The sequence below is a fragment of the Ziziphus jujuba genome, chromosome 1, assembly GCF_031755915.1.
Source record: "Ziziphus jujuba cultivar Dongzao chromosome 1, ASM3175591v1".
Lineage (NCBI taxonomy): Eukaryota > Viridiplantae > Streptophyta > Magnoliopsida > Rosales > Rhamnaceae > Ziziphus > Ziziphus jujuba.
Genome location: NC_083379.1, coordinates 12,786,090 through 12,839,527, shown reverse-complemented (window position 1 = coordinate 12,839,527; position 53,438 = coordinate 12,786,090). Strand labels below are relative to the sequence as shown.

Sequence of the window (53,438 nt, the reverse complement as noted above, 5' to 3'; positions counted from 1 at the left end):
ACAATAACAAAAAAATAAAAAAAGAAATAGACAAAGAGAAAGATGTGTAACAGCTGTGAACTTTCTATAATTATAATCCAGTTTAAATATCCTTTCATGCGGGCTTAGATTATGCACTTTCCTCACAAACTGATGTAATGAATTTTTTTGCGGCTTTTGTTTGATAGAATGTTTGAGTTTTTACCTCCCTTCCTCAATAAATATATATATATATATCTATATATATATATATATACATATCAAAATATCATAATTTTTATATGGAAAATTTATCAGTATACAAAAATGCGCCCAATTTATAATGGATTCAACTTTTGCAGAGAATTGATATATATAATTGTTTTATCAATAATTCTAGAGTCGATTACCAATTAAAAAAAAAAAAAGAAAAAGAATTAGAGTCACCAAATTTTAGATACTGAATAGTGTATTATTATCTTATTAAGTTCAATATGATAATAAGTTTTTTTTTTTTATTATCAAGATCGTTGATTTAATTAAATAAAAAAAATTTATGTGGCTTGTGTTTAGCAGTTGTATGCATTAATAGTTGATATTTGAATTTAAATATAAAAATCTAGAGATTTAGTATTCAATATTATATAGACTTTTAGTGAACATTAAGGTTATGTGATATCCAGTATTAAGAAATGTCCCCTTATTATTATAAAGTTAAAAGGGATCGTTTAGGTGCAGCAATATTGTTTTCAAATATTCAGAAAATATAAATATAAATATAAGATATTGTTCAGGCAACTTTTTCCGCATATACCATTATTTTATTCCTCAATTCCTACTGGTTACAACTATAATAATCTTTTTTTTTTTTTTTTCCTTCTAAGTATTAAAAAAATTCAAACATCGTTATTTTATCTTCATTCCTTGAATTGATAGAAGCAATTCAAAATTCTGTTCATTAAACCAAACACCCTTGAAGGCCTAAATTAGTGGTATTCGACCAACTTACCCCTGTGTGAAACCTAAAAGAGAGACCAAGAGCCCAAGGCTTATTTTCAAAACCATTGGGCCCCCCCTCTATGCACAAGCGTGTTTTATTATATTTGCAATACTTTCAAATTATCATTATTTGGCAATTTCGGGGAACATAAAATTAAAGAAATTAGTACCATATTAATATTATAAGAATATTTTCAATTAAAAAATATGATTTGACACAATTTTAATATTGAATCCATTATCTTTACTTGATATAATTTGATGAAGGGATACTCCATAGTACATTACCAATGGTAATCGTCAGGATGAGATGGATATGATAAATGCTAATTTTTAGTATTTAATTGTATATTAAATTTTTATTTTAAAATTCAAATTTATAAAAAAATAAAATTTTTTAAATAGCTATTTAAATTATCAAATAACATAATATTTTGGTAACGATGATGACAATTTTTTTTAATAAAAATGAAAAGGAACCACATCATTTTTCTGAAAAGAACCAAAAAAAAAAAAAAAAAAAGAAAAGAAAAGAAAAGAAAACCATCTTTGAATCATGGAGTTAAAAATACAAGTTAAACAGTACCTTTTTTGGGGTTTATTCCACAGTTAAATAGTACTTTATCTATTATTTTACTTTATCTTTATCATCAATTCCAAATAAATTTAATTATGTATAAAAAAATTCCAAATAATTGGTTTTACCGAAAAAAAAATTCGAATAATTTTTTTTTAATTAACTTGGTGCTATTTTGTTCAACGTTAACTTGGCGCTTTGCCTGGAGCCTTATTGTTTGATGCACCATCATCCCACAAACGCCTCCCAAAAAGAAAAACAATTTTTATTTGCAATGTTAATAATATTATTACAAAATCAGTTCTCCCGCGTGTGTATGTATGGTGTATAACCACCCTTTTTTTTTTCTTTTTTCTTTTTTTTTTTTGGCAATAATACATAACCACTTCAATTTGTTTTTTCAGTTTATTGTAAACTATGTATAGCACACTAATTAATTACACATTCAATGTTCCTTCACTAGCCGCTTTCATATTTTCCCAATTGATGTTCTTCTTTTGTTTTAATTTCACGTTTATTTTCTTTCGATTTATATTTTTAATCAACCCATTTAATGACAAAATAAATTAAATCATTTATACAATGAATCTATATCAGAATGATGAGAAAAAATTAATACTAGCTAGCTAGTAAGCCAAAATAATATATATCTATATATATATATATATATATATATATATATATCTATATATATTTTTTTTATATATATCAAATAATCAAATAGTTATTGGAAATTAATCATTTCAACTTCTGTACATATTGGAAAAAAAATTAATCAATATGGTAGCTAGTGCCAGTGCAAGTCGTCGTCCAGGACTTAATGCTCGGAATCCACAATAAACTTCATGATTATAAGTCGAGAATTTTGAATTGTTCTTTAACAGTCTTCTTCGCTTACGTCTTGCTTAAGTAAACATGGTCCATATATAATATATATACAAACTACTTCCATGAACACAAACAAGGAAACCGAAAAAACAGAAAGAAAGAAACGTTATAACCATGATGCTTCAAAAATCATATTTTCTATTACTAATTCTGATGCTTGTACAATCAGCTTCATGTACGGCCTCAGTTTCAATCCTCAACAAATTTATCCGATGTGTCACACTTCATTCCGATCGTTCAATTCAAATTTCTTCAGCAATTTTCACTCCAAACAATTCTTCTTCATTCACTACTGTTTTGCAATCTTCAGCACAGAACCTCAGGTACTTGGTTCCTTCGGTGCCTAAGCCAGAGTTTATATTCCAACCCCTTCGTGATTCCCATGTCCAAGCTTCTGTCATTTGTTCAAAACAGCTTGGATTACATCTTAGAGTCCGAAGTGGAGGCCATGACTATGAGGGCCTCTCTTATGTATCCGAAATCGAAACGCCTTTCATCGTCGTCGACCTCGCCAAACTCCGGTCCATCAAGGTCGACATAGATGATAACAGTGCATGGGTACAAGCCGGCGCCACCGTCGGCGAGGTTTACTATAGAATTTCTGAGAAAAGCGAAATCCATGGCTTCCCTGCTGGACTTTGCTCCAGTTTAGGCATTGGTGGGCATATAACTGGAGGTGCTTATGGATCGATGATGAGAAAATATGGCCTCGGTGCTGATAACGTCGTTGACGCTCGAATCGTCGATGCCACTGGGAGAATTCTCGACCGAAAAGCCATGGGAGAAGATCTTTTCTGGGCAATCAGAGGAGGTGGAGGAGCAAGCTTTGGGATAATCCTATGGTGGAAGATAAATCTTGTACCCGTTCCGGAAACTGTTACGGTTTTTACTGTTACAAAGACATTGGAACAAGGAGCTACAAAGCTCCTCCATAGATGGCAACAGGTTGTAGATAAGCTTGATGAAGACCTATTCATCAGGGTCATCATTCAACCAACCAGTATTGCAAATTCCACCAAGAGAAGTGTAGCAACCTCTTACAATGCCCTCTTTCTTGGAGATGCAGATGACCTGCTAGATGTTATGCAGCAGAGCTTTCCCGAATTGGGTTTGACGAGAAACGATTGCATCGAAACGAGCTGGATTGGTTCTGTGCTTTACATAGCAGGCTACCCAAATGGGACTAAGCCAGAAGTTCTTCTCCAGGGAAAATCCACATTCAAGAGCTATTTCAAAGCCAAATCGGATTTTGTTAAAGTACCTATACCCGAAAAAGCTCTTAATGGGCTGTGGAATTGGCTAGTAGCCGAAGATAGTCCGCTGAGTATTTGGACACCATATGGAGGTATGATGAGCAAGATTTCAGAGACAGAAATTCCATTTCCTCATAGAAAGGGAACGATCTTCATGATCCAGTACTTGTCTACATGGGGTAGTGATGGAGTAAAAAATACGGCAAAGCATATAGACTGGATCAGGAATCTTTACAACTACATGACTCCGTATGTGTCAAAGTTCCCAAGAGAAACGTACGTGAACTATAGAGATCTTGATCTGGGAATTAACAAGATGAGCGACAAAGACTTTTTAACGGCAAGAGTTTGGGGTTATAAGTATTTCAAGTGGAATTTCTACAGATTGCAATTGGTGAAGACCAAAGTTGATCCTGATAATTTCTTCAGGCATGAACAAAGCATCCCACCTCTTCCAATCAAATTTAGAGCGATCAAAGGCTAGGGGGCCACAGCAACAGGTCATGTTTTTTTGTGAATTATTTTGTTTTTGTTTTTTATTTTCGTTTTTTGTTTTTTGTTTTTAAAATTTTTTTATATACCGTCTCATAAAAATAAAATTGTATTTGTGGGCGGGTTACAAACATGAAAGGTTGTGAATGATGATATTGAGCACGTCGTTTGTTTTCTTCCATTTGGCCTGTTTGACAAGCACATGTACCAGATAATATTTCAGTGGAATGGCCCAAAGAGGAAGATAAGATACTACTACTTATCTATTTATTATGCTTTATATTGAAGATGGGGGTTCCAACTTCGGACTTTTACCAAAGAAATTTGTTTCTTTGCCACTAGGCTGTCTTCATAATGAAGCAAGATCCTACTTGGGCCAGAGAAAATAAAATATTTAATATGTAATTGTTACAATATGCTTTTTGCATCTGTATCTCTTTTCCTACACATACGTTATCTGAAAAAGTCAGATTATCCTCCACCATGGACATGCGTCACTGTAAAGACCAGAAGTGACATATTGGTCATTTAGCAATAATTGGTGGCTAAGGCTATGTTCTCTTTCCTTTGACATGGGGGTCAATAATAAGAAACAATGGCTTAGACGTTTGAAAAAAAAGAAAAAAGAAAAAAGAAAAAAAAAAGCCCAATGATGTAAATTTGATTGAGAATCCGGCCTGAAGCTGCCTGATGCTAGAAAGCCCAAGAATAAATCACTACCAGAAATTTTTGGACTAAGCTTGAGCTTTGAGTTTTCCTTTATGGGCTAGCTCAGCAAATTCGTTTTATGTTATCCTTTTATCTTCTGAGACTACCAAATTAACTACATACACTCTCCTCCTCTGTGACATGGTGTCACTTGGGCCTCTCCAAAATTTAGGATCTTGTTTTGGCACAGAAGCTTTTTGCTTCTTTTTCTGCTTCTCTTGCTTTTAGAGAGGACCACTCTTCATTAATTTTAGTTAAAAATGCTAATAAAGGTCTATAGTATTTAAAAGGCCCGTACTACTTAAAAGTTATTCAAATATTTTCAAAGACTATGTCAAATACGTCCTAAGATTGGAGGATGTACGAAGCTTGGATCAAATTGTAAATAGAATTGATCAGGCTTCACACAATATCATAACAAAAGTAGCATTATTTTAGTTATTTCCAAAGTTTCAAAGTTTTGAAAGAACTTTTATTAATTTTTGGAGATTGCTTCTATTTTAGAAAATTGTTTTCCTTCTGTACAGTTTTTTTTTTCTTTTAATAATAGAACTTTTAGAATTTAAAATTAATTAAATCAAATTTTGTGTTAGAAAATTAAAATTAAAAATTTATTTTTAGAAAATCCACATAACTAATTTCATAGGAAATCTCAAAATCTTTATGGATGGAACAACTTTTCCATTTACATAAAAAAAAAAAATTGAAAAATTGTCAGTGGGTCCATTATTTTCCATCTCTTAATAACTATTCAAACACGGTAAGATTCTCATTAAAAAAAAAAAAGTTTATATTTCCACTAATTTCATCAATTATTAAATGGGGTTTTATATCCTTTTTTTAAGAAAAAAATGTTTTTTTTCACAATTCTAAAAGAATTCTATTCAGTATCATTCTTTACATACTACCATTAAATATATAAAAAATATAAAATAACTTTATATAATATTTCTAATACTTAAAATACTCATAATTCATAAATCTTAGTTAAGCCAATATATATATATATATATATATATATATATATATATATATATATATATATATATATATTATATGTTTTCGCAAATAGCTCATAAATCAAACGCAATTCTACAAAAACCTTTTCGCAACATTTTTGGATGAGATTGGTAGTCATAGAAATTCCATAAAATTGTTTTTTTGGTTAGAACATTTTTGGATAATGAAAAGATGTATTCATTGAAATGTTCAGTATTAAACTTACGAGCATTTTTAAAAATGTTCAATTGCATACTTTTAAATGCATTTAAAATGTTTAGTTATATACTTATAAATCTTGAGATATTCATATTTAAAAATGTTAAATAGCATACTTCTAAATAAATTTAAGATATTCAATTTTGAACACACTTAAAATGATTAATTTTATACTTCTGAACATAAATTGTTTAATTAGTAAATATCTTTAATGATAATTTTAAATAAGGATAAAAATATAAATTTTCAATGAAAGTATACAGAGTTCGTTTGGTAGTGATATTAGAACTTCTCTTTCTAGAATTTATCTTTTTTTTTTTTTTGAAATTTTCATAATTTACTCATCCACATTATATTAAATTAATCTGTCAACTATTCACATATTTTAGTTTTTACCACTTACCTAACGTGTTGGTATGATCCAGGAAAAAAAAAAAAAAAGGAAAAAAAAAAAAAACATGTTGGTAAAAGATTTGATACGTACCCATACACAATAGCCTCTGTGAATTTTTTTGCGAAGTAAGAAGAGATAAAAACTCTATATTAGTTTATTTGAGTTTGATTTTATGTAATAAATTTTAATTCTTTTTCATAATGTTCTATAACTAATAGGGTGGTCCAAAATTTAGTCCGAATATATATATATATATATATATATATTTATAAGAATCTCTCAATCTGAAATTTCAACTTGAAACTAAAACATGCTACTGATAGCAGGAAACGGATTGCCTGCCTACTACAGTGCATTCATTTACTTGAGAAAAACTTATATGTATACTATCATACCATGTTACATCAATAATCACTTGGAACATAAATTTGATGATCTATATAAAGTATGTATAATTTTCCAAAATATTTATTATTTAATTATGGGTGATTCATTGTACCATTTCACATATCACTGATACAGCAATATAATTGTGTATAATTTTTTTTCAATGTTAAAGGTAGAAAGAAAAATTCTTTGACCATGTAAGGTCTCTTGCACAAAAATCATGTCAGTGAAAATTCAACTCAAAACCAAAGAAGGGAGACCCCAACATAAAATTGAAAGATAGCAAAAGAGCATTTAAACCTTCAATATTATATTGAATTCACTAATTTAGCTATTCAAGAGCTTGCTAAATTAAACTTACCAAACTCCATGAGATACAGATTTCAATTTTCCATTTCTTCTGAACAACCATATCCGTTTGCGCTTTTCATATAGTACTGAACTTTAAGTCTTTAAGTCAAGATTTTACAGATAATTTGAAAACTACAGTGTCAAAGCGTGCGTATTTGGGAAAATAAATAGTCGTTTTTAGGTTAGTAAAATATCCATACAAATGCTATAATTATAAATTATAATTTGATGGACATCCAAACCTTGAACCACAAAGAATATTTTTTCAACCACAATTGACTTTTGATACTAAAATTATATTTCTTTGTCACCAATGAATTAGTTCATTTATTATTATTATTTTTGCTTTGAGAAAATGTCCAAATTTGCTTGTGACTAGAAGGTGCTTAGAGCCCAATCACATAATAGGGTTTTGGCTAAACACCATTTAGTGACAAATATTTTTTCTCAGCTAGAAACAGTAATGATTAATATTTAATAGGCAAAATATTATCAAAATAAAACAAGAAGGACATTAATTGTAGTATCTATATATTATATGAAAAATATTGGGTGATTATAATATATTTTTTGACTTTACCGTCTGTGCATCAATCTATATATCTTTCTAAACAATTAATTCTAATACAATTTGTTTCAATTAATTCTAATACAATTTGTTTCATTTTAATATATAATTCAGTATTTTTGTATGTTAGCAAAAACAAGAAAAAAAAAATCAATATTTTTGTGTATACCAGATGTGGAGAAACAATATATTGTTTCCTGAAGCTAGCCTACAGAACGGTTTCACGACACATATATTTTATTGTACACTTATTCTATATATTGCTTTGCTAAAATTATTCTAATTGCTTTGCTTTAAATGCAAGTCTTGGTGGCTCAATGAACAATTCTTCATGGTATTCTTTAGTGTACCTTACAAGTTCAACGTTTCCTTAACTAGTTTATATAGCGTTGTCTTCAATTTTACCTAATGGAAATTTTCTTGTCTTTCACATTTATTTTATCTTTTTTCACTTACGGAAAAAGAATGAATGACATAGACAAATAAAAATATTCCTCAAATTTTCCAAAAGCTACAATAATAAATTGACATAAACTAGCTTAATGATTGCACATTGGAAAAAAAAAATATTTTGTCCAAAATTTATGTTGGAATAAATCAATTTTATACTTGTACGCATTAATTTGAATAAGAATTGGGAGAACAATTTCTTCATCGATAAAAAAACATAAAATTAAGATAGAGTACTAAAGTGGTCATCCTAGTGTCCCCGCCATATATATATATACATATAGTGGCCACCAAAGAGATTACTTAGACAAAAACAACAAAGTATAGTAAGCTGAAGAAAATTGAGCATGGTGCTTCCAAAATCTAACCTTCTCTTACTATTTTTTGCCCTTCTGCAATCAGCTTCATGTATTGTTTCAACAGCTGCAATTCTTGACGATTTCATAAAATGTGTCTCAGTTTATTCAAACCTTTCAATTCCGATCTCCAAAGCATTTTTCACCCCAAGCAATTCTTCATTCACCTCCGTCCTACAATCTTCTGCACAAAACCTTAGGTATTTGATGCCTTCAGTTCCAAAGCCTGATTTCATATTCACACCATTCGACGATTCCCATGTCCAAGCTGCTGTCATTTGCTCGAAACAGCTCGATATCCACCTTCGAGTCCGAAGTGGAGGCCATGACTATGAGGGCCTCTCTTACGTCTCTGCAATGGAGAAGCCTTTCGTCATTGTAGACCTCAAAAAACTTCGATCGATCCACGTCGATATCAATGATAACAGCGCTTGGGCTCAAGCCGGAGCCACTGTCGGTGAAGTTTACTACAGAATTGCTCAGAAAAGCAGAGTCCATGGCTTCCCCGCTGGACTCTGCAACAGCTTAGGCATTGGTGGGCATATAACCGGTGGAGCATACGGCTCAATGATGAGAAAATATGGGCTTGGTGCTGATAATGTGGTGGATGCTCGTATCGTAGATGTTACTGGGAGAATTCTTGATCGAGCAGCCATGGGAGAAGATCTCTTTTGGGCAATCAGAGGTGGAGGAGGAGCGAGTTTCGGAATCATTCTCTGGTGGAAGATTAGACTGGTACCTGTTCCAGCTACTGTAACTGTTTTCACAGTGACTAAGACGTTGGAGCAAGGTGCGACAAAGATACTGCATAGATGGCAAGAAATTGTTGATAAGCTTGATGAAGATCTGTTTATTAGAGTCATCATACAGCAAGCCAGTGGTGATGGTGGGAAGAAAACAATCTCAACGGCTTACAATTCTCTGTTTCTTGGAGACACTGATAGACTGCTTAAAATTATGGAACAGAGCTTCCCTGAATTGGGTTTGAAAAGAAAAGATTGTACTGAAACAAGCTGGATTGAATCTGTTCTTTACATTGCTGGATACCCAAGTGGAACTGCTCCTGAAGTTCTTCTCCAGGGGAAATCTACATTCAAGAACTACTTCAAAGCCAAATCGGATTTCGTCAAAGATCCTATACCCGAAACCGCTCTTGAAGGTCTATGGAAAAGATTGTTGGAAGAAGATAATCCATTGACTATTTGGACTCCATACGGAGGGATGATGAGCAAGATTTCGGAGAATGAAATCCCTTTCCCTCACAGAAATGGAACCATTTTCATGATCCAGTACCTGAGTTTGTGGTCAGACGAAAATGAAGACGCGGAGAAGCACATAGATTGGATTAGGAAGCTATATAACTACATGGGTCCTTACGTTTCAATGTTTCCAAGAGAAGCTTATGTGAACTACAGAGATCTTGATCTTGGGATGAACAAGAAGAGCAGCACAAGCTTCATATTGGCAAGTGTTTGGGGAAACAAGTATTTTAAGGACAACTTCAACAAATTGGTAAAGATAAAGACCAAAGTTGATCCTGATAACTTCTTCAGGCATGAGCAGAGCATACCACCCCTTTCACCTAACAATCACTGCATGGATGAGCTAGAAAAAGATATATGGTGAAGAGCAATATATTGAGATACATAGTTGTTTCTCGTTTTATTCTTTTAACAATAATGGCTTATATAATTTTTATTGTGGCCAAAATTAAAATTAACAAAGAAGGCCCTGTAATTATATATTTTGGTTTGCAGTTGTTGCAGTAGATAAGTGATGCAATTGGTTTGTATTTTTCCTTCTTTCTTTGAATATATAATGCTTTACATTGTAGATTTTTGCTACGGTGGAGTTTTACTTGGGTGACTTTTGAGATAAGGACTAACCAATCAAATGTCGAAGTTAATTTCCTAAGAAAACAACACTAAAGATAACTAACTAGTTAGGGAAGAATATTTTAACACTCCCTACCTATAAGTACTCACTACTCCTGCAAACAGTTGTGAACCATGTATAGTAACATTTACATTTACAGTTGTGAACCAAAAGCTGATGTGACAATTTAATTCACAAAATGTTACAATATTTTTCATTTAACTTACAATTTTACGCCCTGAATCCAAAAGTTCACCCAAGCTTCTTAAGGTATGTCTGGAAGTTGGATTTTTCAGGGAAATGTAGATAGAAGAAAGGATTAAAAAAAAAAAAAATGTTAAGGAACTTTAATTTTGCTGTTCCAAAAAGAAAAGAAAAAGAAAAAAGAAAAAAGAAAAAAAGGAACTAGGGGGAAAAGTAATATAGTATTAACCATTTTTTTTCCCCTCAAATTAGGAAAGGAAAAACGAGATCTCAATTTGTTTAGACCTGCGACTAAAAATCTTACATCCCCTAATTTGACGAATGTCAATTTATTAATTTTTTTTTTCTTTTGTTTTTTTTTTGGGTCTGGTGAGCTGTAGCCTGTATCTAACTAAATGCTAAGAATGAGAGGATGATTGTTTATTAATTTTTAGGAGATGGAGACTTATGCCAACAGAGAAGGAAATGGAAGTTGTTTCCTTTAACAAGATGGTCCACTATTTGTGAGGGATTTTGCACAGTTTTTTTAGGGGAGGAAGATTTTATGTATACCTTAAAGAGACTTATGTGAAAACTTAGATGTAATGAAAACTATACATGTTCATATAAGCACTTTGTGAGGGGAGTCGAATAAAGAATATTTGGACAATACATGACCAAGGTAAATGTTGTGCAACATCCAAGTGAAAATAATATATTAAGCGCTTGGCCTTGTGCGCCATTTCCCAAGGATCCAACTAAAAACACAAAATAATTTTAATCATACAAAGTTAAAATGGAGAGCACAAAAAATAACCAGCAGCAAAATAACACCAAATAACCCTATATCTATGGATTGTGATTGGATTCTACTATTGAATATCTTAAAAACATAATATAAATTTAATGATCATTCACTTTTTAATAATTTAAATTTAAAAAAAAAATGATAACGGAATCTAAATAGATATATTTACCTTGAACCCTGACAGCTATAAGCAACAAATCCAAAGATTACAAATAAAAATACAAGAAAAAAAATTACCATAATAGTGCTATTTCCTTTTTGTTATGCTCATAGAAAAGAAACCCTTATTTTCTTTTCAAATCTTCCTCGTTAGCCTTTATTTGAGATACCAAAGAGTTCTCTTTTCTCCTCTACTGTTCTTCCTCCTTTTCACACTCAAAATCCTCCCAAACTTATATACGCTAAGCCACCTACAAGTGAAAGGACCGAGCTACCCTCCATTAATAGAACCACACGTCACAGTAGATGCACTAAAGCACATATGTGAAATATGTGGATTTTTTTTTTTCTTGGTGCAATATGTGATTTGCTTACATGAATTGGATGACGATCTGGTGAAGATATTTAATTGAGTACAATTGGGTGCTACATGTCCATATTAGTCTACATGATTAAAAACCTTGTACACAACTCAATGTTGTTTATCCAATTCTCTTGCTTCAATTGCTATATTATGGGCATTCTCATTGGGCAAGTACTTGTATATTCTTTCACAGATAGTGTAGCTATAGACTACAATCTCCAACCAAAAGCATTTAATTTGAGGTAAAGAAATGATGAAGTACAGGGATTATCTTGCCAGAAAAATGTTGACATAAAGTGCCAAAAAAACTACTCTCTTTATAATTTGCTTATACCTACCTACCTTCTAATAGTGCTTCCCTTTCAGAGACTTTATTCTTGGTTGGTCACTAATTTAATTTATTTAGTTACATATGGTTGCTTGGGGAAAAATTATATCGACAATTATTATAAAGATGACGTGCAACAATTATCCACAATAATAATCTTACTGAAAATTATATATATTATAACCTCCTTTTTCTAATCTAAAATAATCTTCAAGTGGACAATAGTTGGTGGCTTAGTTAAATTCTATATGCATCTAAGCATGCAATGGAGGTTTAAGAGATAAATTAAATATCAAATCCTGCATGCCAAAGAACACGCATATCCATTAGAAGGGGACAGATTTTTTTAGATAATTAAATTTAAGACGCATGGATAATCATATATATATATATATATAAAGGGAAAGAAAGTTTAGACTGAAATAAAATTTTTATCAATGTATATATATCTATATATATTTTCTCTCTTTAAATGGTAATTATAAGATGAAGATAATGAAAACGCTTCAATACTAGAGTAAGCATATATGTTACTATTACGTAAGGTTGACATAATATCCATGATCTCTTGGTACATGCACTACGAAATGCATTATGTATACTCTGCCTTTTGGTGTGTGCCAACTTTGAAAAAATGTATAGATGCAATATCTTTTCTAGACTCATCTTTTATTCCTTCAAAGAGAGAGCCTTTGTTTTTCAGTGTGAATCAAGGAAAAACTAATAGCCAACCTTATTAAAGGAACAATTTATGGGCACTCAAAGTGTCCAATTTGACATTGCCACTGCTTTCCTATACGGGCATGTGCTATAGCTAGTGCTACAAAAGTTAGTGTCTGTACTGCAAAACAGGAATACCATATTATTATGTATTATTTACAACACATATGCATGTATATATTTATATGTATAATATAGCACCATTTTTTTTTTCTTGTTTTCTTATTTTTTCTTCTTATTCTTCTTTTGTCTTACAGATACCTTGACATCTTTTTAATTTAGTTAGCTTGCTTTTCCTGGTTGGGTAGATAGTCATGAAGATTTTTTTTTTTTTTTTTTTTTTTGGGTAAATGGTAGATGATCATGAAGTTATTTCACCTACCTAGAATCATATGGTTACTAGCTAATTAAGTAACAGAGAGTGAAGCCTACAAAATTCCTAGTTTCTATATGCTTATGGGATTTTATTTACTATATATACATGCATATATATAGCAGGTTTGGTATGGTGTATATTTTTCTAAATTAATGTGACATTTTCATCAAGCTTTTTGTCATTTCTTCTATTGTTGAGTGCCTTAGCTAGTAATTATTTTCCACAATCTGATAATTAAAAGTTTCCTAACTTTAGTAACTCAACACACACCGGGTAGTAACTCAACACAACAGAAAGCTCTAATCTAAGTATTTATTATTATTATTATTGTATTTGTTTTTACCAATAGGGGCTTATTGTAGAATTTCTTATATTTCTCATCATCTATATTATCGTTAACAAAGTATAAATTTGCAATATTAAATCGTGTCTGCATATTATAACCTTATTTTGGCTTAATGAACACTATAAAGTAAACAGAGAAATTAGTAATATATATATATATATATATATATGCATGCGCTTACAATATTGTATCAATCTTTAAGTCTCCTATGAGTCACTTAAATTCTAAACCCATTATACCCTCATACAAACTCCAAAAATTAATCATGTTCAAATAAACAAATAAATAAATAAAAAGGAATTTTTCCTCTAGAATTAATAATTCACAATTTGTTATTCTTTTTCAAAACAACAAAAACAAAAAAACAAAATGGGAAATGGTTTTTTAAGCATTTGATTCTCACAACTACTGACGGAGCATAGTCAACTTTCTACACGTAGAATAATTGTTTAGGTAGGTACATGGAATATAAACATCTTGCATTGACATAGAGTACAATTAATTAGAATGATCGTCCTAGGAGCCATGGTAGACACAAAAATGGTTCCCATAAGTCCTTTCACAAATGACGTTTGCATTACATCAAACGTAGGCTACTCTTATCAATAGATCATTAACCATTGCTTTTTTTTTTTTTTTATTATTTTTTTATTTTTTTTCCCTGTGAAATCATTAACTACTGCTTATATAAACAAATTTTATGCATATAAAGGATGCAGGGTTTTACTTGTTGGATTCAAATTAACACAATGAAACAAGCTACCAAAATGCTTTCAAAATCTTCCACATTGCTTTTATTCCTAATCCTTCTCCAATCTGCTTCATGGTCAGCTTCATCTCAAATCCTGGCCAAGTTTTTCCAGTGTGTCTCAGTTCATTCTCTTCATTCCAATCCTCCACCTTCCTCAGCCATTTTCACACCAAACACTTCTCAATTCACATCTGTCCTAAGATCTACAGCACAAAACCTCAGGTACTTGGTGCCTTCAGTGCCAAAGCCAGAGTTCATATTCACACCCCTTCAAGATTCCCATGTCCAAGCTGCCGTCATTTGTTCAAAACAGCTTGGTTTACATCTCAGAGTCCGAAGTGGAGGACATGATTATGAGGGACTCTCTTATGTTTCTGAAATCGAAACGCCTTTCATCGTTGTAGACCTTGCCAAACTTCGATCAATCAATGTTGATATCCAATCCAATAGCGCATGGATTCAAGCCGGCGCTACCAATGGTGAAGTTTACTACAGAATTGCAGAGAAGAGTAAAATTCATGGATACCCTGCTGGACTCTGCACCAGTTTGGGCATTGGTGGGCATATAACCGGAGGAGCATACGGCTCAATGATGAGAAAATACGGCCTGGCTGCCGATAACGTCTTGGATACTCGAATTGTCGATGCTAATGGCAGGATTCTTGACAGAGCAGCCATGGGAGAAGATCTGTTTTGGGCAATCAGAGGAGGTGGAGGAGCAAGTTTCGGAGTCATTCTTTGGTGGAAGATAAAATTGGTGCCTGTCCCTGAAACTGTGACGGTTTTCACAGTGAGTAGGACATTGGAACAAGGTGCCACAAAAATCCTCTACAGATGGCAACAAATTGTAGATAAGCTTGATGATGATCTATTCATCAGAGTCATCATACAACCAACAAGAGTTGGCAATACCACAAAGAGAACGGTCTCAACCGCTTACAATGCCCTGTTTCTTGGAGATGCTAATAGACTACTCCAAGTTATGCAGAGAAGCTTCCCAGAATTGGGTTTGACGAGTAAAGATTGCATTGAAACAAGTTGGATAAAATCCATTGTTTACATTGGAGGCTTACCAAGTGGAACACCACCTGAAGTTCTTCTCCAGGGGAAATCCTTAGGCCAGAACTTTTTCAAAGCCAAATCGGATTTTGTCAAAGTGCCTATACCCGAATCCGGACTTGAAGGTCTGTGGACAAGGTTTTTGGAAGAAGATGGTCCTTTGAGTATTTGGACCCCATATGGGGGCATGATGAGCAGGATTTCAGAGACTGACACTCCATTTCCCCACAGAAAAGGAACGATCTTCATGATACAGTACCTAACTGGTTGGAGTGATGGTGAACAGAACACAGCAAAACATTTGGATTGGATTAGGAAGCTTTACAACTACATGGCTCCTTATGTTTCAAATTTTCCAAGAGAAGCGTATGTGAATTATAGAGATCTGGATCTGGGGATGAACAAGAAGAACAGCACGAGTGTCACAGAGGCAAGTTTTTGGGGAATTAAGTATTTCAAGAACAACTTTTATAGATTGGTTAAGGTGAAGAGCAGAGTTGATCCGGATAACTTCTTCAGGCATGAACAGAGCATCCCAACTCTTCCAATAGGAAAAAGACCTATAAAAAGCGGTTATGTGAAGGATTAGACCTCTAGATTATGGTAATTTGTTTCTAGTTATAAGCTAGTGCTTGGTCCCATTCATAATAATATTATAAGTGTCAAGTATTATGTTTTATGGCATTGTTGTTGACAAATTAGTAATGTGACAATTTTCTATATTATTGAATGGTTGCCTTCTCTATCTTTGTTTTTCTTATCATGTAAGTGTTATGATCTTAAAGTAGAGGCATCATGTATTTCAAGTTTTCGGTTTGAATCACCTCCAAACACTCGTTATTTATTATTAATTATTATTTATTATTACAGTGGCTTTCAATGGCTTGTACCACTGGACTATCCCATAGAACACACTCAGATCATATTAAACTTAGGCATTCTGATAATCATCGTGGTTTGATACCTGTAATGGAACCATAAACCCAAGAGTAAACGGCCCCAGCATTGATTTCTATAAACTTTAGATACTTTTGCTTGAATAACGATAATAATGATGAGTGATGGTCATCCAACACTGTGGGATATGAATGGAATTTTAACCCAATATTCCTGATGGATTGGCACATGTTCGTGGTGGACTTCTTTGACAACACAACAAAGTTACAAGTGATACCCACCTTTATTGACAACATATTGGTAACCATAACTTATTTATTTATTTATTTTACTTATGAGATTATTCTATTCCACTTAACACATTACCAAATTCCCATTTATGTTAGAAATATGCTCCAACACAACATTTCTCTATCATAGATATATATATATATATATATACACATAAATTCTTTAGATTTTTTGACTTTCATAAATAAAAGATAATTATATAACAAGTGCTAAGAGTTAACATATTTTAAAATTTTATATTTAAATCAAATATTAATTATCTTTTTATTTAATTCTTAAACCTTTGCTAAGTAAGCACCCTTATTTAACTAAATCAATGATTTTCTAATTAAAAAAGTTTGCTCAATAAGATGTTATTTATTTATTTTGAAATAGCAACAGTGAGATATTAGAAATGTGCGAACTAAATTTGCTATAAGACAACATTTCATAAACAAAGAGATAAAAACATCTAACATATGAAAAAATTGGTTTAATGTATATCGAAAAAATGAACATAAAAAAGAAAAAGTATATTTAAAAAAAAAAGAAAAAGATTGGGGGTAGTTAAGATTGAAAACGAATTTAGTAGATGCGCGCAACGAAAGTTATCTTAAATTCAAGTTATTATATGTTATTCCCATAAAAAAAATTATATTTTATTTCACTAGGTGAAAAGTTTAGATCTATACAATGAAATGAAATCACCATATTACGATTTCAGTTTTTAGTGGGGGAAAATAAACGAAAACAACTTACTGCAACCACCAAAGAAAGACAGGGTGACAATATCTATCACTTGATAGACAAAAACATAAAATAACATAAAAGAAGAGAAAGAAAAGCCAAAACTAACAAAAGTGACAATTTTTTTGTTTTTGTTTTTTTACAATATGTTTATACTAGTAGTGATACATATTTCAAATATAATTCCAAATTTGAATTTGTTAATATATATATATATATATATAGTGGTTTCAAATTTTTGTAAGGGAATTAATCCAATTGTTTATAACAGACAATAAAAGGTGTCCATTACATGCAATCGGATGAAATTTCAAATAAATATTCAAATATTTTTGGATGAGAAAAACTATATATATATAGCTCTATTATGGTGGATACTTGGTATTCACCATAGAAAAGTTATATATATATATATAAAATAAAATTTCAATAAATATTCTAACTACTCTCGAGTCTAGAAGATACGTTCAACTTTTGTTTTTTCTTTTGTGATGAATTATTCAGCTTTGTTTTGAGATGAGTTGATGACATTCGTCTTTCCTTTTACCAAAAACAGTATATCTCATCTTTCTTATTTCATATTTTTGTTATAATTTTGGGCACCAGGAGAACGAATTGAAACTCATTACGAAATTGTTTAAATATTACAATTGCTAAAAACAGATTAGTGACATGATACTAGCGTACATTTGAAATCCTCAACATTTTAAGAATATATTAACGTTTGAAAATAAAAAAATAAAAAAAAAAAACAACAAAAAGCTTCCTAATTTTATTCTTGTGTCATTTACAAATAATCACGGGAAATAGCTCTTTATCCAGAAACCTGAAATACAAATCTTATTTTAGAATTCCATGGACATTTAAAAATCACATAACAGTCCAAAATCTTCACAATTAATTTTCTAAGTTCAACAACATCCTAGTCTCACCAACCTTTATAGCTGCAATGTCTGTATAACCAAAACAGAGATCATTACCAAAAATTAAAAAGAAAACAAAAACCAAAACCAAAACAGAGGTAGATGGAAAACAAATGAAAGAAACTGAAACCAAGTTAATTAGAATGGTTTATTCGACCTTTTCTCTGCTCTTTCAATTTTTTGTTCTTCTTCAATTACCATCTTTGGCAGTTTCAACTTCAACTCTAGACAAATTTATACAATGTGCCTCAGCTCACTCTGTTCTTTCCATTCCCATCTCCACAGCCTTTTTCACCCCAAAAAATTCTTCATTTACTTCTGTTCTACAATCTTCTGCACAGAACCTCAGGTTTTTGGAGCCCTCGGTTCCTAAACCGGAGTTTATTTTCACACCTTTACATGAATCTCATGTCCAAGCTGCTGTTATTTGTTCCAAACAGCTTGGAATACATCTTAGAGTCCGAAGTGGAGGCCATGACTATGAAGGCCTTTCCTACGTATCCGAAATTGAAATGCCATTCATCCTCGTAGACCTCGGCAAACTCCGGTCCATCAGTGTTGATATAAAACACAACAGCGCTTGGATTCAAGCCGGTGCAACTATTGGTGAAGTTTATTATAGAATTGCAGAGAAGAGTAAAATCCATGGATACCCTGCTGGGCTCTGCACCAGTTTAGGCATTGGTGGGCACATAACCGGAGGAGCATACGGCCCAATGATGAGAAAATATGGTCTTGGTGCTGATAATGTCATCGATGCTCAAATCGTGGATGCTAAGGGAAGGATTCTTGATCGAAAAGAAATGGGAGAAGATCTGTTTTGGGCAATAAGAGGAGGTGGAGGAGCAAGCTTCGGAATCATTCTTTGGTGGAAGATAAAACTTGTACCTGTACCAGAAACTGTGACAGTTTTTACAGTTACAAAGACATTGGAACAAGGTGCTACAAAGCTCCTCCATAGATGGCAACAAGTTGTGGATAAGCTTGATGAAGATCTATTCATTAGAGTTCTCATACAAGCAGCCAATGCCAGCGGCAATACAACCAACAGAACTGTCTCAACTTCTTACAATTCTGTGTTTCTTGGAGATGCCGACAGACTTCTGCGAGTCATGAAAAAGAGCTTCCCGGAATTGGGTTTGACAAGAAAGGATTGCATTGAAACAAGCTGGATTGGATCAGTGGCTTACATTGCAAGCTTCCCAAATGGAACTACTACACCAGAGATTCTGATTCAGAGAAATTCCACATCCAAATCCTATTTCAAAGCCAAATCGGATTTTGTGAAAAATCCCATACCGGAAAATGGTCTTGAAGGCCTTTGGAAAAGGTTGCTGGAAGATGATTTTGCAGGGATCTTTTGGACACCATATGGGGGGATGATGAGCAAGATTTCAGAGTACGAAATTCCATTCCCCCACAGAAATGGAACAATCTTCATGGCTCAGTATGTGTCTCCGTGGAGAGATGGAGAAAAGAGCCAGGCAAAGCACATGACTTGGATTAGGAAGCTTTACAATTACATGGCTCCTTATGTTTCAAAGTTTCCAAGAGAAGCTTATGTGAACTATAGAGATCTTGATCTGGGGTTTAACAAGAAGAGCAACACAAGCTATGTAGAGGCAAGTGCTTGGGGTATAAAGTATTTCAAGGACATTAACTTCAAGAGATTGGTAAGTGTAAAGACCAAAGTAGACCCAGATAACTTCTTCAGGCATGAACAGAGTATTCCCCACATCTTTTAATTTGAGAATATTACAGAGACATGAGAAATGGCTATAGATAATAAATTTGTATGAGGCCCTTGTTGCCTTAATTGGCTTCATAATGTAATAATACATTTGATGAGGATAGTTATTTTCTTAATTAGTTATGAGTGTTTTCTTTGAAAAATAAGAAATTAAATAACAAATACAAATATTGGATTTATCCATTGTCTTTTTTTTTTTTCCTTTTTTTTTTTTTTTTGGGTGATATAATGGATGGTAATTACCCCGATAAGAACAAATACTACAACCAAAAAGAACCAAGTCTCTTTTTCATGTGGCAACATATAATTCAAACACCATTGATTGAATGATTATTTTATTATTTTGAAGTCATTTTGTCACAATTCATGAAAAATATACTTCTACATTTTCTCTTTATGCCGACCGAATGATTATTTTATTATTTTTAGATCATTTTTTTCACAATTCATGAAAAAAATATACTTTTCCACTTTTTCCGGACAGGAAAAGTGGGGGAGCAAATAGTGACCAATCCTAAAGAGTCCTTATTTTGACAAGTGTATATATATATATATATATATATGGCGTCTATTTTCTTTGGTTTTCCGCTATTCCGTGCATTTCAAAGATGAAGATTTTCCAATTGTTGGTGTGGATAAGCATCAATAAACAGCAAGCGCTTTGCAGATTTGTGAAAGGGAAAAAGAAAAATAGTTGACAAACCTTCATTTTACGATACGAAATTAAAATTGAAAAAGAAGCTGGACTTTGTTGACACTGAAGACTCAGTCCAACCTCGTTCTACCAAACTAAAAAGACTTTAACCATGTCATAGGAATTTCCAATTCACATTACACCCCCAGGGATTTGTATATGATACCAAGTTTACGTTACACGACAGTGCACCTAAATCACCTGCTATGTCTATATAATAACTTCAAACATACTTGAACACAAACTAAGAAACTGATTGCAAAGTTAGACAAGGTTCTTTCAAACTCTTCCTTACTCTTTCTGTTTCTTCTTCTTCTCCAATCAGTATCTCAGGCAATTTCAATTTCAGCCCTAAACAAATTTATCGAATGTGCCTCACTTCAGTCTAATGTTTCCATTCCCATATCCAATGCCTTTTTCAACCCCAAAAATTCTTCATTTACTTCTGTGCTACAATCTTCAGCACAGAACCTCAGGTTTGTAGAGCCTTCAACGCCAAAGCCAGAGTTTATTTTCACACCCTTTCATGATTCTCATATCCAAGCTGCTGTTATTTGTTCAAAACAGCTTAAGTTTCATCTCAGAATACGAAGTGGAGGGCATGATTATGAAGGCATTTCCTATGTGTCTTTAATAGAAACGCCTTTCATTGTTGTAGACATTGCCAAACTTCGATCAATTAATGTTAATATCCAAGAAAGCAGTGCATGGGTTCAGGCAGGTGCCACTATAGGTGAAGTTTATTATAGAATAGCAGAGAAAAGCAAAATCCATGCCTTCCCTGGTGGGACTTTCACCACTTTAGGCATTGGTGGACATATAACTGGAGGAGCATATGGCTCGTTGCTTCGAAAATATGGTCTTGGCGCTGATAATGTCATTGATGCTCGAATCGTTGATGCTAATGGCAGGATTCTTGATCGAGCAGCCATGGGAGAAGATCTTTTCTGGGCAATCAGAGGAGGTGGAGGAGCAAGTTTTGGAATCATTCTTTGGTGGAAGATTAAGCTAGTACGAGTCCCCAGAAACTTTGACAGCCTTCACAGTTAATAGGACATTAAAGCAAGGTGCCACAAAGCTCCTCCATAGATGGCAACAAGTTGTAGATAAGCTTGATGAAGATCTATTCGTTAGGGTCCTCCTTGTCCCTGCAAAAGTCGGCAGCAATAGAACAATCTCAACCTCTTATAATTCTTTGTTTCTTGGAAATACTAGTACACTACTCCAAGTAATGCAGAAAAGCTTTCCTGAATTGGGTTTGAAGCGAAGAGATTGTATTGAAATGAATTGGATTGAATCTGTGATTTACATGGCAGGCTTCCCAAGTGGAACTCCACTCGAAGTTATTCTTCAGAGAAAATCCTCATTCATAACCTATTACAAAGGTAAATCGGACTTTGTGAGAAATCCCATATCAGAAAACGCTCTTGAAGGTCTATGGCAATGGTTACTGAAAGAAGAGAATCCCCTGGTTATTTGGACTCCATATGGCGGGAAAATGAGCAAGATTTCAGAGTCTGAAACTCCTTTTCCTCACAGAAGTGGAACAATCTGTTGGAGACAGAGGACTTAAAGGAGAAACCAAGAAAATTGATTTTTATTAATATAAAACAATTGGTACACTCTCACGTATAAAGAGAGCAACACACTCACTCACACAAATGAGCAACACACACTAACACACTCACACTCACTTGATTTTTGACTTACACTAGGACACAAAACACCTTTTCACACTCTTCTCACTCAAAGGACACACACTCACACTCACACATAAGCACTCTCTCTTTTTTCTATTGCTTTTGGACATGATACCTAACTCATACATCATCACCTATTTATAGAAGAGAAAGTAGGTTGTAGATACTTCTAGAAATATTTAATTATAGATATTTTTCTCACCACTTCCAAGGCACTAGTTGTTCTCCATTTTTAAAGAGAAAACAAGATAATTCTAGATTCTTCTAGGGAGTTAAGTCGGCATTGATATTTATCACAATCTTCATGGTTCAGTACATAACCGCATGGAATGATGGAGAAAATGGCACGGCAAAGCATATAGACTGGATTAGGAAGCTTTACAATTACATGGCTCTGTATGTTTCAAAGTTTCCTAGAGAAGCATATGTGAACTATAGAGATCTTGATCTGGGTATGAACAAAAAAAACAGCACAAGTTATGCAGAGGCAAGTGTTTGGGCTAAGAAGTATTTCAAGAATAATTTTGAGAGATTGGTAAAGGTGAAGAGTAAAGTTGACCCCGATAACTTCTTCAGGCATGAACAGAGCATCCCACCTCTTTAATTTCTTGTGCCCCAAGAAAAGTAAAGGAATATATATATGGAATATTCTACCTAAGAAAAATAAAAATGTAGGATAAGAGCTGCAGTTCATCAATTGTTTTAGGCTTTTAGCCACTCTTTGCCTTCATTTATTATTTTGTTTTATTATTATTATTTTTTTTGTAGGAAATTATAATATATATTAAATTAGAAGGGAAAGAGATTTTACCTAAATTTGATGGAAAATGTATTTTTAATGGTTTTATTATTGGGTCAAACTTAGCAAGTACATTAAAGATAATAGGTGGGTTGAAGATTAAAACATTATCAAGCTGGTTGCCCGTGCCATGTCAGCTTCTTTTAGCACCAGGAAACTAGTAGTCGGTTTTTATTATTTGTAAAGGAGAAATTAAAACGCGTCACTTTGTTAACGCTAAATCTAATAGATTTCTTAATCTTTTATAAATACTAACTGATAAGAGTTATATTTTGGTTAGTCTAGCCGGCTTAAGGTATATATACATTTTTTATATATATTTTTAGTATGACTCATTTAGTAACAAGATATGTTGCGGTCATGTTACCTTATAATGTTATACTGATACATATATCTATATATTAATTTAGAAATATAAAAACTTTGACTTTTTTCTTAAAATAATTACTTTAATTCTAATTATCTTTTAAGTAAGTCAGATTCAAATTAGAACAATTTAATAATTTTAATATCAAATTTTTTTGTATTAGTTTTTATATTACATCAAAAATTAGGATTTAAAATTAAAAAATAATTAAAATAGATTTAATTACAAACTAAAATACTATTTAGAAAAAAATAAACCATATTAGGATCAGTGATAAATAGATATAAAAATCTTAGGCTTTGATGTAAAATGAAAAAGAACATCTTAATTATTCAAAATATTAAAAACTTGATTTGAGCTTAATCAATCTCTAGTTATCTTTTATTTGTGCTAGGTCTTTAAAACTTCTAACTCGATGGACAGTTTATGGACAATTTAATGATAATGACCATTTTTCTAAAACTAAAGATTTTGGATTAAATATAGTCCAATTACCTTAAAAAAAAGAGAAATTTAAAACCTCTGCCTTAAAATAAATGAAACAAGGGAAGGAAAATAAAAGGAAAAAGTAAAAATAAAGGATAAGTTTAACAAGGAAAAATAAAGGAATTCAAAATTTTAAATGATAGAAATTGAGTTGGATAACGTCATCATGTATGAAACGGCAGATGGTTTACACAACCAGATTTTTCCATTCAAATATTGAAAGTCAAACGCTCCCGAATCAAAGAAAAGAATTCTCAAAGCAATATTAAAGAAGATATGAAGGATACACCGACGCAGGTAGAAGTTGACATTATCATTTGAACTCTACAAAGTCAATACAAATCCAAACCTCACCATGAATATTGTATACATTCAATATTCCTTTTCAATCTAAGAGCCTGAAGTTTGACAATGATTGTTCGACGAATGATTTGAGAGATTTAAAACTGACTTTGAGAGGCAGAGAATGAGCTGGGAATTCGATTTCTTTCTTTGAGAGGCAGAGAATGAGCTGGAATTCGATTTCTTTCTTTGAGAGGCAGAGAATGAGCTGGGAATTCGATTTCTTTCTTTTTTTTTTTTTTTTAACCGAAGTATAAAATCCAAAATTAGGAGCTTCCGTGTATTAATACAAAGGGGAAAAAAGAGAAAAGGAATGAAAGTTTTTTTTTTTTTTTTTTTTTTTTTTTTTTTTAAATTTTAAATACCCAAAAAAAAAAGTAAAAGTGAAAAAATAATTAATACAATTTATGCCATTTACAAAAATACCCTCATGCAAAATGTCTAAATCAAATTAGTTTAAGGGTAATGTAGAATATTAAAAAATGTTATCAAACCTTTACCCTTCTCATAGTTTCCTCTTAATTTGCAGGGAAATAAATGGGCTAAAGTAATTCTACAGATACGTCTAGCATATCAACATACTTACTGACGATATATGTATCATAATTTGATTTATTAATATATTAATATAATCAAAAAAGGATAGGTAAACCTCTTAAAGAGATAAATGTTATTAATTATAAATCAATAACATATAAACTAATTAGATATATTAATGGTTAGATGGTTTCTGTAAGTATTATTCAACGGATTAAAAGAGTAAGCAAATAATCTAACCGAGTTAAAACACACACAAACAACTTTCGTTCTTATTGACAAAGAAAAGGAATACTTAGTTATATATATCTAGAAGCTTAGTTCTACTTTTGGCTACGCATTCAATATTCTTTTCTATTCACCCAAAAAAAAGAAAGTGTTCTTTGTTTTTTGGTGAGGCCAGAGGTTAAGGTCTCATCCAAGAATCAACAATTGTTGAAAACATTTTAACATGTTTATAACTTTTATCATTAAAAAAAAAAAAATTTAAAAAGTTCTACCCTCTTCCATTTTAATTATGTATATACATATATATTTATTGTGACGAACATAGCATAATCATGACACATAATATATATATATACATATATATAGTTTTGCTAAAAAAACATGTCTTTGATACTAAGGGCAAGCCGGCATTTTACTGAAAAATTCATATATATATATATATATATATGTTTGCTATGCTATGAACATTGAAAATAAAACCTCAGGTCCATATCTATATTTAATAATAAATTAATGAACATAATTTATTATTTTAATCACAATTTTTTTGAAAATAATTAATTTATTATAAAACTAAAAGCCTAGTTGGATGAGCGACAATCATTGTTAATGACATAATCATCATGGCCATTGGCACTTTTCTGGTAAATAAATTTCCATTATTTCCAATATACGGTCCAAATCAATCTTCTTGATTTTCTGACCAAAAAAAAAAAAATTCCTACATTTGAGTTCTTTTAAAGTTTTCATATAAAATTACTTGGGAGAAAAATCACTCTGCCATATTTTATTCCATATATGAATAAGTCAATAGCTCAACTACGACAAGATCAACTTCCATGTCTATATAAGAACACATGTAGATACCATTTTAAACTACGATCAAAACAGAAGGAGAAATCAAATTAAACAGTTAGCAATGTTTTGTTCAAAATCTTCCTTAGCCTTTCTTTTTATGGTCCTTCTCCAATCAGAAATATCTTTGGCAATTTCTACTGATTCAACCCTTGACAAATTTATCACATGTGCTCAAGTTCATTCTAGTGTTACTATTCCCATCTCCAAAACAATTTTCAACCCAAAAAACTCCTCATATACTTCTGTTCTACAAAACCCAGCAGTGAACCTCAGGTTTATTGAGCCTTCAGTGCGAAAGCCTGAGTTTATATTCACACCTTTACACGATGCTCATGTCCAAGCTGCTGTAATCTGTTCAAAACAGCTTGGAATTCAAATCAGAATACGAAGTGGAGGGCATGACTATGAGGGCGTCTCTTACACATCTGTATTCGAAACCCGTTTCATCGTTGTAGACATTGGCAATCTTCGATCGATCATTGTTGATATCGAAAAAAGCAGTGCATGGGTTCAGGCTGGCGCTACTAACGGTGAAGTTTACTACAGAATTGCTGAGAAGAGCAAAATCCATGCCTACCCTGCTGGGGCGTGCACCAGTTTAGGTATTGGTGGACATATAACTGGAGGAGGATATGGCTCGTTGCATAGAAAATATGGCCTTGCAGCTGATAATGTCATCGATGCTCGAATTGTGGACGCAAATGGGAGGATTCTTGATCGAGAAGCCATGGGAGAAGATCTGTTTTGGGCAATCAGAGGAGGAGGAGGAGCAAGTTTTGGAATCATTCTTTGGTGGAAGATAAAACTTGTACCTGTACCAGAAACTGTGACCGTTTTTACGGTTACAAAGACATTGGAAGAAGGTGCCACAAAGCTCCTCTACAGATGGCAACAAGTTGCTGATAAGGTTGACGAAGATTTGCTCATTAGAGTTCTCATATCCCCATCGAATGTCAGCAGCACTAGAACCATCTCAACTACTTACGACGGTTTTTTTCTCGGAAATTCTGATAGACTCCTCCAAGTTATACAAGAAAGCTTCCCCGAATTGGGTGTGACGCGAAAAGATTGTGTCGAATTGGATTGGATTGGATCGGTTATGTACTTATCAAATAACCCAAGTGGGACTTCTGTTGAATTTCTTCTTCAGAGAAAATCAGTTTTCAGAACATATTTCAAAGCCAAATCAGATTTTGTGAGAGACCCTATTCCTGAAGCTGCTCTGGAGGGAATATGGAAACTGTTGCTGGAAGAAGACAGTCCTGTCGTTCTTCTTTCTCCATATGGGGGGAAGATGAGCAAGATTTCAGAGTCGGAAACTCCATTCCCCCACAGAAGTGGAACAATCTTCATATTTGAGTACATGACTGTATGGACAGATGGAGAAAAAGGTACCGAAAAGCACAAGGGGTGGATTAGGAAGCTTTATGGTTATTTGACTCCGTATGTTTCAAAGTTTCCAAGAGAAGCGTATGTGAATTATAGAGATTTTGATTTGGGTGTGAACAAGAACAGCAACACAAGCTACATTGAGGCCAGTGTTTGGGGAAAGAAGTATTTCAAGAATAACTTCGACAGATTGGTGAAGGTGAAGACAGAAGTTGATCCTGATAACTTCTTCAGGCATGAACAGAGCATTCCACCTCTTCCAGTTTGGAAAAACTAAAAGCAAAAAGATCGTTGACAAATGGTTAATGGAATGCTCTATTTTCTTTTGTTTATTCCTTAGCTGTTAGATTTTTTTTTTTTTTGTTTTGGGTGAATTCTTTACCTATTAGTTTCCTCATTAAAAATAATCACATTGAAGTTTCTTCCTTTTCTTTGTTTATTTCATTAATGTGATTTAAAAATGCCAGTGGTGTCACACATAATAATTAATATCATGAAAATTTTTGCAATCAAACGTGTTTAATGGGAATCTTATTAAAAGTTAGATAATTTGAAAAATAAATAAGTAAATGAGAATTAATAAGAACTATCATAAATTAGACAGCATGTCCAAATTACTTGGCTAGAGGTGGGCCCGTTGTAGCTCCAACAATGTTTAGCTGATGATGTGACTACTCTTTCTTAATACATACACTGTGCATTCTTTAAAAAAAAAAAAAAACAAAAAAAAAAACAAAGAGAGCATATCCAAATTAATATGAAATTGTGAAAGCAAATCATTATAATATTAAGCTAGATCAAATAAAATAAAAATTAGAACCTATCATACATAATATAAAATGTTCAAAATTCAGTCTTTAATGATAAAAATCATTAAAAAAATTTGGGTTAATTACATGTTACCATTTCGAACAATTATATTTGAGGACTTTACTCTCCAAATTAGAAACACCGTCGTATAGGTATTGTCCCTGAATTTTTCTTTTCTTTTTACATTAGTCCAATCATGAAATTTTGTTTAATAAAACATAATAAAATAATTTTTCAATAAAATTATACAAGATGTATTTGATTAATTTAATCAAATTCATCCACTGCAAATGAATCATTGAACTACATTGAGTAAAAGTAATAGTTAAGTTATTTGTTAACGTATTAAATTAAATAAAAAATTCATTAATATATATATATATATATATAATTAAGTATGTCTACATGAATATAAAACAGATCAGCACATACACAAAACAAGCACAACACAAATATATAAACTGGCCAATATAGATACAGCAGCAATAAGAATGAGAGTTTACCAATGGTTAAATGAGTCGTGCTAGCACAGCACAGCTCAGCTTAGTCGTGCACCTACCCCGAATTAATCAGTCAGGTTGGAATCTTATATCCAGGTGATGGTTGACTTAGCGTAATCAGATAAACTCAGTACTTAGGAAAAAAATAAAAAGCAAAATAAAATCATATATAAACGCAATAATAGATTGGTTACTTTTATTGGACTAACGCCTTCTACGGAATTCATTGGCTCACTCTCTTAAACCACTTTGGTTTGCTTTTAGGTCAGTACATTTATTTTCACAAGCTCAAATTACGTGTCCAAAACTCTTTTTAAAACCCATTTAATGTGTTACAGGACCAAAAAAATAAAAAAAAAATAAAAAACGACTTCATTATTATTATTAATGAAAGTGAATTGAATGGAATGGGAAATATGTAAGTTCATAAATAAGCTCGAGTAGTTTGTGATCAACTCATACCCTACTCAATTTTAGTTTGCTTGAGTTGAATGCTTTGAGTTTAACTCGTAAAAAAATGAGCCAACATTAAATAAAAAATAAAGATTACAAGTTGATTTTGAACAATAAATCTAATTGGTTATTGCTCATAATTATTTTAAATTTATTATTTATATATTTCTCTATAAATATTATATTATAAATTTAAATATACTGAATATTTATACTTCATAAAAATATTTCTTATGTTTGAAGTTTAGAAAATTTTAAAAATAAATTAATTTTATAATAAAATTAATAGAATAAATAGAATTTATTAATTATTAATGTTAAAATTTTTATTTGAAAAAATTGTAACATAATATGAGAACATGTTGCAATGTAGAGGTGTCACCTCAATTAGTCACAAAAAAAATATTTTTTAAAATTAAATTAATTATAAAACTAAAAACCTAGTTGGGTTAGCTATAATCCATTAATATTTGTGTGCCAAATATAATTTCATTATAAAATAGAAATTTTTTATGATCCTAACTAAGGTAGTGCGTTGACTTGTTTCGGTGGTTATTTATTTATTTTTTTGCAAGCCAAATCGAACCAAATCAATGGAAGAAGCCAAACCAAACTAACTTTACCATTATCTATTCGATTTGGTTGGCTTATTATTTTATTATTTTTTAATTTATAATTGTTTTTATAAAATAATGATATTTTAATAATTTGAATTTATTATTAATAATATATTAAACTACATAATTTAAAAACATAAAATATATTAAAAATATAATTAATTAAAATAAATAAATAAATAAATAAAATTTATATATATATATACTTCAGTTTAATTTGGTTTGGATTAAAATTTGTCCAAACCAGTCAAAAATAAAAAATTATACCGATTCGATTAATTCACTTCGGTTGGTTTAGCCGATCTAAATTGGTTTGTTCCATCCCTATCTCCAACAAATCCAACTTCTAGATTTCACCCAAAAAAAAAAAAAAAAAAAAGAAAAAAGAAAAAAAAAGGAAAAGAGAAAATCAAACGTCTAGACTTAAAGGAGCATATTATACTTCCACATTTAAGTTCTTTTATAATTTTCATATAAAATTTAGTGGGACAAAAAATAAAACATAAACAAAAATCAAACTAAACTGAACCAATTCAATTTGGTCAGTTTAATTCAGTTTAGTCCGTTCAAATCGGTTTGTGCCCACCTCTATTTTCAACAAATCAAACTTCTATATTTCACAAAAAATAAAAATATTTAACTTCTAGATTCGAAGTAACATATCAAACTTTCGGATTTGAATTCTTTTATAATTTTCATATAAAATTAATTGGTCAGAAACCGCACCTCTTTATTTTGATCCGTATATGAATAAGTCCCGAAATTGCTCTAATTAGGTAGAACGTCCAAACAAAAATAATATTTTAGATTCAGTGGATATTTTAAGATCATATTGTGCATCCCAAAATCTTCACAAAATAATTAAAAAAACAGAGCGTTGAAATGGCGACTGCAATAGCTCAACTACAACAAGTTCAACTTCCATGTCAATATAAGAACACATATTATTGATAGCATTTTAAATCACAATCAAAAAAGAAACTGAAAGCAAAGTTACCAATCACCAATGTTTCATTCAAAATCTTCCTTAGCCTTTCTATTTTTGGTTCTTCTCCAATCAGAAATATCTTTGGCAGTCTCTACTCATTCAATCCTTGACAAATTTGTCAAATGTGCACAAGTTCACTCTGATGTTACTATTCCCATCTCCAAAGCCTTTCTCAACCCAAAAAAGTCCTCATATACTTCTGTTCTACAAAACCCAGCAATAAACCTCAGGTTTATTGGGCCTTCAGTGCCAAAGCCCGAGTTTATATTCACACCTTTACACGATTCCCATGTCCAAGCTGCTGTTATTTGTTCAAAACAGCTTGGAATTCATGTCAGAATACGAAGTGGAGGGCATGACTATGAGGGCGCCTCTTACACATCCGTAATCGATACACCTTTCATCGTTGTTGACATTGGCAAGCTTCGATCTATCGTCGTTGACATCGAAAAAAGCAGTGCATGGGTTCAGGCTGGTGCTACTAACGGTGAAGTTTACTACAGAATTGCTCAGAAGAGCAAACTCCATGCCTTCCCTGCTGGGATGTGTACCAGTTTAGGTATTGGTGGACATATAACTGGAGGAGCATATGGCTCATTGCTTAGAAAATATGGTCTTGGTGTTGATAATGTGATCGATGCTCGAATTGTGGATGCAAATGGGAGGATTCTTGATCGAGAGTCCATGGGAGAAGATCTGTTTTGGGCAATCAGAGGAGGAGGAGGAGCAAGTTTTGGAATCATTCTTTGGTGGAAGATAAAACTCGTACCGGTACCAGAAACTTTGACAGTCTTCTCAATCAGTAGGACATTAGAACAAGGTGCCACAAAGCTCTTCTACAGATGGCAACAAGTTGCAAGTAAGGTTGATGAAGATTTGTTCCTTAGAGTTCTCATAGCCCCATCGAATGTCAGCGGCACTAGAACCATCTCAACGACTTACGACTGTTTTTTTCTCGGAAATGCTGATAGACTCCTCCAAGTTATCCAAGAAAGCTTCCCCGATTTGGGTGTGACGCGAAAAGATTGTGTCGAATTGGATTGGATTGGATCGGTTATGTACTTGTCAAACAATCCAAGTGGGACCTCTGTTGAATTTCTGCTTCAGAGAAAATCAGCTTTCAGAACATATTTCAAAGCCAAATCAGATTTTGTGAGAGACCCTATTCCTGAAGCTGCTCTGGAGGGAATATGGAAACTGTTACTGGAAGACGACAGTCCTTTCATTATTCTTTCCCCATATGGGGGGAAGATGAGCAAGATCTGAGAGTCGGAAACTCCATTCCCTCACAGAAATGGAACACTCTTCATGGTTCAGTACATAACTTCGTGGACAGATGGAAAAAAAGGGAATGCAAAGCACATAGATTGGATTAGAAAGCTTTATAGTTATATGACACCGTATGTTTCAAAGTTTCCAAGAGAAGCGTACGTGAATTATAGAGATTTTGATTTGGGTGTGAACAAGAAGAGCAACGCAAGCTACATTGAGGCAAGTGTTTGGGGAAAGAAGTACTTCAAGAATAACTTTGACAGATTGGTGAATGTGAAGACCAAAGTTGATCCTGATAATTTCTTCAGGCATGAACAGAGCATTCCACCTCTTCCAGATCGCAAAAACTAAAAGGAAACAGATCGTTGACAAATTGTTAATGGGATACAGGGGTCTAGATCTCTGCTCTTTTCCTTTGTTTAATCCTTACCAGGTAGTTTCCTCTTTAAAAATAATCACTGTGAAGTTTCTTTGTTGTCACACACAATAATTAATATTGTGAAAAATTTTCAAATCAAACGTGTCTGATGGGAATATTACTAGAAGTCTGATAATTTGAAAAAAAAAAATGTTAATATCGTATAAATCCTTCGTCAATTATCATTATTTCGAATTATATTTTGTGATTTCAAATATTTCAAAAATACTCTTTGTCGTTAACATATACTGTTACCTTTACTCATAAAAGCATATAAGGTAATTAGATCATCTTAAAAATATGGAAAGGTCAATTTTTTATTTTATATGTACATGAAAATAGTAAAATTTTGTCTCATATGTCTTCAAAAATGTGCTAATAATAAAATAGATAATTATATGTATATTAACTAAAACTAATTATTATATTTTATAAAACGAATTAAAAAGTAACAAAAATGAGTGATGCACTACCTAAAAATAAAAAATATATATATATATAAAAAAAAACGATTTCATTTATCATCATCTTCATTATTATTATTATTATTATTAAAAGTAATGGAATGAAAAATATGAGGTAAGTGAGCATTTTTGTGTGCCCGTGTAGGTCTTGAGATTATGAAAGGGAAAAGATGAAAGGAAAGGATTCAAAAGAGAAAGTTTAGTGCGTTGTGGTCTCTTGCAACTTGTTTGCACTTTATTATTGCAAGTTCTTTACAAACTCTAATGGATGGAAAACCTTTAAGGCCTTTACATGCTGATGAAAAATTGATATGTTTTTGGAATGCTTTCTGATGGCTCTTTTTGCTGCGTATGCTGAGATGATTATCCTATCTTGCATTAAAATACCAATTGATATCAGAAGCAATAAATTTCAAAAATTTTCATGGAATCATTTTTGTGTAACCAAGGCTTGGATTTTGATATGTAAAATTAATTTAAACTTTAAATGAATCATATTGGTCTAAAAATTAAAAAAACTTTACAAAAAAATAAAAAACTTTTATGCAAATATGGGTGTCTTGAATTTTGTGCGTTATGTGAGCTTTGAACCAAATTGAGATTCCAGAACAACCTGAAATGGGGATGCCAGCAAAGTGTCACGTCCCGTGCAAAAGGAGTAAAACCCTTGAGGTTTAACCGGAAGACTCCACACTCTCCATGAAGAATCAAGAGAAGCCCGAAATATTCTAGAAGATTCAAGAGAAACCTAGACTAATATAGATTGGAATCTCTCTAGAATACTCCATGTAAATATCTTGTACATAACCCTAGAATAATCTAGAACCATAACTAGATAGGTGACATGTGTACATATCTAGAACTTTCCTACATGCCAAGCCCTCTATATAAAGGGTTGGACTCTCTCATTTGTAATACATCCAAGCATATCCAAGAATCAAGAATTCTAGCAATACAAGTATTCTCCACATTCTCTCAAACTCTCCTACTTCCTACTCTCTCGCTCTTAGCTTCCGCATTTTCATAGCTTGTGGGCAAGGCTTACTTAGCAAGGGAGGTGCTAAGTGTCGCACGGGAGTGTTGGAAAAGTTAGGCCCGTGACAGTTGGTATCAGAGCCAATTGCTGCTCAAGCATATCGTTGGTGTAACGTGGAAGTAGGCAAGATGGCTAGCTCGGATGTTACCATCAATGTGGAGGGAGCTACCGAGGTGCGAGGTCGTGAAGTGCAACGCAACCCCAATGCGGGGAAGCAGAGGCATAAGTCCAAGTCCAAGGATGTAATGACCGGCGTAGAGTTGCGCTTGGAGGAGCATGCATCCCGAGTACAAGAACGGTTTGAGGCGCTGGAGGGTCGCCTAGATGGGCTAGAGTCGGAGGACATTGCCATCAATCAAGCCGTGAGGGGGTTACTCAATGGGCTAGACGATGCCTTGAGGAGGGAGCTCCGTGCGACACGCAACCAATGCATGGGGGAGGTAGCGGACCTTCGTGCAATGTTGGAGAGAGAATTGGATGTCATCCGCACCCAAATGGAGGATATGCGGGGTGATTGGGCTCTTTGCAAGAGGGCGGTGGCGTCGGGGACGACCACTATCCGCGAGGGGCCACGAATCGATGTGCCAAAGCCCAAGTCCTACTCCGGGGCAAGGAATGCGAGGGAGCTCGAGAATTTCCTTTGGGGCTTGGAGCAATACTTTGAAGCAATGGGCATTACGGACGATGCTTCAAAGATAAGGACTGCCACTCTCTACCTTAGCGACACGGCAATGTTATGGTGGAGAAGGAGGCATAGCGACATCGAGCGAGGTACGTGCACTTTTCATACTTTTGATGATTTTAAAAAGGATCTCAAAAGGCAATTCTATCCGGAGAATGCCGAAGATGAAGCAAGGAGTCGCCTTCGACGACTCAAGCAAGTAGGCCATATCCGGGAATACATCAAGGAGTTCACCAACTTGGTGTTGGAGATCCCGGACCTATCGGATAAAGACTCCCTTTTTTACTTCATGGATGGTCTACAACCTTGGGCCAAGACAGAGTTGAAGAGGCGTGGAGTACAAGATTTGGCTAGTGCCATTGCGTATGCCGAAGGCTTTATCGACTACTCCAACCAAAGAGACTCTCCAAGGCCAAAGGAATGGAAAGACAACCATGGAAAAGGTGGGGGAGAGCCTAGTAGATCCAAAGAGGATGAAAGGGAAGAAAGTGCACATAAGCCAAAAGGCTCGAAATGGAAGCCGCCTAGAGAAGGTAAGGATGCTTCCAAACCCAAAAACTCTTGTTTCTTATGTGATGGACCGCATTGGGTTAGGGATTGTCCGAAGAGGAAGGCTTTGAATGCCATGAACACCCAATACGAGGAGAAGCAAGAGGAAGGAGCTCGTATAGGTTCCTTACAGCTGTTAAATGCTATCAAGGCTGCTCCTAAGGAGACAAAGAAGAGTGGCCTAATGTTCGTGGAGACAAAACTCAATGGAGTGCCCACCAAGGCGTTGGTGGACACGGGTGCCTCACATAATTTCCTATCGGTGGAGGAGGCACAAAGGCTTGGGATCAAGACAACCAAAGAAAGGGGCTCCGTAAAGGCGGTGAATTCCGATGCGAAGCCACTCCAAGGAGTTGCTAGAGGTGTGAACACCACCATCGGGGATTGGGAGGGCCAATTGAACCTAACGGTGGTGTCCATGGATGACTACAAGGTTGTCCTTGGTATGGACTTCTTTAACCAAGTAAAGGCTTTCCCACTCCCATTTGCTAACAAGTTATGCATCATGGATGGGGGAACGACATGCATGGTGCCTACGGAACAAGCTAGCAAGCGGGAGGCCAAGGTTTTGTCGGCACTGCAAGTTGAGAGGGAGGAGCAAATCAACTTGGTTGCTGCCCAAAAGCCTAGTGAGTATGTCCCAAGCCATGCCAAGACACCTCCTAAGGTACAAGATGTGCCAAAGGAGTTGGACCAGGGGAGCTTGCGTGCATTAGCTTCAAGTCGTGGAGATGACAAGAGAAAGCACGTAGAGGCTAGGGAAGGGAACTTAGCCAAACCATCACCTCAACCAAACAAGGCACTACACAAGGTGCATGACGGGAAGGCACGACGCTATGAAGAGTCACTTCCCATTGTAAGGAAAGGGGGCACGGAGGCCCTAGCGGAAGGTAAGTCAAGAAGGGCACCCATGGAGATAGCGAATTCACCCGACAAGAATGTGGAAGCCACACCTGCGGATCGAGTCGGTCAACATGGAGGCATGCCCAACTACACCAAATACTTGGTGAAGGGGAAGGACCTGCTGGATGGTGAAGTAAGTGGGGAGCACGAAGATACACAACGCCAACTCAAAGATCACATTCGGCGGGCAAGGAAGAAGGCGCGACGAGGGCGTCGCGAGTTTAGGTGGGGGAGAGTGTCACGTCCCGTGCAAAAGGAGTAAAACCCTTGAGGTTTAACCGGAAGACTCCACACTCTCCATGAAGAATCAAGAGAAGCCCGGAATATTCTAGAAGATTCAAGAGAAACCTAGACTAATATAGATTGGAATCTCTCTAGAATACTCCATGTAAATATCTTGTACATAACCCTAGAATAATCTAGAACCATAACTAGATAGGTGACATGTGTACATATCTAGAACTTTCCTACATGCCAAGCCCTCTATATAAAGGGTTGGACTCTCTCATTTGTAATACATCCAAGCATATCCAAGAATCAAGAATTCTAGCAATACAAGTATTCTCCACATTCTCTCAAACTCTCCTACTTCCTACTCTCTCGCTCTTAGCTTCCGCATTTTCATAGCTTGTGGGCAAGGCTTACTTAGCAAGGGAGGTGCTAAGTGCCGCACGGGAGTGTTGGAAAAGTTAGGCCCGTGACAAAAGTCTCCAAATATTGGAATTGTTGGAAAGAATCGGGTCAAAATTGGGGTCTATGACCTTTGGGTTTGGAAGGGAGTCAACTAGCAGCCAGTACAGGTGTGAAAGAAAGGACTCCTTTTTCTAAAGGGCAACCGACATCATCTTATCGTTCTAATAATATCATCATTTCAAAAATATAAAAATTCAAATATGGTTTTAAAATTCAGTTGTCAGGGCATCATACTGTTGACCAAATATTTTAATAAAATAATAAATATTTTATATTTGCAATAAATATAGCGATGCACTCTTAAATGGGAGAGCGTGATTTTGAAATATTAATATGGAAGGAGAAATTAATATAAATAATGAAAAAAAATAGAAGCAAAATTTTTTTAAATAGATAAATAATATATAATAACCAATCAATTAAAAACTATTACATAATTTATTATATAATTTAATAATTTACTTGAACACAAATGGTGAGAGTGATGTGTCACAAAACCATTACTTGAGAGATGAGTAAGCACAGGATTGACTTTGTGTTGACTTGGACATGCCTTCAACTAGTTTGCACGTATGGGAGGGAGTTGAGATAAAAAGGAAGCTAACCCATATTTGTGGGTAGGTTCAAAGAAGAAAAAGAAAAAGGACAGGGTGGCTGTTCTGGGTTGAAAACAGAGTGGCAATACTATGCGTTTGTAATCTTCTCTTTATCAATAAAATCTGAAGTATTCTTTGCTGGCCAATGGATGTAGGTTATCAATTTAATAACTGAACCATGTAAATCTTTTATTTTCTGGTATGTTTACTGTCCACAATTTCTGGTTTATCAGATGATGTATGCTGCTGGTTTTACTTGATCTTAAGCTATAATTTTTTTTGTTCTGGTATTGGTTGTCACATTGTTAGCCAGTGGACAGAACAGATCTGATTTTCATCTTCAAGATATATTTGCTTGTGGGTTGCTTGTTCTTTGTATCTCTGTGTTCTGTGTCCTGGTTTGGTATACTCAGCACCTAGATATTTAGACCTTAGTTTATCAGTTGGTTACTAATCTTTAACACAAATTAACTAAGGAACTGAATGCATATTTAGGCATGGTTCTTTCAAAACCTTCGTTAACTCTTTCTATTTCCTGTTCTTCACCAATCATCATCTAACGCAGTTTCGACTTAAACCTCACACAAATTTATTAAATGTGCCTCACTCCATTTTGATGTTTCTATTCCTATATCTCCAATTCCCTTTTCAAGCCACAAAATTCTTCATTTGCTTCTATGCTACAATCTTGATCAGCATAAAACCTCAAGACTGTAGAGCCATCAACGCCAAGGCTAGAGTTTATTTTCACACCGTTCCACGATTCCCATGTCAAAGCTGGGGTTATTTTGTTCAAAACAGCTTAAATTACATCTAGGAATACAAAGTGGAGGGCATGACTACGAGGACCTTTTGTATATATCTTTAATCGAAACAACTTTCATCATTGTAGACATTGCAGTGTTAGATATTTTGTGCAAATTAGATATAATCATGTCACTTACAGGGCTGTTTGTGTCCGTAATGGGACTGACTTGTTTATTGATCTTTTTTAGTAGAGTTCTTAGATAATACTTCAGTTGGTCCATTAGATTGAAAGATTTATTCTCTCTAAAAGTCCAATTGGCTTATTTTCTGTTTTTTCATCATTATTATTATTCATTATATATATATATATATGATATTATATTATTATTACTATTATTATTATTTTATTGATTATCTTTGTGTGTGTATATATATATATATATAAATTGGAGAATAAGTCATCAGTTAATGAATAAGATATATATTTATGGAGACTAGGGTTTTAAGATATGTATGGTGCCTATTTGGTGAAAACTTTAGAGAAAAACGTTAGAAAGCAGTGTGTTTGTTAGGCACTACTCTTGTGTTTTATTTTGCAGGTTAAAAGATTTGATTAATCAATGGTTGCGATTCAATTAGTACATCATATATTCAAAATACAATATATGTATATGCGTAATTTCTAAATTTACAGTACTATGCTATTATTGATACATGTATTGTTTAATTTGTTTATTATCATAGCACTAACATGCCAAACTTGGATCAATAAATGTTAATATCCAAGAAAGTAGCATATGGGTTCAGCCAGTTGCCAATATATATATAGGTGAAGTTTAGTGTAGAATTGTAGAGAAAAACAAAAATCGATGCATTCCCTGGTGGTGGGATTGTTGCCATTTTAGGCAGTGGACTATAGTAGAGATAATGATCTGGGTTTGAACAAAACAACAAAAGTTTTGCAGAGGTCAGTGTTTAAAGTAAGAAGATTTCAAAAATAAAATTTTTTGTGAAGGTGAATAGCGATGTTGATCTTGATAACTTCTCAAGGCATGAACAGAGCATCCCACCTCTTTTTTCTTCCTAACAACATGAGTAAACAAATGGAATGAACAAACTTCTAGTACTTCAGGGTATCAACTCCCACTTACTACACTAAGATGGGAGTTGATACTCTTGGATGTTGTAGATTTTTTCCAAATGGAATATAGATATGGAACATTCAAATTAAAAATACATATAGCTATGGAATATTCAAAAGAAAGAAAGATATATATATATATATATATTCATCAACTAAAAAAATGGAATGAATTGGGATAGACATTATCAATTGTTTAGTAGAAATTACTCAGTACAATGTGTTCACAGGCTGAATCTTATTTGGTACACAGCCAATAATACATTGTTGTTGTACATTGTTGTTTGTACATTAATTTTATCATTATATATTTGCATCAAAATTGTAAACCAGTAAACCTCCAAACATTACTCAATCGATTAATTATTTTAAATTTGGTATGGAATTAATGATAGATGATCTTAAAGGTATAGATGAGCAATAATTATTTGACTCCCTACACTACAAAAAAAAGGGGCAACACTTACAAAACTTTTCTCGACATAACAAAATTTGTAACTGAAAGAGGAGCAATAGTTATAATATTTGCCAATGTCATATTAGCATGCTTAATTCAATTACAATAACATCGATTGCCAGATTTTTTTGGTAGAACCATAGTTTCGTTATAAATTGTCCCAAAAATTATGGTGCCAAGTATTCCCTCTCAGATTTTGACCCAAAATGTGATGAATTTTCCAATTTGTCATTCAACATTTTAAAAATGCCCTCCCAATTAACTTTAGTTTCATACAAGTAATTGTCATTGTTCATGTTGCAACCAAAATACAGTGTTTTGGCCTCCACTTTCTTCAATGAAATTTAGAAAATGTAATTAAAAATATTGAAATAAATTTAAAAGAATGCAAAACATAGTGTTTGGGCCTCCACCTTCTAAACATTGCGTTTATGACATCATAGCAACCTTAAAAATTTTATAAGTAAACTTGCCTTCATTTTCTCTAAATACTCACATGCACACCTACAACACTGCAGTCTCTGATATTCATCCTCCATTGGCATTATCTATTGCTTTCTTACTCCATTGCCTATGTCCATTTCTTTACTACTTTCACTTTAGTTTTGCTACTACTATTCTGCTCTGACTTGCAACCATTATATGGTAGATTAAGCCTTCAATCATTGTGCTCACAAAACAACCGACTTAACATGTGCGATATCAACTGAAGACTATTCCCCATTGATTTCTTATGTTGACCTTCTTTCTTCTACTATTCTACTCTAATTCAGTCTCTAGCATATTAAGGCCCAAGGTTTGTGCAGCGACAATATCGACATTTGTTCTTCAATACGCGGTTCACCGACATTGTTTTCCTACAATGCACATTCTATGGCATCAACAAATGTAGCTTAAGGGTGGGCACCAAATCACATTGCACATTTGGTAAGTAGCTAAGCCAACACCATCTTCTTTACTAATGTTTTGACTCAAAAAAATAATTTAAGCAACCTTGTTATCCACCATTCTGTAGATGATTGACATGGAGGGTTCACATTTGTTTTTCTTTTTTTTTTTTTAATTTGGTCTTCTCCTCTATTTTGCATATTTAAGTCATCTTGTCTATATTTTAATGGAATCAAACATTCAAGTAAATATTTAAAATGGTTTATTAATGAAGACATTTCGTGAATATTGGATGATATACCCACTTCGACATTTCTAATATACAGTTGTTTGCAAATAAGAAATGAAATAACACACATGTCCTTTTAGGATTATAATAAATCGGTGGTTATTTGATATATTTATTTGAAATTCAAACTGACAATGTAAAATAGGGACTACCTCTTATATCATCCGATGTACAAACAAATATAGGTTGGCTCATGTTAAGTCATTTATGAAATGCACTTACAAACAATAATTATGTGATGTTTAATAGTTCATATAGTAAGTGATTCCATATGTGTTGTCTGCTTCCCAGCACGGGTGTTAAGTTTGATAGATTTTAGACATCATAGCATTAAGCTTGTTATGTTATCTTGCTTGTAAATTTTTTATTTTAGTGATGTTACATAACTACTAGCTCTAGGTGTGCTGTATAGCTCTAACGATTCTTTTGATTAGTGGAACAATATTTCAATATCTTGTAAATCAACCTATAGCTACCTTTAAATTCATTGTGAGTTTGCTTATCTTTTACTTCATTTCTTTAGTGATACTAATACTTCCATTAACCATTATTAGGTTCACTAGGAGTAATTATCCAGTGAAGACTATTAATTTTCATTACCACTTATCGTTACCCTTTCAATTGCCAAATACTAGCTGTGTTTGTTTTATTTTCGGCAATGTTGTACCTTAAAATGCCAATTTCCTTAATTTTTTTCTCATTTATTACATCTGATCACATTTTTAATTTTAATTAGAAGGGTGACATTGCTTATCAGTTCATCATGAAGTGAAGATTGAATCTTTAATACATTCAGGTTTGACTCGGCTTCATTTTCTTCATATTTTAATGTGCTTTCATTTGGCCATATGTATTTCATTTAGGTAATAAAGTTTGTAGATGCATTTTGTTTGTGGAACATGATATTGGTTATGTTTTTAAAAGTTATAACATATTTTACATTAATTTTAAATTTTTGTAATAAATATAATATGATGAACTTCAAAAGCTGAAATTAGGTTATTCTTAATTAAAAAAAAAATTTTTTTTTGGGGTAAAAAATATTGTTTAGATGACTTAGTTGATAAATATATATATATATATATATATATATATGTATGTATGTTGGACATGGAAATTTTGTAGAAACTTTATCTTTTTAGTTAATGTCCAAAGATTGGAATGTTGCTGTGAACTAGCATTTCATGGATAAATGTATGTATTTGAGTTACATACCGTTTTCAGTTTGCCTTGCAATTGTGGATGATGGAACTATACATGTTCAACAAAATTTATACCAAGTCTCACCAAACAATGTCAAGTATTTGATTTTATATGATTTTTCAAAATAAATTAGTAGCTATAGAATTTTTATGACTGTAACAAGAACTTAAATTTTGTGACGTCCAAAACCATACTAAATGACATCCGAATTTGCCGAAATTTCGTATAGATAGTTATTGTATGTGTAATTGTATTCTGGAAATTTTCATCAATTTACATTTTGTAGGTTGGCTAAAACTGATTTTTCACCAATGGCTCCCCTATTTTGGAACCTAGATTGTAGTTTTATAGCTTTATACTAAAAACTTGAGTGCATCCATTTATTTACTATTTTTGGGCTTAAACTATGTTGATGAAAAGTTGCATCAACATTATTAATTTCTCAGTGTCTCAAAATCAATGAATAAGCATTGCATATTTGCGTAAAAAACAGATTTTAGTGATTTATTTATTATGTATTGGGTAGGCATATATTAAGTTTTGATTCTTTGTTTGACTTAATGTTTGTACTAGCCCCTACTTAGGAACTTGAAAGTCATCAATTGTACATGCATATTGGGTGCATTTGAATTTTTTATTCACCACAACTTTTGCTGTATGTAAATATTTTACATATAGTCTAATAATTTTTTCTTTCAACTTACCGTGATTGATAGATGGATAGAAGTTGGATGCAACTTGGTAATAGATTACTACCTAAATATGTTAATGGTATCAATTATTTCCTAAAATTTGACATTAATCACATGGACAATGGAAATATAATCCGCTACCATGTTATAAGTGCAACAATTGTTATTGGCTGACTTTGGGTTAAGTGCGGGACCACTTGATCATTCACGGCATTGTAAAGGTATACAATCGATGGGTATATCATGGAGAGATGGTTAAAGTACATAGTGAATCTAAACCAAACAACGACAACATTAATGATGCGGTTGATGATGATATAGATATTGTTGAAGATGGAACTTGGGATATGATACAAAAGTTAAATAATGAGTCACTTTTTAATGATTGGGCATCTTCTTCCACATCTAATTATGCTACTGGAGATGTTTCTATTGAATCGAATTCTTCCACCAAGTTATTTACCAATGCAACTTAACCTTTGTATTCGGGGTGTAAGGCATCTAAGCTTTCCTTTATTATGAAGCTACTTCATTTGAAGATAATTAATAAATCGACAAATAAGTACTTAACAATGTTACTTGAGTTTCTCAAGACTATACTCCCATCGGATGCACAAGTCCTTTCAATTTTCTACAAGGCTAAGAAAGTAATCTGTGATTTAGGTATCCATTATGAGAAGATTGATGCATGCAAGAATGATTATGTCCTTTATTGGAAAAGGGTATACAGATTTAGATGCATGTCCAACATGCAACTAACCTAGGTATAAACCTAGTTCAAATGGAAAAAATACAACACCTAAAAAGGTATTGCATTATTTCCATTAATACCAGGGTTGCAAAGGTTATTTATTTTGTCCAAAATAGTGGAGGATATGAGATGGCATTAAATATGCATGTCAAGGATGGAATGTTATGACATCAACTGACTCAGACGCTTGGAAGCATTTGGATAAAAAAAACATGCTTCATTTGCTAGTGATCCACGAAATGTGTGCATGAGATTAGCAAGCGATAGGTTTAATCTTTTCAACAACATGACTAGATGTGGTCAATTTTTACAGTCCCATACAATTTACCACTTTGGAGATATATGAAAAAGCCTTTTCTAATGTTAACATTGCTAATTCCAGATTCGAAAAGGCCAGTAACAACATTGATGTATATCTTCAACCTTTGTTCAAGGAGTTAAATAATTTATCGGATATGGTGTACAAACCTATGATGCATCAATGAACCAACTTTTCCAATTGGGGCAGAGCTTTTGTGGACTATTAATGTTTTTTTAGCTTATGCTAACCTTTCTGGATGGTCTACAAAAGGAAAATTAGCATGTTCTGCTGTAATAAAAATGGATATCCAAATTCATTGTAATATAGGGATAAGACTTACTACATGAGACATAATCTTTTCTTACATAAAGATAGTAAATGGCGTAACCATAATAGATTTGATGGTAGGTATCATAGATCACGTCCTAATTTATTGTCTAGAGAAGAAATTCTTGATCAGTTAAATGATATTGTACAACCAATATTTGGTAAGATTCCATATAGTAAGTCAACAAAGAGAAAGCGTACTGCATTGGAATTAAATTGGACTAAAAAGAGCATTTTCTTTAAATTACCTTATTGGAAAGAATTAAAACTCCAACACAATGTAGATGTAATGCACATAAAAAAAGTGTTTGTGATGGTGTTTTAGGAACCCTAATAAATGTTGAAGGGAAGACAAATGACACATTAAAGACTTGACTTGATTTGGAGGCCATGGGTATAATATATGATCTACATCTGATTTATAAGAATGATACAACATTTTTACCTCCAGCATGTTATATGCTTAACATAGAGGAGAAGATGAGGTTTCTATGAATTTTTAGCTTCCATAAAGCTTGCAAGTGGATATGCCTATGATATTACCAAATGTGTGAGCTTAAGGGATTATAAGATTGCTGAACTAAAGAGCCATGATTATCATGTTCTCATGCAAAGGTTGTTGCCACTAGTTTTACGTGGGTTTTTATGGAAAGATGTGAGTAAAACATTGACTGATTTTTGCTTCCTTTTTAGAGAGTTAACATCTAAAACATTGAAGATGGATGTATTACATCAATTGGAAAGCAACATTACTGTTGTTCTTTATAAGCTAAAGACAATATTTCCTCCTACATTATTTGATATCATAGTGCATTTTTTCGATCCATCTTGCACAGAAGGCTATTATGGCAAGTCCTTGCCAATATTGCTGGATGTATCCATTGGAAAGGTAAATGTAAGAACATCCTTTCATTATATAGTTTCATGTGATGAAACAGTATGATCTTTTACATATGTATGTATAACTTTTAGGTGCATGCATACTTTTAAAGGTTATGTCCATAATAAGGCCCGTCTAGATGGTTCAATTGCTAAAGGATTATCGATAATGAATGTTAGACATTCGTGTCAATGTATTTTCATGATATGGAAAGTAAATTCACTAGATCGGAGCATAATTATGATGTTGGTGAAGGTCAAAGTTCAAGTGAATTATCCATTTTTCAACATAAAACTCGTGGATTAGGGATAACCACAAATGTCAATCTTAACATGTTTGATCAAGCACAAATTAGATGGAATATTTTGAATAATTTTCCAGAAATTCTCCCATACCAAAAGTAAGTCATCATCTTAAACTTTAGCATATATTCCTTACTTATAGTATAGTTGGATTAAAATAGATTTGAAGAGCAAATAAGTATGTAATAACCCCGTATATATGATCATCAATTTATATTTGGTTATGCCCTTGTACTACCTATGTAGTGAACATAGAAAATTCTTCAAAGAGAAAATGTTGGAGACATTTTACAAAGACAACAATTAGAGTTCCCTAAATGATTTCTAAAACTGGTGAGTTATACTTCCACTCCATTTCATACAGGTTGTTATGCAATGACAAGTAGCACTATTTTGACCTTAAAAGTCTAGCTAGAGGACTGATAAATAAGTTGTTTGATATGCTGGTCACATCATTAATGGACATAGGTTTCTCATATTAAAACATAACATATATAAAATAACTCAAAACAGCAGCATTGTCATCAAAGGAGAATACAATGGGGTAGAAACTAACTTCTTTAGTGTTCTTAACAAAGTCATTGAGTTGACTTATTTAGGTCACAAGAAAGTGTTCATATTTAAATGTGATTGGCAGGACATTGGCCCTAGATCTAGAATTCATGTTACTGAATTTGGTTTCTTGAGTGTTATCATAACAAGGACTTGGTATAAGGATAATCGTTATATTCTCACAAGTCAAGTAGAGGAAGTTATACATCTTGGATACAAAGTTGGGAAAGAATTAGAGAGCTGTTGAAAGGATGTAACCACGAAATATTTTTGACGCGCATGCAATGAAACTAATAGATGATTTAGAAGATGAGCCATTTTTATAAGATGAATGCAATGCAATGCAATTGATAATGATGACACTAAGGATGAATTTGTTCAACCATTGAACCAGACTGACATGGATTACATTATGATAGATGCAAATGCAACAATTTGTGTAAACATAAGGGAAGGATCAACTACTTATAATGATGAAGATGATGATGAAGCTTTATGGGATGAGAATAGTGAAAATGATATGTAACCATATAATTTGTTGACTAATCGTGTTTCATAATATGTTCAAAGTTATGTAATAATATACATTTTCCTTTCTTTCTTTTTTTTAATTCATTTGGCAGTATGTATGGTAATTAGTTGTTCCATGACGTAATTAGTCTTTGCATATATTATTTCTTTGGATGTCTGATTGATTCCTATCTTTCCATCAACATTTGCCTTGCAATGTGTTATAATTATCTTTATTATACGTCCAGATGATATATGATGGCTTTGAACCAGCATGAAAAAAATGTTCTTCGAGGTGGAAAGATTTCAATTAGAGTTTCATCGAGAAAGTCTAACCGATCTCTTGCAGGTTAGATGCCAATGCACTCCACCTCCATTTTTTCTCCTTAAAAAGCATGTCTTATTGAGTGTCTTAACATTTTCTTTGAAATATTTAATATGCTATTCTTATTTCATGAATTCAATTACACATGATTGTTGCTTGCTTGCTGCTATTATGCTAAACAAGATGGTAGCTCTTGGATTAGTATTTCAAAAGGTCATAGGGTGAGTATTGTTAATAATGATGAAAATGCTACCACATATGAAATTGGTAGTACGTCATCAGGTATGTGTTATCAAATTTGAGTTTGATATAGTTTTTTCTTCATAACTTAGTAAGTAAGTGTTTTTTTTTTTTCTTTTAAGTAAAGTAGCTCTAGGTTTCAGTTTGTTTTTGTAATTTTATTGGTTTTGTGAACTAGAATGTATTCCGTACGCTTGCATTGTTAATAGTATGTTATTGGTTCCTTTCACATAATAATATATTGTAATCAGCATAACATTGTTGTTGGTTAAGCAAAGCAGTTAGTTATATATATGTTTAATATTGTATTTAAGGCAAAAAATTTGTAAAAAGTTGCTTTAACATTGCTATTGGGCATGCTAGAGAGTAATTAATGCTTCATTGATATTGTTCTCGATATTATCTTGATATGTACCTATAGCATATGGCCAGTCGATTAGCTTTATAAACATAATCGATGCTGACATTGAACATGTGTAACCATGTGAAGCCACCTCTACTTGTATGCTCAACTCCCTTTGAATTTGTTGATGTTTGCAGTCATAGAGAATACGGGAAAACATCTTATGTTGCCCACTAGGACATCTCCAAGGAAAAAAGTCAGTCTCAAGTTATTTGGACAATCAACCACCGTACACCAAGAGATATCTACTGAAGGAATCATCAAACCTACAATGCAGCAGGATCGTAACAATGGGAACAATATAAATAGCCTGGATGAGAATTGCATATTGTAAGATATATTTATGTATTTTCGGATGGTACAGTTAACAGGGCATCATAATATATATTGAGCCACATTTTCTATAAAATCTATGATGCTATGGTCTATGAATTGACTAATATTTTACATTGTTTAATTTTGTCCAATTTTCATGCAAGTCTCTTTGTATTTGTTGATGTTTGCAGTGAGAGTGAAGATGGTGAAACATCCTATGTTACCCACTAAGATCTCGCCAAGGAAAAAAGGCAATCTCAATGCACCTGGAGTATTAACCGCTCAACACAAAGAGCTTTTTAATGATGGAATGACCAATCCTACAACACAACAGGATCATAACATTGGGAAAAATATAAATAGCCCAGGTTAGAGCTATGTATTGTAAGCTATATAAGTGTGTATTGTAAGCTATATAAGTGTGTTATAGGATGATACGGTGAACATGGCTTATATTACATATTGAGTTGCAATTTTTATGAAATCTAGGCTGCTTTGGTTTGTCAATGGAAAGAATATTTCACATTGTCTAATATTAATCAATTGGGATATGCTAGTAAATTACTATTGGGAAAACAAATTAACACACATTGTAGGAAAGGAAATGGCTGAAGACATTGTTAGTCATACATCATAGCAAACAACACCTTAAAATCCAGTTACAAAGCTGTCTACAATGACGAGCAGAAATGAAAATGTAGAGGTAGCATAACCTACTAAAGCACACATTAATGGTCAGCAGTCGGACATGAACAGTGACAGAGGTAGAAAATCATTTACTTTGCAGTAACAATATGTAGTAATAGCCACATTTATAGTAGTACTACGTATTAATATATGACTTGTGATATAGCACCTCCCAACAAAGCTCGATCAACACGTGGTAAAACTCGAGGCTTGTCAGCTACATATAAGATATTGGCAAAGGAAAAAATGGCAGTTACATTATGAGGTTTGTTGGATAATATTCCAAAAAAATTACATCGGAGATAGGTGTTGTTGTTAGGAGTCATTGCCCACTAGATGTGGGTGGTTGGGAGGATATAGATATGGACATAAAAAAGGTTATGATACAAAGAATTAAGGTATTATCCAAACATAAATGCTTTTACTGTTTCACAATTTCTAATTTTTTTTCCTCTATTTGTAAAACAATGTGTATTACGAAGGAAGTAATGTTATGCTAATGTTGTTACCTTGTGACTATATGCAGGATTGGTTCAATATTGGCAGTGTGCCATACATAGAACTAGCCCTTTTCCAACAAATGAGAAGAACATAAAGGACTTGGAGATATAAGCTGTATGAGAAAATCCGACAATTGAATGATGTCAATGACATTTTAGAAATATGTCCAGATGGAAGATTTAAGCAAGAGTGGCTGACATTTTTCTACCTTTACATGTCTGAAGCGTTCCAAGTTTGCATACAAACTTAATAACTTAATCTTTACAAGTTGTTGATGGTGTGGCTTGTCGATGGAAAAGAAATTTAGAATGCATATGTATCCCTATGTAAATTTGTAAAAACTTAGGAGTTACTAGCAGAATTGATTAACTATCTTTTCCATGTATGGAGCTCAGTTAGCCACATATACGTAAATTGCAAAACAAATATGGAGTAATCCATGCAAGATTAGCTTGAATTTGTGTTGAATTTAGTGTGCATAGAAACTATTACTGTTAAAGACTATGTGACCCTATATTATGAAAAATTGATGTATCTTAGAACATTCAATTTGGCCTGTTATTGTTTAGGAAAGAAGCTGTAAGAATAAATGCAGTTGAAAAGCTACAAGGACATTGCATTGTAGGGTACAAAATCATTTGCAAGGATTATATATGAAGCAAAAACACAGGTGAAAGTTTAGTTTCTACTATTTAAGCTTTAGTATCCATGCAATATTGCATTACTACTCATTATAATATATAGTTTCTTTTTAAACCAACTATAAATGATTATTATTACTATCATTGACAGCAAGATCCAGATGTAGAGATGGAAATAGATAGAATTGGCCCATGGAATGACACTCATTATAGTTGGAAGACAAACAAATGGGTGGATCAAAAATCAAAGGACATATATGTAAGGAATATTAAGTGATTTATGCCAACAATTTAAGATATTGCATAGTACATTATATGATGCAATATATTGGTTGAAAGAGTAATAACAATGTGTTGTCATGTTAGGAACAATTGTTGTCATTGAGAGAGTCTCATGACCTCACTCAAGATGAGATATTTGATAGGGTATTACCACAAAGTCCTGTTATATATTAGGAATGGGTGTGAGTCATAAGCGCATGAAATTTAAAACAAGACAAGAAGTTACTAATTTAGAGAGGAAAGTTCAAGAATATAAGAAAAGGTAGGAGGAAGTGAAAGCAAGAGAAAAGGAAGTAAAGGAAAGGATGGAGGAATATAAAGGCCAATGATGTACTGAAGAAGAATGAAGTGCTGGCAGCAAGGCTTGCTACCATGGAGGAAAACATGGCCAAGTTTACACGTGTACTAGACCAAAGGTTTAAGTCATTTGGAAGACATTTTTCTTTGATCCATGGATGGGTTAGTTAAATAATTCATTTATGGATAGTTTATGTTGATCATCCAATATGTTTTCTTATAAACATCTCGCTGGTTGTTGTTGTGTCATTGGTATGACTTGCTTGTATGATATTTAGTTGTTCATTTACAAGTATTTGGAAGCAGCTACTACTCATATTTTATGGATTGTAATTATGATTTCCTATTTGTGTATATTTGTTTCATAATAAGCATACTACATGAATAGGTGAATGTACTAAATTCTAAGGCTATAAACTCCCATCATTGTATGCTTTTGAAATGTTTACCTTATCATTGATGTGAGTCTAAGTTATGTTGAGTGTTTAATGTATAGTGTTGTAAATTAGTGTTGTAAATTAGTGTTGTAAATTAGTGTTGCTTGATTCCTATTTAATGACTTAGTGTACTAGAATTGCATTATAATTTTACTTTTAGCCTTCAATTATATGGTATATTTTTCATTATCCAACTCAATTAGATGGTTTGTTGGTCACAAGTGTTAGTTGAGTATTTGCATGTCTTTATAATGTATACATAGTTTCATATAGTAAGTTTTACTTGATTAGAGGTTAAATGTTGTTCACATAGCGAAATGTCAATCAAGTTAAGTGTGGTTTTAGGTTGTTCTTCTTAATGGAGTTCGAAGAGCAATAATGGTAGATGGCCAACTGAGGTACATCAATGAGACAGTTTTGGGATACTATGCACTTGTTGCTGGTTGGTATATGTATGTTATTTTGGTATATGTTTATTTTGGAATATTAACATGTGATCCCTTATAATGTCATTCGAGCAAGGTGATGTTATGGAGTTTAGATAACTTTAACAATGAAGTTGTAGGACTTAACAATGGTGTATTATAGTAATTTTTCATGGAAGCATATATAAATATTAAGATATGCTGACATGAAAGATTTTTGCTCTATTTGACAACTCCCATAGTATAGTGTATCTTTTATGAAATGAACTTATATCCTTCAATTTAGTCAATTGGTGAATTTAACTATTACTTGTATGGCCATTAGCATGCTAAAATTTCCAGGATCATATGATATTACTATGAAATTGCAACAATTCAAAATGCAAACACATCAACCAATGACAAAAATAAGTAGTTAATATCAATATTGGACATCTTCGTTGTCGCTATTGCTTAAATGTGTGAAACAATATACAAGTCATAAATACATTTACTTTCACATAGTGACAATCAGCCTTGTCACAAAATAAGATAATTTCAAAACAACATTGTATCAAGAGGTTATTGTATCGTAATACAAATATATAACATATTTAAAACTATCAATTGCGAACTATAACAGTGGCTAACAACATCAAAAGAAAAATATGTCACAAATTTTATAATGGCAATCGTTAACTATAACAATATGGTTACTATGTCACATTGCAAATATATCACAAATCACATAGTGCCAATCATAAAATGTAACAATAGGTTACTATGGCATATCATTAAAAATGTCATAGATCTTATCGTGGCAATTTAAGTTGTAAAAACAATGTTTCTCTGTCGAGATATTAGTTGTAATAGATAAAATTGTTATATCTAATATCAAAATGTCACAAATATAAATAGTGACAAATGATATGTAACTAAATTTATAGGTTTGACCATATAGTGGGATGCAATTAGTCACAATATATCATATATTGTGACAATATTCTGACCTACATAGTGAAGTTTTTGTCGTAGCTAATGTGATATGAAATATTGACAATGTATCTATTGTCACAAATGTAAAACTTTAAATTACAAACAACATTAATTGAAACTGATTCCTCATTAGTGTCACATTTTTTGTGTCAACATTGTAATATATGATCGTTGTTATTATATATGAAAATGTGACGAAAAACAGGCATGCAGTGACAAAAATGCTGTGTAAGCATTGCCCTTTTTTTTTTTTAGTGCTATGTTTCCAAGTTTCCAAGAGAAGCTGATGTGAACTATTTGAGGATGAACAAGAAGAGTAACATAAGGTACATGGAGGCATGTGTTTGGAGAAAGAAGTATTTCAAGATTAACACTGACAGAGTGATGAAGGTGAAGACCAAAGTTGATCCTAATAATTTCTTCAGGAATGATCAGAGCATTCAACCTCTTCCAATTTGTGAAAACTAAAAATAAGCAAAGATTAACAAATATTTTATATAATAAAAGGAGTCTATAGACCTGATGTTTTCTTATTTATAATTCCTTAAATGTTTCCCCCCTAAAGTGATAACACCATGAATTTTCTTTTCTTAATTTTTTTCTTTTTCATTTTAATGTGTGTTTAAAAGGTCTAGTGGTTTTATGCATAATAATTAATATCATGAAATTTTTTTCAAATCCAATATAAATGTATTTGTATAATGAGAATCTTATTTAAAGTTAGTTATTTATTTATTTTTTTTTCTGAGTGGAAAAGTCAGATTATTAATTTTAAGAATATAATAACTTTTCTAGGGTAAGTTCACTACAATTTCCTCTATTTTGTATTTTCTGCGTAGATGCATTTCTGTTTTGAAAACTTTCACTGTAGCCTTTCACATTTGATTTTTATTTCAGTTTAGCGAGTTTTGTTAACCAAACTATTACTCGATCTATGTAGTTAATACAAAATAACATATTAACCTTTTACGTTATTCATATATATACAAACAAACCTTTTACAAATAATCATTACAATTTAATTTATTTATTGATCAATCCATTCATTTCACAACATCTACGTCTAAAAAATTATAAAATAAATTATAACCATAATTATTTTTTAAGCAAGTAAAAAAAATTATAAAAATAAAATAATAATTTGGTTGTATGTATACATGAGCAACAAAAAAACTTTGGAAAAATATCATTTTAAGTAAAATATATAAGTTGACTTATAGTTTTCCTAATAGGACTAAACTGAAATAAAAATGAAATATAAAATGTTATAATGAAAATTTTTAATCCAGATGCATTTAATATTGGAAAAATATTGTATTTTAACACCAAATTAA

The 53,438-nt window shown here is 32.8% G+C and overlaps 5 protein-coding genes and 2 pseudogenes across 5 annotated transcripts; all 7 read left to right on the top strand.

The window, feature by feature from the left end:
• The first annotated feature begins 2,433 nt into the window (after positions 1-2,433).
• LOC125418093 (monolignol oxidoreductase AtBBE-like 13) lies at positions 2,434-4,818 on the top strand. The gene has a single exon (XM_016012249.4). It carries the CDS (start codon positions 2,537-2,539, stop codon positions 4,157-4,159), a length of 1,623 nt encoding a protein of 540 aa, XP_015867735.3. The 5' UTR covers positions 2,434-2,536; the 3' UTR covers positions 4,160-4,818.
• Positions 4,819-8,486: 3,668 nt separating this feature from the next.
• LOC125420664 (monolignol oxidoreductase AtBBE-like 15) lies at positions 8,487-10,443 on the top strand. Its single transcript, XM_048467395.2, has one exon. It carries the CDS (start codon positions 8,591-8,593, stop codon positions 10,223-10,225), a length of 1,635 nt encoding a protein of 544 aa, XP_048323352.1. The 5' UTR covers positions 8,487-8,590; the 3' UTR covers positions 10,226-10,443.
• Positions 10,444-14,425: 3,982 nt separating this feature from the next.
• On the top strand, positions 14,426-16,313 carry LOC107414696 (monolignol oxidoreductase AtBBE-like 13). The gene has a single exon (XM_016022856.4). The coding sequence runs from the start codon at positions 14,472-14,474 to the stop codon at positions 16,155-16,157; it is 1,686 nt and encodes a 561-aa protein (XP_015878342.4). The 5' UTR covers positions 14,426-14,471; the 3' UTR covers positions 16,158-16,313.
• Positions 16,314-18,420: 2,107 nt separating this feature from the next.
• LOC107414697 (monolignol oxidoreductase AtBBE-like 13) lies at positions 18,421-20,328 on the top strand. The gene has a single exon (XM_016022857.4). It carries the CDS (start codon positions 18,519-18,521, stop codon positions 20,148-20,150), a length of 1,632 nt encoding a protein of 543 aa, XP_015878343.3. The 5' UTR covers positions 18,421-18,518; the 3' UTR covers positions 20,151-20,328.
• A 435-nt stretch (positions 20,329-20,763) lies between these two features.
• LOC107414686 (monolignol oxidoreductase AtBBE-like 13) lies at positions 20,764-23,334 on the top strand (annotated as a pseudogene).
• A 2,864-nt stretch (positions 23,335-26,198) lies between these two features.
• Positions 26,199-27,888, top strand: LOC107414687 (monolignol oxidoreductase AtBBE-like 13). The gene has a single exon (XM_016022846.2). The coding sequence runs from the start codon at positions 26,228-26,230 to the stop codon at positions 27,830-27,832; it is 1,605 nt and encodes a 534-aa protein (XP_015878332.2). The 5' UTR covers positions 26,199-26,227; the 3' UTR covers positions 27,833-27,888.
• Positions 27,889-30,916: 3,028 nt separating this feature from the next.
• LOC125423655 (monolignol oxidoreductase AtBBE-like 13) lies at positions 30,917-32,731 on the top strand (annotated as a pseudogene).
• The last annotated feature ends 20,707 nt before the right edge of the window (positions 32,732-53,438 follow it).

Excerpts from the sequence above, each read along its gene's own strand:
- LOC107414697 (XM_016022857.4), top strand. The coding sequence starts at position 18,519 with ATGAAAGAAACTGAAACCAAGTTAATTAGAATGGTTTATTCGACCTTT.
- LOC107414687 (XM_016022846.2), top strand. The coding sequence starts at position 26,228 with ATGTTTTGTTCAAAATCTTCCTTAGCCTTTCTTTTTATGGTCCTTCTC.
- LOC107414696 (XM_016022856.4), top strand. The coding sequence starts at position 14,472 with ATGCAGGGTTTTACTTGTTGGATTCAAATTAACACAATGAAACAAGCT.
- LOC125420664 (XM_048467395.2), top strand. The coding sequence starts at position 8,591 with ATGGTGCTTCCAAAATCTAACCTTCTCTTACTATTTTTTGCCCTTCTG.
- LOC125418093 (XM_016012249.4), top strand. The coding sequence starts at position 2,537 with ATGATGCTTCAAAAATCATATTTTCTATTACTAATTCTGATGCTTGTA.